The sequence below is a fragment of the Bombus affinis genome, unplaced genomic scaffold (genome assembly GCF_024516045.1).
Source record: "Bombus affinis isolate iyBomAffi1 unplaced genomic scaffold, iyBomAffi1.2 ctg00000064.1, whole genome shotgun sequence".
Taxonomy (NCBI): domain Eukaryota; kingdom Metazoa; phylum Arthropoda; class Insecta; order Hymenoptera; family Apidae; genus Bombus; species Bombus affinis.
The window spans coordinates 2385418-2438486 of NW_026108821.1; the positions used below are offsets into that span (position 1 = coordinate 2385418).

The window sequence follows — 53069 nt, forward strand, 5'->3', positions numbered from 1 at the left end:
TCTTCCGCCAACTCTGCAAAACAAACAACGCTCGTATGCCGTGACTTCTACATATGTACGAAATGGTCGTGAAATGTATGTCCGTTTTAACGCTCGTGTACCCTTGTTAGTCCGGTTAAATTAGACATAAAAATAGTGATCAAACAATAAAAATTCCGACAGAGCTAAATTTTGGTAGAGACTTTGGGTACACCAATAGAAATAAAGTGCCAAAAGTCCCCATTGATTCCATGAGTGCTAAAAATGTTATTCGAGGTAAAAATAAAAATTTTCGGACTTTTTAAATTTTTCTTGATAAGTTTTATAAAAAATATAGCTCAGATAAAAATTGTGGATCATAAAATCATCTACAAAAATGTTCCTCATATTTTTTTTCTTAAGAATCACCATTCCTAAGATATCACCATTCTAAAAATTGAAGGAGTTACATTCTACATGATATGCACACAAATACCATATATATACATAGTCAGGCACTTAATATAAGTAAAAATGCCTATTTGTATCTCTTATATGTTTAAACCATACAATTCTGAGAATATATACTCAAAAGAAACTCAGTCCCTTAGCCAGTCCCTTCTATATACCTGCATGGCCTTGATCAACATCTGCCTACTCTATTGTCCACGTGGTGACGCTCATATACCTGCTTTTCTGAAGTGGCTTAAGTGAAATACTTTTAGTGTTGAACGTTCCTTTCAAGTGAATACATGTATTTATTGCTAGCGTCTACTATTTCAGTTTGTATCCATTAATATTTTAAAAAAATGTCACAATTGTGCTTTATTTGCAATAAACTTTTGACGGAAGGTGAAAAAGTTACAGTTAGTCGTGGAATGAAAACTTTGATCGATGCAAGTATCAAAAGAGGTGATGAGTTTGTTGATTATCTGAGAAGTGAAAAGTCTGTAACAGTTCACGTGGATTGCCGAAAATCATACATCCGGAAAAGTTCAATTGCTGCTATCAAAAGACAACATGAGGATGGACAAGTTAGTACATCAAAAGTAAGTCCACCTCGTACTAGAGCACGAGTAAGTGAATCCGACTTGCTACACTTTCATTCAAAGAATCCGTTTTGACAGTAATTCAGGATCGTTCTGATGACGTATCAAAATTTATAAGTTTATAGAAAGTAGTAATAATTGGCAGTTTACATTGGATGAACTAAAGAATGTTAGTAAAAATCTAGCTTTAGATAACAGAACTATAAAAATACGATTGAAAGTAAAGTATGGTAGTAGAATTATTATTACAGAAAAGCCGGGAAAATTAACATTCATTTGTTTCGTCGACAATTACCAAGACATTTTAAGTCAAGCCTGGTCTGATAAAAAAAAAAACTTGAATGAAAAAGAAGAACGGTTAAAAATGTTGAAAGCCGCGACAGCAATTATTCGTGATGATATCCAATCTTGTGTGTTTGATAATATTATGTACCCCCCACCGAGTAGAATGTTCGAGAATACCCCGATATCCCGGATTCATAGTCATATTTTTTGGAGCAAGTCATTCTTAAAAACAAACGTCATAATTAGGAGCATTTGAAGTTAGTTTGCACAAATATTAGCCATAAAACTCCGTCATAGCAGATCGTGGAATAGGCTTACTGGGAAAACCACGTTAAAAAAAAAGCGCCAAGTATATTACCCCATAGGTGGTGTAGTAATGTGTGCATATCATGTAGAATGTAACTCCTTCAACTTTTAGAATGACGATATCTTAGGAATGGTGATTCTTAGGGAAAAAAGTATAAGAAAAATTTTTGTAGATAATTTTATGATCTACAATTTTTATCTGAGCTATATTTTCGATAAAACTTACCGTTTTCAAGAAAAATTTAAAAAATCCGAAAATTTTGATTTTTACCTCGAATAACATTTTTAGCACCCATGGAATCAATGGGGACTTTTGGTACTTTATTTCTATTGGTGTACCCAAAGTCTTTACCAAAATTTAGCTCTGTCGGAATTTTTGTTATTTGAAATATCTATTTTGACCGAACTAATGCCTACGTTTAAATTTGTGCATGCGTTATGAAAAATATTGCTGCACACAAAATTTTTCCGCACACAGTTATAACAAGGCACAAATACACGTTTGCATTAGTGTGCGTATGCGTGCGCCTGTGTGTATACATATTCTTATACAAATTGGCAACATAGCGAAAGGGTGGAATTTTGCATATGTCCCTTACTGCCCGAACAGCATTGGGACGGTAGTTCTCGTATAGTCTAGCGTGGAAAATTCGTTTAGCAACCTGTACAAGCAGAAACGTATTGTAATTTTTTTTTTAATTTATTTATTAAAATTGGCAATTTGTCCAATTTGGACATTTGGTGGAATTTTTTAACAGTTAAATTAGCATGTTGGTGGCTACCCCCAGCGGGGTACCATCCTCGTGTTTGTTAGGTTATGTCCTTTATAAGGTCTGCTGGGTGCTTCCTTTTTAGTATTCTGTCCATGTTTATGGTTTTGTATGTTTCCGCAGCTAACCGGTTTGGGTGTGTTGCTATACTTGATTTGTATTTCTCGGAGTATCTGCTAATTTCTTCCTTGACCGTTGGGATTCCCAGGTCCCTCCGTATATCTTCGTTTCTGACGTACCAAGGTCCGTTTACTATTGTTCTGAGGATTTTAGCCTGTATTACCTCTATTTTGTTTATATGGCTCATTGCTGCCGTCCCCCATAGTGGTATTCCGTACGTCCAGATTGGTATTATGATCGTTTTATATATTTTTAATTTATTTTCAATGCTTAATTTGGATTTTCGGCTTGTTAGCCAATGCATTTGTCTCCTTATTTTCTTTATTTTTTCTACTATTGATTTGATGCGTAGTTTCCATGTGAGTTGTGTATCTAAGTGGAGTCCTAGGTATTTGACATGCTTTGTTTGCGTTATATGCGTGCCGTTCAATAGGATGTTTGGTGGTATCTTTTTTCGTAGCGTGAATGTAATATGGTTGCATTTATTGGGGTTTGCTTTTATTTGTTTTTCTTGTAGCCAATTTTCTATTTTTACGATATGTTCTTGTAGTATTTTGACTGCCGTTTCTGGGTTAGTATGCCTGACTAGTATAGCTGTGTCGTCCGCGAATGTCAATACTGTGCTGTTGGTAGTTGTTGGTATGTTCGCCGTGTATAATGTGTATAGTATTGGGCCTAGGACGCTTCCTTGTGGTACCCCGGCCTTTATGTCTTTAACTTGAGAATGTGTGTCCTTGATTTTTATTACGAAGGTTCTGCTGCTTAGGTAGGATTTTATTAATTGGTGTATTTGCTCCGGGAATTGTTTCCTAATTGTTTGTAGTAGACTTTCATGGTTAATTTTATCGAATGCTTTTTCTATGTCTATAAAGAGGGCTGTGCAGTATTCCTTGTTTTCTAGTGCTACTATTATTTCGTTTATAAGCCTGTGCATTTGCTCTATCGTGGAGTGTTTGTTTCTGAAACCAAATTGGTGATCCGGTATTAGTTTTTTTGTCTCTATTATTGTTTTTATCCGGCAATATATTATTTTTTCCAGTATTTTGGAAAATACTGGAAGCAGTGATATTGGTCTGTAAGATGCAGTTTGGTGCGGGTCTTCGCCTGGTTTATGTAACATTTTGATCTCTGCTAATTTCCATGGTTTGGGGAAGTATTGAATACTAAGAATTGCATTGAATATTATTGTCATTAGTCTTATCGCTTTTGGCGGAAGGTTTTTCAAGATTTTACCATTGATTAGGTCGATTCCTGGCGCTTTGTTGTTTTTTGTTTTATCAATTATGTTTCTAATTTCTTGTGCTGATGTTTTAGGTATGGTGTATTCCTTGTCGGTTGTGGTAATAGTGGTTTGTGGATCCTCCTCCGTATGACTTTTGAGGTTGCTGTTGTTGATAAAGTGTGGTGTGAATGTGTTGCAGAGGTGGTTGTAGAATTCTTCAGCTTGTTCTTCGTTGCTTCTTGCCCATGTGTTATCTGCTTTTCTGATTGCCGGGACGGGTATTATTGGCTTCCTTATTTTTTTCGTGGCTTTCCATAGTGAATAGTTGGTGTTCTCGTGTGTGGAGAGTGTCCCTATGAACTTTGCGAATTCGTTATCGTTGTGCTCCTTTATTTTGTTTTTTATTCCCTTTGCAAGTTTGTTTAAGTGTTTTTTGTTTTCTCGGGTTCTGTATTTTTGCCATTTTGCTTTTGCTTTTCTTTTTTCTCTGATTTTGTCGAGTATTTCTTGCGGGATTGTTATTGTTTGTCTGCTGGTTGTTTCGGGTGTAGTTGTTGTCCTTGCTGCTTCTTGAATAGTTGCTGTCAATGTTGCTACTGCCTGTTCTATGTGTTCAGGAGTTTTCAACGGGATATTGCAGTTTATTTTGCTTTCTATTATTTCTTTGAAAGTTTGCCATTTGGTGGTTTTATTGCATAGTGTTTCTGGTTTGCTATAGTGTTTTGGTTTGTTTCTATATTCAATTATTATGGGTGTATGATCGGAGCTGAGCTCGAGGTTGGGTGTTATTTTTAGTTTAATTGTGTTTAGTCCCCTTGTAACTGCAAAGTCCAGAAGATCTGGTTTTTTGTTCAGGTCAGTAGGCCAATGTGTCGGTGTTCCTGTGGATAATATATTGAGGTTATTATTTCTAATGTATTTTTCCAGTGTTCTCCCTCGAGGTGTAATGTTTCTTGACCCCCATAGCGTGTGCTTGGAGTTGTAGTCTCCCGCTGCGATGATCTTGTCCCCTAGGTCCTGGAAGTATTCTTCCCACATTTGTGTTGTTATTTTGTGTCGCGGAGGCACATATACTGCTGACAACTGGAAGTAGTTGCTGCTAGTTTGAACTGTAACAGTGGTTGCTTGTAAATATTCTTTGTTAACTTGGCTGTGTAGATAATGTTTGATATCGTTTCTGATTATCACTGCTGTCCCTCCGTGAGCTTTTCCTGAGGGGTGTTTGGTATCATATATGGTGTAGTATGGTATTTTCAAGTAGCTTTTTGTAGTGAAGTGTGTTTCTGAGACAAGTAGTATGTCTATATTGTTAATGTATATGAATGTTTTAATTTCAAGGGCCCGTTGTTGTAGGCCGTTTGAGTTCCAGGCTGCTATTTTTAGAGTGTCCGTTTTTATTTTTTGCTTAGCACGTTTGTAATTAGTTGTAGCATGACTGTGATTTGTTGGGTTTGCTGTCTGAGTACTGCGTTTTGTTCGCTTATCATTCTGGTTAGCATTTCGGTGTTCTTTATGGATTGTTTGAGCAGTTCTTTGATTTCTGCAGTGTCATTGTTACTATTGCTGTGGTATTGGTTGTGTGTATGTGTTGATTGGCTGGTTACTTGAGCGTAGCTTAGACCACCAATGGTGTTGGTGCTGTTAGGTTTGGTGTTTGTTGCTTGCTCTGTATTTGGTATTATTTCAGGTTTTATGCTGTCCTGTTGGGCTTGTGTGTTAGTGATTGTCCTGCTTCGTAGGGGCGGGAACAGTTTGCGTTGTAGTTGTTTCCTAGCTTCGCAACCTTTGTAACTGACTGGGTGTTTTCCGTTGCAGTTGCAGCATTTCACCTCCTCTATTTTTCCCGTGGATGGGCAGTGTATCGTAAGATGTTTTTTTGCGCATTTAACGCATGCCGGGGTTCTATTGCAATAGTTTTTAGTGTGTCCGTATTGTTGGCACCTTATGCATTGTGGGATTTCTTTTTTATGTCTAGGTGGCTCCACTTTTACTATTGTGTTTAGTAATTTTTCTATATCGTATATTTCTTTGTTGTTGTTTTTAGGTTCTAGTTCAACTAGGAATAGCGGTAACGGTTGTTTGGTATCGTATTTGTTGATGTTATTAATTGACCTTACCTGGTGTCCGATTTTTGCCAGTTCTTCACTTATTTTTCCGGTATTTGTTTTTGGGCGTAGTCCCCTGATTACTGCTTTGTAGCTTTTGTCGGTTTTGAGTTGAAAAGTGTGATATGCTGCGTTTTTTTCCTTTAGTGATCTTGTAATTTTTCTGAATATTTCTGGGGTGTTGGTTTGCACTTTCACCTGGTCTATTTTTATCTGTTTGATGATATAGTTGTCTTTCCCTGCCGTGTTGTTTAGTACTTCGATGAGGGGGTCAATTATTTTCGCGTCTATGTATATCGGTGGTGGTTTGGGAATACGGTTTGTCGGACTTTCCGTTGGGTCCGTTGCTGCCTCTTCTGGCAGTGCGCTGAATGGATTGTGCAGCTTGATATCTTGTAGCCATTGTTTTTTTTCATATGTATCAATTTTCCTCGCGCTTGCGAGCGGGGTTACCTTCCGTTTTTTGCTGGAGGTTGCCACCGTCCAGCTTTCTTCCTGGTGTATTGGTATCTTTTGCTCCCCGTCGGATTGTGTTGTTTCCATAATATCATCATTTTTCTCTACATATGTAAAGTCTGTAGCTTTATTTATGAAATATGTTTCACCGGAGTTAAATATTTTTATTGGTGGAATCTGCATGATTCCACGTTTTGTCTATTTTTGGCGTTAACTTTGTCCCTTTCTCTTCCCTCTTGCCGCACTTTCACTGGAGCACTGTTTCGCACGTCCGTTTAGGTCTCCTGCCCAGGCGGAACTGACGTATTGTAATGACGCTACGCATCGACTCCAAAGTCTCATGAAATGACATCAGTATATCAATATATACTTAATATATACCCAATGGCTTTGCTTACCAATTGAGAAAATATATTACTTTCTGCATCGATGCAAGCCAATATACATCATAAAAGAACAGAAAACGTTGATGCGTTCATCGCATCAGTGTTTCGGCGTATGTAAGCACCGTTGACTGTCACGTTTTCCTTCTGTTTGACCAGGTATTACCATTAACTGTTTCTCACACCGGTTATTAATCTCAATTGATTCTACAATATTTTCCATCGAAATGGATACAAATATTTCTATTTTAAACAATTCATGGTGATTTTTGTAAACATTTTGAGTTGTTTTTTTACATTTTCAAATGATATGGAATTTTTAGAGTTTTGCATGGTGTTTGTTACTCTGTCGTACATCTTATTTCTCATTTATAATATACAATTTGTTAAATATATAGAAGGACTGCTCGTTGCTTTGTACTAAATTCTTACCTGGAAGAATACATTCATGAAATAACGTTAAACAATCATGCTAAAATTATTGTTTGCGAATATGATTTTTCTTACATTTGAATATAGTTGGGAGTTGAATATAGTCGACTTCACTACATGATAATTTGAAAATATCGATCGGCCCTGTCCTATGGTAAATGTTAGGAGTTGAGGAAAAGTTTCTTAGTAATTCTAATGGAGTCGTAAAATTTGTTACACAAAATTTACATCTCTCTTGTTATGTATGTAGTATTCTGGACTTGTGCAGTTATGTGTTTCATGTTTTTAATGGTAGAACCTGGCTAACTCATAAACATAAACCGTTCTTTCCAGTATCTAGTTCTGTAGCTCTATACGTAATTTTCTATCCTACTCATGATATTTATGGCAGGTTGTCTTCAATTACTAGACTAGGATTGTTTCATAGATTTTTCGTTTCTTAGGATGTTACATTAGGTTTGTATATTTTTTTCAGCCTCCTGAATATGCAATAAGGATAAAGGAAGAGCCAATCGATCCAGAGATCTGCGATGATTTGTCGCCAGTTGATACGAATACAGGGAATGAAAATGAAACAGCGACGTTTAAAGGTGAATCTTCGAATGTCGTTTATTGTAAAAATGAAGAATCCGCGTTTCCTCAAGGAAGTACGTATTTAGAAAATAAATTGGATCCTGATAAACGAAAAAGTAAACATAAAGTACCTTCAAACAAAAGAATAAGTTGCAATGTTTGTTTGTTAACTTTTCGAACTAAAGATTTATTGGAACTGCATAATAAATTATATAGCTGTAATGTATTTAAGTGTAATAATTGCAATGCGATCTTCACTATGCATATTTCGTTGATACGTCATTTAAAGAGGCGATGTTGTATGAAAAAATTGTCTGGATATAAATGTAATTTTTGTAATCGAAAGTTTTCTTATAAAAGACATGTCCAATCTCATTTATTCCATGCGCACGGGAACGCGATATTTTCTGGTGAAAGCAAAATTGTGAAAACATCTCCTGAATCGTTAGAAAAGTCGAATAATTCGGATGGTATAGTCATGGCAGAATCAAATACTTTACACAGTTCCTGCCAAGAAAACGTAAATAGCTCAATAAATATATCTTTGAAACTATCTAATAGTTCAAACAATACACTCACCGAGGCTTCCAGCAGCAAGATCAAGTCTACGCATCCGAAATGGTTAAACGATTCGTATGGCACTCCTTCGAAAAGGATGAAGCAGACTGTCCTTACAGACTTCATATCGCTGTACAAAGACAAACTGAATGACAAATGGGTTAGCCCGGAAAAAGTTATCTATACGGAGAATATTCCTGTTACGGCGACTATTATTCCAACTCCAACACTTGAGACATTTGATAACAAGACATCAACAGCTGCAGAAGTTATTCAGATGTCTACTTCTGTTAAGCGAATAGAATCTCCTGTTAGGAAAAGACCATTTGTTCAAATTCATGTGAATTTAAAAACGATGATATCTTCATTAAGGAACGAAATGAAAGCTGAATCTGAAAGCTCTAATACTTCGCACAATATGTCTTACAACCTTAGGCCAGTGAAAAGATGTTCTTCTTCTTTATATGATTTTTGCGATTTATTGGAATTTGAGACCTTTGGAAGATCAAGACAATCTTTTAAAAGAAACAAGTCCCCCTATATATTTAACCAAAGTAGAAGATCTGCACCTGAAGCTAAGTATAAAGAATGTGTGGTCCGTTTAGAGAAATGCGACAAATTCTTGGAGCCTACTAGTTTCGTGTCAAACAAAGACGAAGACGAAAACGAAGACGCTTTTAAACAAGCAGTATCGAAAAATGTGAAAGAAGAATTTAAAAGTTTTCGTGAAATAAGCTCGACATGTAACTTGCCTTTGAAAGCTGACACGATTGCGTCAAAGCGATTCAATGAATTTGTAAAATCTTTCGCTGATAGATTAATCGTACCTCAACAAGAATTGTTTGAATTTCAGAAGAACTTTAAGGTCAATCAGCAGAAAATATTTCAATGTCATATTTGTCAGAAATCGTTTTCTTTGAAGGAGAACCTGCGCGAGCATATGAAATTGTTCCATACGATTTACATGTCGAGCATATGTAACGCGCGTTACACGTCTATAAATAAGTTACTAACTCACTATCTACGTCAGCATATTATATTTAAACGAAGGGAATGTTGCGTGTGTTATGAGAAGTTTGACACATCGGCATTGTTGAAGCGGCACATGATTTTGCATTGTTTGAAGACCATAAGATCAAAAAAGGACGCTCCACCGGTTGATGTTGAAATAAATTGCAATGCATCCAAGAAACAACACAAATGCAAAGGTTGTCGCAAACGATTTTGGCTATACTCATGTTTGAAACAACATGAGAATGTATGTCGTCGAATGAAAATTTTAATAAATAAACAACGTGTAAACCATTTGTCTCGGTCCTTGAAAGAACCAAGTGACATGGAACTCGGCATAGTACAGTCACCTGATTTTGAACAAGTGTTGGATGTTTCGGGTGAGACGACAAGATCTTTCGAAAATTACTTGGCTCCGAGTACGCTTATTACGGATGATACTTTCTCTTCGTCATTCGATACAGCTGCAAAGAACAAAAGGTTGCTTAAAGGGATTACATGCGTAAAGGGTCACCAAGCGGACAAGATGAACAGAACAAAGTTTCCTTGCACTACTTGTGGAACACAATTCCAAAAATTTAAAAATTTGTGCATACATGTGCGCACCTATTGCCAAACAGCCACAGAAAAGTGTAACGTTTGTAACACGATGTTTTTCACTAAAAGATTATTACAGTTTCATATACTTGCTACTCATACGCCTTCGTGCTCGGTGAACTATAAATTCTTTTGCAAGTTTTGTAATCAAGGATTTGTTAAGAAATCAAATCTTCAAATTCACGAACGACACTTGCATATTGGGCAGGATTCTAGACTGGAGCTGAATTCCGATTGCGTTGTAAAAGATAAACCAATCTGTAATATATGCCATTTGTTGTTTGAATCTTACGAACGTTTAGTCAAGCATAACATGTATTATTACAAGGGCAATGATTTTTTATGCGCAATATGTGGTAAGTTGTTTCAAGGAATGTACAAGTTTTATCATCATAACAAGTTGGAGCATTATTCGGATGTATCATGGAAATTGTATCCTTACAAATGCGATACTTGTAACGAAGGCTTCAGCTACGAATCACATTTCCACGCACATAAGCTACACGTTCATTCGCACGATTTCCCCGCTGACGAGGCGCGCGACCGCGATACATCGGATCAGACTTTTCGCATGTGTTCGTGATTCTTTGGATAATTTTGGATAATTGGATAACTTTTGGGTAATTGAGTGTCAGCCTTAGGCGCTTCCTGTTCATTGTTTTGGATGGTCTCAGTTTGTTGAACCAGAATATGTCAAGCATTCTAAGCTAGACGACCAGCCAGAAACGAGTGAATTAGATATTCCATACTGTCTCTAACTTTATTTAATATACATCGTTTTGTTCTTGTCATAAGAGATAATAAGAGATATAATAAGAGATATAATCGCGTTATCGTATCGTTTACTAAGTGTCGCTTGAAACAGCTTAATGAAAATTATGATAGATCGAGTAATAAATTTGTCTGCTTTTCTTTGAACGCGTTATATTTATGTGTTTTTATATGCGCTCGCGGGTGTGTGTTTGTGTGTGTGGTGCGCGCGTGCGTGCGCGTGTGTGTATTTTATCAAGTACGTTGATCATTACCCTATTTCATTATTTCATTATTGTAAAATTTGTTGTTAAAGGGAGTTTTTCGTTTGGCGTGTGCGTTTGCTGATCTTCATATTTCATAAATTGTTTTCGGTCAGCCTAAATGTTTGAAAAAGTTAAAAAATAAATGAAGCGAGGGTAAGTAAATGTTGTAATTTCTTTTCTTAATTGGTCTGATATTGGTCATTTTTCTTCTATTGCAATGTTTACTCGCTACAATTATTCGATTAAACGTCCGCTCGATATAATATTTATAACATTCGTTAAAAAATGAACAAACCTATTAATAAATCTGATATTGAGATTAAAAAGAATTCATTTCGTTTATCACACGTGGAATGATTATATGATAAGTTTCATATTTGACAGATGACTAATTTAAATATGGATCGTAATTACAATTTTCGTTATGAGATGATATATTTACTTACCCAGCTATCGATTAATGACGTTCGAATGATAATTGTACGGGAACGATAATGCTTTGTAATGTGCAATTAAACTATTACGTTAAATGTTCAGTAAATTTATATTTCAATTTCCATCACAGTGGCGGTCGCCCAACACGATAATCGAGAAGAATATGAGACCAAGAACGATATGTGTAATTTCGACCAATCGCGGGGGACACAATCGCGAGGGAACACGTCAACCGGAGTCGTAAATTCCCGTTACGATTAAAATAATCGACGCCGCGAATAGATCCCCTGATTTCCATTGAGATAATAGGGGTGGTTGAGTTGGTATAACGCTGCGATTAGCAGGGTTATAAAATATATATTTCCCACGACTTTACACTGATGAGTTTACGCCGTTGCTTAAGATACAGGTGACGAAGAAAAGGATTACTCGTAGATAAGAGAATCTGTGTAGATGGTGACTGATCTGAAGATCGAGATTGAGTACGGGTAGATAGGTGGTCTTCGAAGATGTCTTGAGGTAGGAAGTATTCGAACTGAGCTAGAACTGCTTGAATGTTCAGTTGATATAAACTTCCAATGATAGACTGTTCTGTCGTTCCAAGAACAAATTGACAAGACTAGAGGGATATAGTGACTGCTCTGTAGTTTAGAGAATAAATTGATTGTTCTATAGGTTCGAGAACAAGTATAGTTGACCCTCTTGATGGCGTTAGAAGCAGTAGAAGCAGTACAGACGATGTGACTGCTCTGTAGTGATGAGAGCAAGTCTAGAGGGATGTAAAAGTTGAGTCGACCCTCCTGTTCTCGCAGAAGCAGTTGAAGCAGTATAGATGAGGTGACGGCTCTGTAGTGATGAGTGCAAGTCTAGAGGGATGTAGAAGTTGAGTTGACCCTCCTGTTGTCGCAGAAGCAGTAGATTTCGTTCTTATATGATTACGGAGGAAAGTTCGGTAAGGGTGTGCCCTTTGAACTAAGAACGCGGATTCGTCGTTCACACTTTTAGTTAGGAAAGTAAGGGTAACGCTCCGCGATACCGATTGGTTATGACCAACGTTAGAAATGAAGATAGGAGGAAAAAGCCTCCTATCAACGTGGCTCATGGGCAACATTGTTTTATGGGAAAAACCAGCTTTTCCGTTAGGCAACTATTCCAGCTATACCAGCTATAAACCGAAAATACTTGCAGGATTAAAGCTTCTTGCAAGCTATTAAGACTCGATTTATGGTGGGGCCTTAGGTTTATTGAGGGTCTCTCTAATTATGCTTGGGACTTGACGGTCAGACAATGAAGGACGTCGCGCGGGCCTTTTCATGCGACGTAACAATATGTATCGCTATGAAAGCGCGAATGAAAATTGTCGTATTAGAATTTCTATAAAAAAATAAGAATTGACGTTCATATCAAAGAATAGTTGCAGCGCGTAATCAAATAAATTGGTTGTTCCACAGCGGGAAAATGAACTATTTTCATGAGCTTTCACCGGTTCTGTCGTACAACGAAACGAACAGTTGAGCAATTATAAAAGCCAACGTTTGTATTTTCTAAAAATTAGAAAGCTGGTAAACTTAATAGATTGTTCGGGAAATTTGTAGATTTTAGTAGTACGATATGTACTGTTTTTAAAAGTGTAGGTATTCTTTAGTAAATTACATTTTCCAGAAAATAATGTAAACTCTTTCTCCGTGTAAACTACGACATTCGTACAACCTTTGTTGCTGTACGAACCAACACTCGCATTCGAAATGTTGTGTACGACTCGCCTTAATTAAAAGACGCGACATGAAGTTAAAATATGTCTGTATACTCGGGACTCGAAATAGGGTGTACTGGTACCATTGTATACAGCACTTTGATTCGAAACGTTTTGTACAAGCAACGTTAATTAGGAGATTGAAGCTACGTTTTTGTTTAATCATCAACTAGAAAATAACGACGTATTTGTCGGATTATGCTTTTGCATCCTGTTTTCACCGCGATGATCAATCAGCAGTGACTGCGCTAAAACAAATCCTCTTTATGGAAACATGAAGCGTCTTTGTGACAGAAGAAGTACAATTTTACAAATTCTGCCAATAACCTGGATTTTGAAATTTAAACCGAAACTCCTATCGAATTTAATTTGAAGTATGTTAAGATGGATCGTTTGAATGAAAAAGAAGAAAAGAAAAGTACAGAGGAATTAGAGGAATTCCAAAGAGAACTTCACCAGTTACAATCTCGAGTAAAGTTTCATCGGTGTGGTAACTTATGCAAAGTTGTTCAATGTCGCCGAAGATCAGCTAAAGCGAAACAGGAACGAAAAGTAGAGAAAACATTTTACTACATTATAGATTTTAATGGCAAAATAGAAAGCACTCTAAAGAAAAATGGACCTCTGCCCATTACATATCCTATGGCGAAGGAAATTTTGATAAAATCCAGAGATGTCTGATCAAAATTAGGGTGAGAGAGAGGCTAGCCATATTTATCAGATCGACGGTTGTATTCCTTTTCAATTGTGATACGGTAAGTTAACGAGAATTGAATTTCAACGGAGGAGAACGGAGTATGGGTGCCGGCCCATTCCATGCACGTTTCCTGATAACGTGACACACGACACGGGTATAATATCAATGGCGTGCTCTAACGTGCCTCTGTTATCCTGTCGTCCTTTAGTTACGCTATTTTCGGAAATTCGTGTGCCGTATTTCATGTTTGGTATGTAATTTGCGGAATCAGAAATACGCCGCTCTCAGCGAGCACACATTGCCTTCCTTGGTGCGACCACCTAATTGAAAAATCTAACCCGAACGTAAAAATATCGATGATATTCACTTTTCATTGAGTGTTATAAATTATGATCGTGCACGGGGCCATCAACATCGCGCGTCTGTCGTTTATAAACTAAAGGTAAGCGACCGACAACCAATACTGATGCATACGATGTCATAGATACTGTACAACTATAGGCAGAATTTACTGTGTGCTGTCGACAGTTTCTTGCGAATATCGCGGTAACTAAGCGATATCGCTTAATCGATTATATGTATTTAGGAAAAGGAAAACGTTGTTCAGAATCGAGCTTTCTCTTCCCAACATATTAGGTCATCAACACAACATATTAGGTCATCCCATAAGTTCGTGCCGACTTTTGTGTATACATTTCATATTTTAAAGAAAAACAAGAGAACTTTTATCGAGACGGAATAATGGCCCTGAGGGCCATGTGCGTGATAGGTGTAGAAGAATCACTCGATATTGTTCAACAATAATTATTTATTTGTTTGTGTTCGTGGTATACACTCGTGCGCCGAAAGCGCGGTACAATTATCGGTTCGCGATTACAAGTTCCAGCTCGGCGCGATACTTTTCGCGGTGCGATTCAAGTCGAGACGATTGCACCAGATGTCGAGAAATTCGGATTCGCTATTACGGACGACTGCCGACGATCAATTCAGATAGACGTCTTCCAACTCGTCTCGCGGTTCATGACCGAATGAATTTTTATCGCGATGATGCTCCTTAGGAAAACTGTGTTTGGGTGTGTCTAAGGATACGGGATCATCGGATTCGTTAAGGAAAGTGTTAGTTCAGAAAGTGAGGGAAATGGACGTCGCTGTTAATTGGCTAAATTTTGAGTTGGTGGTTGGAAAGGGATGTTAACCACCCTTGAGAGAAAGTTGCTAGCGAGGAGCGTCGTACGCGAGGAAAAGCAGATTTCCTGTGTTTTCCCGTAGTGGGTGGTATGTGTAGGGACTGATGAGACAAAGACTATTTGTCCCTTTAGAGAATCTTAGCTACATGAATCCTAAGATTTATAGCGGGTCCTTAGGCTAGCTGAAAATATTCGGTGAAAATGTATCGACATCTGGCAATCGTCTTGTTCGAAGGGTAGAGTCTTTGTGTAGCGATCCACGGGACAGAAACCGTTGAGTCGAGTTTGCTGTCGAGCGCCGCTACGGCCCTACCAGAAAAATGGAAAGAAGTTGTACTACGAGAGGGGGATTACATTTTTTCATGAAACTGAAAATGTAAACAATCTTAACATATATAATCGCTCGAAAAATGGCACGAACTTATGGGATAACCTAATATTTAAAATTCACCGAAATCGCAGAGATCGAGTACTATCTGTACATTTACCAGTGTTACCAAGTACTATGCCTTACTGGAAAGAGAACTAACATGACGGCTCAGAGGCAAGGGAGGTACTGCTGTATATTGTTTACGCATTCCTTATATACGTACAGCTACAGTTCCGCCTGTGCAGGCGACATAAACGGACGTGCGAGACAATGCTCCAGTGAAAATGCGGCAAGAGGGAAGAGAAAGCGGCAAAGTAAACGCCCATCGCCAAAAAAATGCAAATTCCACCAATAAGAATAATTAACAAAGGAGAAACATACAATATCAATAGAGCTATAGGCTCTACAGAGGCAGAAACAAACGAAGTTAACATGGAAATATCACAAGCCAATGACGGGAACAATGAACCAACATACCACGAAGAAAGCTGGACGGTGGCAACTTCCAGCAAAAAACGCAAAGTAACCCCGCTCACAAGCGGGAGGAAAATTGCAATGCCAGAAAAAAAAACAATGGCTGCAGGATATCAAGCTGAGTAATTCATTCAGCGCACTGCCAGAAGAGACAGCAACGGACCCAACGGAAAGTCCGACAACCCGCATTGCTAAATCACCACCAATATACATAGATGCGAAAATAATAGACCACCTCATTGAACTGCTAAACAACATTGCAGGGAAAGATAACTATGTTATCAAACAGATAAAAATAGACCAGGTAAAAGTGCAAATCAACATCCCAGACACATTCAGAAAAGTGACAAAATCACTAAAGGAAAAAAATGCAGGGTATCGCACCTATCAGCTAAAAGTCGAAAAAAGTTACAAAATAGTAATCAGGGGATTACACCCAAAAACAAACACCGACAACATATGCGAGGAACTATCAAAAATCGGACACCAGGTAAGGTCAATAAGCAACATAAACAAGTATGATACCAAACAACCATCATCGCTATTTCTAATTGAGCTAGAACCTAAAACCAACAACAAAGACATATATGATATAACAAAATTACTAAACACAATAGTAAAAGTGGAGCCACCTAGACATAAAAAAAGAAATCCCGCAATGCATAAGGTGTCAGCAATATGGCCACACAAAAAATTATTGTAACATAAGCCCGGCATGTGTTAAAGACGCAAAAAACCATTTAACAATACACTGCCCATCCACGGGAAAAATAGGGGAAGTTAGATGCTACAACTGTAACGGAAACCACCCAGCCAGTCAGGGAACAATTACAACGCAAACTGTTTCCGCCGCTACGAAACAGGACATACACTAACATACAAACGCAACAGGACAGCACAAAATCCGAGACAATACCAAATACACAGCACGCAATAAACACTAACCACATCAGCACCAACACCTTTGATAGTCAAAACTATGCGCAAGTAATCAACCAATCGCCACCCTCTGACAACCAATATCACAACAATAGGAGCAACGACACTACAGAAATCAAGGAACTTCTCAAACAATCCATCAAAAACACCGAAATGTTAACTAGAATGATATGCGAACAAAACGCAGTTCTCAGAGAGCAAACACAACAAATCACAATCATGATACAACTGCTTATAAACGTGCTAAGCAAAAAATAAAAACGGACACGTCGAAAATAGCAGAATGGAATTCAAACGGTCTACAACAACGGGTCCTTGAAATTAAAACATTCATATATAATAACAATATAGACATACTACTTGTCTCAGAAACACACTTCACTTCAAAAAGCTACATAAAAATACCATACTACACCATATATGATACCAAACACCCCTCAGGAAAAGTGCAAAGAGGGACTGCAGTGATAGTCAGAAACGATATCAAACACCATTTACACAGTCAAGATAATAAGGAATATATACAAGCAACACCGTTACAGTTCAAACTAGCAGCAACTACTTCCAGTTGTCAGCAGTATCTGTGCCTCCGCGATACAAAATAACATCACAAATGTGGGAAGAATACTTCCCAAGTACATCGCAGCGGGAGACTACAACTCTAAGCACACGCTATGGGGATCAAGAAATACTATACCTCGAGGCAGAACTCTGGAAAAATACATTAGGAATAATAACCTCAATATATTATCCACAGGAAGACAGACATACTGGCCGATTGACCTGATCAAAAAACCAGACCTACTTGACTTTGCAGATACAAAGGGATTAAACACAAACAAACTAAAAATAACACCCAACCTCGAGCTCAGCTCCGATCATACACCCATAATAATCGAATACAGAAACAAACCAATACAATATAGCAAACCAGAAACACTATGCAATAAAACCAACAAATGGCAAACTTTCAAAGAAATAATAGAAAGCAAAATAAACTGCAACATCCCGTTGAAAACTCCTGAACACATAGAACAGGCAGTAGTAACATTGACAGCAAATTCTACCAAATGCCCAAACTGCACAAATTGTGAATTTCAATAAACAAATAAAAAAAATATATATTTTCCTTAGTTTTAACTTCCATGCTATACATATACTTTATAATTCATTACATATATTTTCTTCAGTTTAAACTTCCATGCTATACATATACTTTATATTTCCATACATATATTTCCCTTAGTTTCAACTTCCATGTCATATATATACTTTATATTTCCTTATATATATTTCCGCAGTATCTACATCCATGCTATACATTTCCTTTATATATCCTTACATATATTTCCTTTAGCTTCGAGTTCCATCATATAGATATACTTTATATTTCCTTACATATACTTTCCTTACTTTCAACTTCCATACTATACATTTACTTTACTTTACCTTACATATATTTTCCTTTGTTTCCACTACCATACAATGCATATACTATATAATACCTTACATATATCTTCCTTAGTTTCCACTACCATGCTATACATTTACATTATACTTCCTTATATATATTTTCCTTAGTTTCAACTTTCATGCAATACATATACATTATATTTGCTTACATATATTTTCTTTAATTTCAACTTCCACGCAATACATATTCCTTATATTTCCTTACACACATTTTGCTTAGTTGCAACTTCCATGCTATACATATATTTTAGATCTCCTTACATACATTTTCCTTAGTTTCAACTTCCATGCTATACATTTCCTTTATATGTCCTTACATATATTTTCTATAGTTTCAACTTCCATGCTATACATTTCCTTTTAATTTCCTTACATATATTTTTCTTAGTTTGATCTTCCATGCAATACATACAATCTATATTTCCTTACATATATTTTCTTTGGTTTCAACTTCCATTCTATACATTTACTTTATGCTTCCTTACATATATCATATTTAGTTACAACTTCCATGCTATACATATACTTTACAATTCCTTACATATATTTTCCTTAGTTTCAACTTCCATGCCATACATATACTTTATAATTCCTTACATACATTTTCCGTAGTTTCCACTACCATGCTATACATATCCTTTATATTTCTTTACATATATTTTCCTTAGTTTCCGCAACCATCCAATACATATACTCTATATTTCCTTATATATATTTTCCTTAATTTCAACTTTCATGCTATAAATTTCTTTTATATTTCCTTAAATACATTTTATTTGGTTTCAACTACTATTCCATACATTTAGTTTATGTTTCCTTACATATATTTTCTTTAGTTTCAACTTCCATGCTGTAAATATACTTTATATTTCCATACATATATTTTCCTTATTTTCAACTTCCATGACATACATATACTCTATATTTCCTTACATATATTTTCTTTAGTTTCAACTTCCATGCTGTAAATATACTTTATATTTCCATACATATATTTTCCTTATTTTCAACTTCCATGACATACATATACTTTATATTTCCTTACATATATTTTCTTTAGTTTCAACTTCCATGCCATACATATACTCAACATTTCCTTACATATATTTTCCTTAGTTTCAACTTCCATGCCATACATATACATTATATTTCCGTACATATTTATTCCTTAGTTTCTACTACCACGCTATACATCTTTTTTTTTATTTATTTATAGAAATTCACAATTTGTCCAATTTGGACATTTTAACAGTTAAATTAGCATGTTGGTGGCTACCCCCAGCGGGGTACCATCCTCTTGTATGCTAGCTTATTTCCTTTATAAGGTCTGCTGGGTGCTTCCTTTTTAGTCTTCTGTCCATGTTTATGGTTTTGTACGTTTCCGCAGCTAGCCGGTTTGGGTGTATTGCTATTCTTGATTTGTATTTTTCTGAGTATCTGCTAATTTCTTCCTTGACCGTTGGCATTCCCAGGTCCCTTCGTACATCTTCGTTTCTGACGTACCAAGGTCCGTTTACTATTGTTCTGAGGATTTTAGCCTGTATTACCTCTATTTTGTTTATATGGCTCATTGCTGCCGTCCCCCATAGTGGTATTCCGTACGTCCAGATTGGTATTATGATCGTTTTATATATTTTTAATTTATTTTCAATGCTTAATTTGGATTTTCGGCTTGTTAGCCAATGCATTTGTCTCCTTATTTTCTTTATTTTTTCTACTATTGATTTGATGCGTAGTTTCCATGTGAGTTGTGTATCTAAGTGGAGTCCTAGGTATTTGACATGCTTTGTTTGCGTTATATGCGTGCCGTTCAATAGGATGTTTGGTGGTATCTTTTTTCGTAGCGTGAATGTAATATGGTTGCATTTATTGGGGTTTGCTTTTATTTGTTTTTCTTGTAGCCAATTTTCTATTTTTATGATATGTTCTTGTAGTATTTTGATTGCCGTTTCTGGGTTAGTATGCCTGACTAGTATAGCTGTGTCGTCCGCGAATGTCAATACTGTGCTGTTGGTAGTTGTTGGTATGTTCGCCGTGTATAATGTGTATAGTATTGAGGCTAGGACGCTTCCTTGTGGTACCCCGGCCTTGATGTCTTTAACTTGAGAATGTGTGTCCTTGATTTTTATGACGAAGGTTCTGCTGCTTAGGTAGGATTTTATTAAGTGGTGTATTTGCTCCGGGAATTGTTTTCTAATTGTTTGTAGTAGACTTTCATGGTTAATTTTATCGAATGCTTTCTTTATGTCTATAAAGAGGGCTGTGCAGTATTCCTTGTTTTCTAGTGCTACTATTATTTCGTTTATAAGCCTGTGCATTTGCTCTATCGTGGAGTGTTTGTTTCTGAAACCAAATTGGTGATCCGGTATTAGTTTTTTTGTCTCTATTATTGGTTTTATGCGTTCGTATATTATCTTTTCCAGTATTTTGGAAAATACTGGGAGCAGTGATATTGGTCTGTAAGATGCAGTTTGGTGCGGGTCTTTGCCTGGTTTATGTAACATTTTGATTTGTGCTAATTTCCATGGTTTGGGGAAGTATTGAATTCTTAGAATTGCATTGAATATTATTGTCATTAGTCTTATTGCTTTTGGCGGAAGGTCTTTCATGATTTTACCATTGATTAGGTCAATTCGTGGCGCTTTGTTGTTTTTTGTTTTATCAATTATGTTTCTAATTTCTTGTGCCGATGTTTTAGGTATGGTGTATTCCTTGTCGGCTGCGGGAGTAGTGGTTTGTGGATCCTCCTCCGTATGACTTTTGATGTTGCTGTTGTTGATAATGTGTGGTGTGAATGTGTTGCAGAGGTGGTTGGAGAATTCTTCAGCTTGTTCTTCGTTGCTTCTTGCCCATGTATTATCTGCTTTTCTGATTGCCGGGGCGGGTATTATTGGCTTCCTTATTTTTTTCGTGGCTTTCCATAGTGAATAGTTGGTGTTCTCGTGTGTGGAGAGTGTCCCTATGAACTTTGCGAATTCGTTATCGTTGTGCTCCTTTATTTTGTTTTTTATTTCCTTTGCAAGTTTGTTTAAGTGTTTTTTGTTTTCTCGGGTTCTGTATTTTTGCCATTTTGCTTTTGCTTTTCTTTTTTCTTTGATTTTGTCGAGTATTTCTTGTGGGATTGTTATTGTTTGTCTGCTGGTTGATTCGGGAGTAGTGGTTGTCCTTGCTGCTTCCTGAATAGTTGCTGTCAATGTTGCTACTGCCTGTTCTATGTGTTCAGGAGTTTTTAACGGGATGTTGCAGTTTATTTTGCTTTCTATTATTTCTTTGAAAGTTTGCCATTTGGTGGTTTTGTTGCATAGTGTTTCTGGTTTGCTATAGTGAATTGGTTTGTTTCTGTATTCAATTATTATGGGTGTATGATCGGAGCTGAGCTCGAGGTTGGGTGTTATTTTTAGTTTATTTGTGTTTAGTCCCCTTGTAACTGCAAAGTCCAGAAGATCTGGTTTTTTGTTCAGGTCAGTCGGCCAATGTGTCGGTGTTCCTGTGGATAATATATTGAGGTTATTATTTCTAATGTATTTTTCCAGTGTTCTACCTCGAGGTGTAATGTTTCTTGACCCCCAAAGCGTGTGCTTTGAGTTGTAGTCTCCCGCTGCGATGTACTTGTCCTCTAGGTCCTGGAAGTATTCTTCCCACATTTGTGTTGTTATTTTGTGTCGCGGAGGCACATATACTGCTGACAACTGGAAGTAGTTGCTGCTAGTTTGAACTGTAACAGTGGTTGCTTGTAAATATTCTTTGTTAACTTGGCTGTGTAGATAATGTTTGATATCGTTTCTGACTATCACTGCTGTCCCTCCGTGAGCTTCTCCTGAGGGGTGTTTGGTATCATATATGGTGTAGTATGGTATTTTCATGTAGCTTTTTGTAGTGAAGTGTGTTTCTGAGACAAGTAGTATGTCAATATTGTTATTGTATATGAATGTTTTAATTTCGAGGGCCCGTTGTTGTAGGCCGTCTGAGTTCCAGGCTGCTATTTTTAGAGTGTCCGTTTTTATATTTTGCTTAGCACGTTTGTAAGTAGTTGTATCATGACTGTGATTTGTTGAGTTTGCTGTCTGAGTACTGCGTTTTGTTCGCTTATCATTCTGGTTACCATTTCGGTGATCTTTATGGATTGTTTGAGCAGTTCTTTGATTTCTGCAGTGTCATTGTTACTATTGCTGTGGTATTGGTTGTCTGTGTGTGTCGATTGGCTGGTTACTTGAGTGTAGCTTAGACTACCAATGGTGTTGGTGCTGATGGGTTTGGTGTTTGTTACTTGCTCTGTATTTGGTATTATTTCGGGTTTTGTGCTGTCCTGTTCGGCTTGTGTGTTAGTGATTGTCCTGCTTCGTAGGGGCGGGAACAGTTTGCGTTGTAATTGTTTCCTAGCTTCGCAACCTTTATAACTGGCTGGGTGTTATCCGTTGCAGTTGTAGCATTTAACCTTCTCTATTTTTCCCGTGGATGGGCAGTGTATCGTAAGATGATTTTTGCGAATTTAACGCTTGCCGGGGTTCTATTGCAATAGTTTTTAGTGTGTCCGTATTGTTGGCACCTTATGCATTGTGGGATTTCTTTTTTTATGTCTAGGTGGCTCCACTTTTACTATTGTGTTTAGTAATTTTTCTATATCGTATATTTCTTTGTTGTTGTTTCTAGGTTCTAGTTCAACTAGGAATAGCGGTAATGGTTGTTTGGTATCGTATTTGTTAATGTTATTAATTGTCCTTACCTGGTGTCCGATATTTGCCAGTTCTTCACTTATTTTTCCGGTATTTGTTTTTGGGTGTAGTCCCCTGATTACTGCTTTGTAGCTTTTGTCAGTTTTGAGCTGAAAAGTGTGATACGCTGCGTTTTTTTCCTTTAGTGATCTTGTCACTTTTCTGAATATTTCTGGGGTGTTGGTTTGCACTTTCACCTGGTCTAGTTTCATCAGCTTGATAACATAGTTGTTTTTCCCTGCAGTGTTGTTTAGGAGTTCGATGAGGGGGGCGATTATTTTCGCATCTATGTATATCGGTGATGGTTTGGGAATGCGGTTTGTCGGACTTTCCGTTGGGTCCGTTGCTGCCTCTTCCGGCAGTGCGCTGAAAGGATTATGCAGCTTGATATCTTGTAGCCATTGCTTTTTTTCAAGTGTATCAATTTTCCTCGCGCTTGCGAGCGGGGTTACCTTCCGTTTTTTGCTGGAGGTTGCAACAGTCCAGCTTTCTTCCTGGTGTATTGGTATTTTTTCCTCCACGTTGGATTGTGTTGTTTCCATAATATCGTCTTTTTTCTCTACATATGTAGAGTCTGTAGCTCTATTTGTGAAATATGTTTCACCTGAATTAACTATTTTTATTGGTGGAATCTGCATGATTCCACGTTTTGTAGATGGACGTTTACTTTGTCCCTTTCTCTTCCCTCTTGCCACACTTTCACTGGAGCACTGTTTCGCACGTCCGTTTAGGTCTCCTGCCCAGGCGGAATTGACGCAATACATATTCTCTATATTTCCTTACATATATTTTCCTTAGTTTCAACTACCATGCTATACATTTCGTTTATATTTCCTTACATATATTTCCTTTGGTACAACTTACATTCTATACATTTATATATGTTTCCTTACAAATATTTTCTTTAGTTTCAACGCTATGCCTTCACTTTATATTTCCTTACATATACTTTCAATAGTTTCAAATTCCATGCCATACATATACTTTATATATCCTTACATATATTTTCCATAGTTTCAACCACCATGCTATACATTTCTCTTCAATTTCCTTAAATATATTTTCTTTGATTTCAACTTGCATTCTATATATTTAAGTAATGTTCCCTTACATATATTTTCATAAGTTTCAACTTCCATGCTATACATATAATTTACATTCCATTACATATATCATCCTTAGTTTCAACTTCCATGCCATTCATATTCATATACATTATATTTCCTTACATATCTATTCCATAATTTCTACTTCAAGGCAATACATATTCTCTATATTTCCTTACATATATTTTCCTTAGTTTCAACTACCATGCTATACATCTCTTTTATATTTCCTTACATATATTTTCTTTGTTTTCAACTTCCATTCTATACATTTACTTAATGTTTCCATACAAATATTTTCTTTAGTTTCAACTTCCATGCTATACTTTTACTTTATATTTCCTTACATATACTTTCCTTAGTTTCAACTAACATGCCATACATATACTTAACATTTCCTTACATATATTTTCCTTAGTTTCAACTTCCATGCTATACATGTACTTTATATTTTCTTACATATATTATCCATAGTTTCAACTACCATGCTATACATTTCTTTTATATTTCCTTACATATATTTTCTTTGTTTTCAACTTCCATTCTATACATTTACTTAATGTTTCCTTACAAATATTTTCTTTAGTTTCAAATTCCACGCTATACCTTAATTTGATATTTCCTTACATATATTTTCCTTAGTTTTAACTTCCATGCTATACATATACTTTATGTTTCCTTGCATATATTTTCTTTATTTTCAAGTTCCATGATATAGATATACCATGCTGTATATAACTTTATATTTCCATACATATATTTTCCTTACTTTCAACTTCCATGCTATAAGTGTACTTTATATTTCCTTACATATATTTTCCTTAATTGCAACTTCTATGCTATACATTTCATTTATATTTCCGTACATATATTTCATTTGGTTTCAAATACTATTTTACACATTTACATTGTGTTCCCTTACATATATTTCCATCAGTTTCAATTGTCATGCTATACATGTATCTTATATTTCCTTACATATATTTTCCGTAGTTTCCACTACCATGCTCTACATATACTTTATATTTCCTTACATATCTATTCCTTAGTTTCTACTTCCAGGCTATACATATTCTCTATATTTCCTTACGTATATTTTCCTTAGTTTCAACTACCATGCTATACATTCCTTCTATATTTCCTTACATATATTTTTTTTGGTTTCAATTTCCATTCTGTACATTTACTTAATGTGTCCTTACAAATACTTTCTTTAGTTACAACTTCCACGCTATACCTTTACATTATATTTCCTTACATATGCTTTCCTTAGTTTCAACTTCCGTGCTATACATTTACTTAATGTTTCCTTACAAATATTTTCTTTAGTTTCAAATTCCACGCTATACCTTAATTTGATATTTCCTTACATATATTTTCCTTAGTTTTAACTTCCATGCTATACATATACTTTATGTTTCCTTACATATATTTTCTTTATTTTCAAGTTCCATGATATAGATATACCATGCTGTATATAACTTTATATTTCCTTACATATATTTTCCTTACTTTCAACTTCCATGCTATATGTGTACTTTATATTGCCTTACATATATTTTCCTTAATTGCAACTTTTATGCTATACATTTCATTTATATTTCCGTACATATATTTCATTTGGTTTCAACTACTATTTTATGCATTTACATTGTGTTCCCTTACAGATTTTTCCATCAGATTCAATTCCCATGCTATACATATACCCTATATTTCCTTACATATATTTTCCGTAGTTTCCACTACCATGCTCTACATGTACTTTATATTTCCATACGTATATTTTCCTTAGTTTCAACTTCCATGCTATACATATACATTATATTTCCTTACATATCTATTCCTTAGTTTATACTTCCAGGCGAAACATATTCTCTATATTTCCTTACGTATATTTTCCTTAGTTTCAACTACCATGCTATACATTTCTTTTATATTTCCTTACATATATTTTCTTTGGTTTCAACTACTATTCTATACATTTACTTTATGTTTACTTACACATATTTTCCTTATTTTCAACTTCCATGCTATACTTATACTTCTATTTCCTTACATATATTTCCTTTATTTTCAAGTTCCATGATATAGATATACCATGCTGTATATAACTTTATATTTCCTTACATATATTTTCCTTACTTTCAACTTCCATGCTATACGTGTACTTTATATTGCCTTACATATATTTTCCTTAATTGCAACTTTTATGCTATACATTTCATTTATATTTCCGTACATATATTTCATTTGGTTTCAACTACTATTTTATGCATTTACATTGTGTTCCCTTACAGATATTTCCATCAGATTCAATTCCCATGCTATACATATACCCTATATTTCCTTACATATATTTTCCGTAGTTTCCACTACCATGCTCTACATGTACTTTATATTTCCATACGTATATTTTCCTTAGTTTCAACTTCCATGCTATACATATACATTATATTTCCTTACATATCTATTCCTTAGTTTATACTTCCAGGCGAAACATATTCTCTATATTTCCTTACGTATATTTTCCTTAGTTTCAACTACCATGCTATACATTTCTTTTATATTTCCTTACATATATTTTCTTTGGTTTCAACTACTATTCTATACATTTACTTTATGTTTACTTACACATATTTTCCTTGTTTTCAACTTCCATGCTATACATATACTTTATATTTCTTAACATATATTTCCTTTATTTTCAAGTTCCATGATATAGATATACCATACTGTATACAACGTTATATTTCCTTACATATATTTTCCTTACTTTCAACTTCCATGCTATAAGTGTACTTTATATTTCCTTACATATAGTTTCCTTACTTTCAACTTCCATGCTATACATTTCATTTATATTTCCGTACATATATTTCATTTGGTTTCAAATACTATTTTATACATTTACATTGTGTTCCCTTTCATATATTTCCATCAGTTTCAATTCCCATGCTATACATATACCTTATATTCCCTTACATATATTTTCCGTAGTTTCCACTACCATGCTCTACATATACTTTATATTTCCTTACATATCTATTCCTTAGTTTCTAGTTCCAGGCTATACATATTCTCTATATTTCCTTTCAAATATTTTCCTTAGTTTCAACTACCATGCTGTACATTTCTTTTATATTTCCTTACATATATTTTCTTTGGCTTCAACTATCATGCTATACATTTCGTTTATATTTCCTTACATATATTTCCTTTGGTTTCAACTACTATTTTATACATTTACATTGTGTTCCCTTACAGATATTTCCATCAGATTCAATTCCCATGCTATACATATACCCTATATTTCCTTACATATATTTTCCGTAGTTTCCACTACCATGCTCTACATGTACTTTATATTTCCATACGTATATTTTCCTTAGTTTCAACTTCCATGCTATACATATACATTATATTTCCTTACATATCTATTCCTTAGTTTATACTTCCAGGCTATACATATTCTCCATATTTCCTTACGTATATTTTCCTTAGTTTCAACTACCATGCTATACATTTCTTTTATATTTCCTTACATATATTTTCTTCGGTTTCAACTACGATTCTATACATTTACTTTATGTTTACTTACACATATTTTCCTTATTTTCAACTTCCCTGCTATACATGTACTTTATATTTCCTTTGATATATTTCCCTTAGTTTCAAATTCCATGATATAGATATACCTTGCTGTATATAACTTTATATTTCCTTACATATGTTTTCCTAACTTTCGACTTCCACTCTGTACATGTACTTTATCTTTCCTTACATATATTATCCATAGTTTCAACTACCATGCTATACATTTCTTTTATATTTCCTTACATATATTTTCTTTGTTTTCAACTTCCATTCTATACATTTACTTAATGTTTCCTTACAAATATTTTCTTTAGTTTCAAATTCCACGCTATACCTTAATTTGATATTTCCTTACATATATTTTCCTTAGTTTCAACTTCCATGCCATACATATACTTAACATTTCCTTACATATATTATCCATAGTTTCAACTACCATGCTATACATTTCTTTTATATTTCCTTACATATATTTTCTTTGTTTTCAACTTCCATTCTATACATTTACTTAATGTTTCCTTACAAATATTTCCTTTAGTTTCAACTTCCACGCTGTACCTTTACTTTATATTTCCTTACATATACTTTCCTTACTTTCAACTTCCATGTTATACACGTACTTTATATTTCCTTACGTATGTTTTCCTCATTTTCAATTTCCATGCCGTACATATACTCTATACTTCCTTACATATATTTTCCTCGGTTTCTACATCCATGATATACATTTCCTTTATATTTCGTTACACACATTTTCTATAGTTTCAACTTCCATGCCATATATGTAGTATCCAAATGGTTCTTAGAGGAAGGGACAAGTAATGATGTTTTGATTTAACAAATGATATTTGAAGCAACGAAATGATTACAATGCAGTTGTACGTCCTATTCTCACAGACGGCTTTCGACTTCCCAATTCATGCTCTGCCCACTCTGCACACTCTGCACACTCTGCACACTCTTGGCATCCGTCCACTTCGGCATCTCAACTAACTCTCTAACGTCTCTTTGCCTTTTCCCGTACTTCGGAACAGGTATCCCGAAACCCCCGTGGTCAAGGTCACGCAGCCTTTTCACGAAAACTGTCCACTTAAAAGACCCAACGGTACATTAATGCTGAACGGTACTTTGTTTACAGTTCGGCCGATACCTTAGGCCTTTTGGCCCCGATACTACATATATATACTTAATATTTCCTTACATATATTTTTCTTAGTTTCCACTTCCACGCCACACATATACTCTATATTTCATTACATATATTTTCCATAATTTCGACTTCCATGCTATACATATACTTGTCGGAGATGGAAAAACACCGGAACCTCTCCTTGGATTCTCGGGAATACCGTAATGTCGTAATTTAGATTAAACAAATGTCGCTCCGATTGTTCGAGGTTTATGATAGTGAGCTTGGGCTGGAGGCGACAACCATTCGCCGAACGTAGCCGCGGTCAAGGGATGAACGTTTTATCTAACAAAGGCACAGAGTAACTCTATACCTCTCCTTTAAAGAAATAGCCGTAGCGACACGTGGCAGTAAATATTTCAAAGGTTTCTGTTCCGTGGCTCGCCACACGCAGATCCCATCCTTCGGGTAAGATGATCTCCAGATGTCAATATATCTCCGCAGTATGTTTAGCTAACTTGAGGACCCGCAATAAATCTTAAGATTTAGTCAAGCAAAGTTCTTCATTTAGACAAACAGTCCTTGTTGCAACTACGGGACGATAGGAGAAGCCTATCTTCCACGAACGATGCCCCCGTCAACAACCTCCCCTCAAGGGCGGCCAGCATCTCTTTCAAAACGCTGATATGGAGATCGACCAATTAGCAACAGCGCTAATTTCCCTCACCTTTGGAACGAAAGCTTTCTTTGACGAATCCGAGGATCTCATGTCCTTAGACCCACCCATTATAGTTTTCCTCGACGGCATCGTCGAGACGGAGAGTTACTCTCTGGTATGATCTCGACGACGATTCAAGTAACTCTCGGATACGTAGTGATTGCCCCATGCATTAACATTGAGTACAACTTAGACGCTAAAGAAGAGTAGAGTTCGTCATCCCGTTGACCGTGGATTCGTTATTGAGCCTAAGATCATTGTCATTAGCTTCTCGAGTATCAAATTATCGCGATTACTTGTCCAATTCCAACATGGTCATGTTTGCACTAGTAAATATCTCCTCTATTGCATAGTGATCACGTCTAGTGTCAATAGGGATTCGTTTACGCCCTTAACCCTGACTCTAATCGTAACGCCAACCCGACATATATATATTGTATTAAACAATGGTAATAATAATATGATATTTTATAAAAATATTTAATATTCTTTTAAAAAAATATTTTTATAAAAAATATATTTTTTATAAATATTATTTTTATAAATAATATATTTTTAAAAAATTTAATATTTAAAAATATATATATAAAAAAATGATGTTTTTATAAAAAATGCATTATTTTTTTTTTAAATAGATTATCTTATATATAAGTATATATTAACATATAATTATTAATTATAAATATAAATAAAATATACTTTTAATATAAATATTTATATTATATAAAAATTTATATATAACTATATATATTTTAAAATTTAAACAAAAAAAATATATTATATAATTATTTATATAAATATTATTGTTTATGTAAAACATTATTATTTAATAATCTTTAAATATATAATTATTTTAGAAAATATATTGGAAAACATAAATATATAATTATTTATGTATTCATAAAATATATTATATATTTATATATATATATATGTCGGGTTGAAGTGAGGATTATGGAGAGGGGCGTTTAATGAATTCTCATTAGAATTAGCCATTGCCGTGATACAATGAAGAGTTTATTAGCACAGGCTTATTAACAAGATTAGGCACTCGTAGCACTAGTGATAATGACCGATATCGTATAGTTTTTCCGTCGTTTTACATGTTATGAAGTAACTAGACTCCATGCTTTTATTGATTTTCTCTGTCGCTATACCTGCATCTTGGTGGAGGGGAGCTTTCTCTGGAGGCAGTTTGAAAGAAGGGATAGAGTTAGATTCTTTTTACCTAAAAATTTGATTTGTCTGTAGGAACATTTTAGACATATTTTTTTTTATTATGTTTGCCAATCTTCTCTTTTTGTCGTAAGAATAGTTGTATTTTAGATTGTTTATTTTGGATAGTACGTAGCTTTTGTCTCGATGTAGCTCGTTGTAGCTCGCTTTCACAGTCAAGGCGCTATTTTAGAAGGGTACTCCAACAGCTAAAACGATTCCCTTCAACATTCGTAGCAGTATTTCTAATTTCCTATGCTATGAGTTTTTTGTAAGGATAATTGACGGATTTTAACGGTCCGAACGGTCGAGAGCCCCTTACCCCTCGCCCAATAATATCTAAGCATGGCATTCATCCAGGTATCGTTCACGCTCTTCCAGCGAAGGATCTCCCCACTTGGGGCGTATTCGCGCAGTAAACGCCATCCTGCGGGCGAATATGCCGTTTGACGATTTTCTTGAAAACCAATCAGCGTGCGTATTTGGGGTCCTTCGTTTTGAGCCTCGTTGGAGTCTCAGTCGACGCTCGCACTTGGGCTCGCTCGAGTCTAACAACGGTATTGGTAGTCTGGTTCGAGTAGTTCAATCGCGAACATGTAGCATCGAGTCAGTTTCCGTGCCTTCGTATCGCTAAACGTGGACTAAACAACCGTTTCAATTTCTCAGTGGTCTTCAAGCGCTCGTGCAGGTGAAATCGTTTCGTCAGTCGTAACGATCAGTTGATACTTTTCTGAACAGGTTTCCTCGGTGCGTCAATATCTTCAAGCATTCGTGGACATGGCTGCAAGCGTTGGTGGAGACAGAGTCGTTCCATCAGGCGTAACGATCAGTGGACAGTCCTGTGCGAAATCTTCAGTTGCGAACAGTATCTCCAAGCATCGATGAAGGTAAGTATCGTTTTAGCGAGTGAACGATTAGTAAACCGTCTCGAGCGGGTCTTTCAAATGCGAGCGGCATCGACACGCGTGTATCGTTAATCATTCGTATCGTCGTACGATAATTCAGTCGCATTCGTTCAGTCGTAAATCGCGTCGCGGCATTCGCTTCAGTTGTATTCGTAAATTTCGTTTTAATCGTCGAAAACGATTTGAAACATTCTCATCGTTTGTTCTTCGATATTTTTTTTTTCCAATTTTAACTTTGTCAATTGTTCTACGCGCATTAAAGCTGTTACCCAAGATTAATTCGGCGGGGAACAAGTTAGAGAGCGCGGGTATCGTCGTTATCAGACACACGCGCACGTTAGACGTATCGTTGTTTCTTTAACCGATTGAGTAGCAAACAGCGTGATCGGGTCTGTTTAGATTTTGTGTCGAAAAGTCCCAGTACATTTGAACTCTACGGACGACTAACGGTATTTTGTATTTCATTGTTATCTTGATGATTTTTATTGAACAAAACTTGAAATATTTATAAACTAATAGTACGCGTATATAAATATATAGATGTATTTCGTAAGAGTAACAAATATGACGAGCGCTATTGTGCCGCTTGTTTCTCTTCGCAATCGATTAAGAGGCTATCGTGCCGTTCGGCACGTTTCGACCCTGGTTTTTCAAAGACTCCTGGGGCTCAAACGGTTAAATTATGTCAATATTATCCGCAAATAATTATTTTTCTATTTACTCTATATGATTTTCGAAACATTAAAAGATTATTATTACTCGACTACTTCAATATTGATTACGGTAATTTTTTAATTACGGTTAAAAACTTGTCACTACTGGTGTGAGAGACTGTAAAATTGATTCGAAATAGTATTTTACAGAGTAACCGATGAAACCGATGAAACCGATGAGTTAGATATTTATATAATAAAAAGTTATTTCTATTTCTGAATTTTCTTTCTGGATATTTCTTTTAAATACTATTTTAAGTAGTTGTTGTTTTACAGTACGAATAAAATATTTTAAATATGTAGTAAAAAATAAACTATCTTTATTTTCACAACGCGGTACATAAAATAAAGTATTTTATCTTTGTATTGTAGATAGTATTGTGTTTAAAATGTTTCTTAACAATGAAAATAGATTAAGCAGAAGGTTAATATCAGGATGCGAGAATCCAAAATATTTGGAAATTAAATTCATGTTCTTTTTAACCCTGCTGCGCGCTCTTCGGGTCTCTTTGTTCTTACTGCTCTCCTTTCTTTCTCTAAGAACTTTTGTATTCTTTAAACGTATAGAGCAAAATTTTGTCCGACCGTTGAAACCGACATATTTGAGAAAAAGACGTGCGATCATAGAAAATCTAGGGAACGCACTGATACAAAATTATATTATAAGATGGTAATATGACCCGCGTAGGAAAGCTGCGAAAGAAATAGCAGAGAATGTTATAAATACATTGGAACATTTCAAAGAGAAAATAAGAGTTTGTAAAAATTTCACTAATGCCAAAATTTTGTTTGCGATAATAGAATGTACCGGTTCTTTGCAATGAAAATTATTATGAAGGATATAAGTAACATACTACTACATTTCCCCGGTCCTTACTTAGAAGATAAAACAAACGAAAACGAATCTTTGTATGCAAAGGTAATTTTCTTCTTCAAACTCTTACCGAATAATTTAGTTGAATGGAAGACCGCAACAGGGTGTTAAGTAACATGCATTATTCAAAGTTTTCATCGCTTGGATTACTCTTATATGGGCAAACATGCAATCCATTTCCTTTTTTTTTTTTTTTATTCTTTTTTTATTCTTTTTTTTTTATATTTATATTTAATTTGCACTTTACAATTTGTCCAGCTGGACATTTGTTAAATTTTTCTAACTTTATCCGAGTTTGACTATTTTATTTCTGTAGCGAGGTCAGTGGGGTGTTTCCTTTTTATTCTTCTTTTTACGAGAGTTTTGCTCGCTTCAGCAGCTAGCTGGTTTGGATGTATTGCCGTTCTTTCCTTGTGTTTTTCTTTTTAAGTACTTGCCGATTTCTTCTTTGACCATTGGTATTTACGTACAACTCTCGATTCCAACTGACGATTCTCTCCCCTCGGTTACAACTCAACTATTTTCTTGATCCGATTCGTTTCTTTTCGTCATCCATCAATATCTCTACTACGCGCGCGTTCGTTACGCGTCCGCCACCGTTGCTACCTACGCCTTCTTCCAATATTACAAAAATGTCCTATAAGGAAAAACCTTACGGATATCGATGGCTGATTAGGCCTGTCGGCACTTGCGCCTCGGTGATGTTTGGACCGCCGTTGGAAAGTTTTGTTGCCGAGTGCCGCTAAGCCCTATTCAAGTTTTCCGACCGTTTCTGCTTGTTGGCATTTGCTCTTCGTCGCCGACATTGTCTCTATGTCGGTGATCTTCCCGCGTCACTATAATAGAGACCAAAGAAGCCGTTCTACAGTGTCACCTAACTAGTACAGTGTCACGTAAAATTTATGATAAAGAAGGAGTAACGTAATTTGACCGTGTTTTTTAAATTTTGTAGGCTTTTATTCACGAGAACGATTAAGTATAATATTACAATGAAGTTCAAATCACGGCCAAACTGTACACAAGACTAGACTCGAGACTAAAAAAAAGACTCTTCTTGGTCGAATGATTGCAGTTTTTACAGGCTGCTGCGTTTGTCGGTGTTGAGGGACAAGGGACGGATCCTAATTGCCCTACGTAATGGGGCAAATGTAATGTTGGGCCATGTGGAAAGGTCAAGTAAAAACCTTAACGGTCCGCTGTCAGGTAGTATGGAATGACGTGGATTTGACGATTTATGATCGTTGTCAGAACAGCCGTTCGTGAATGTTAATATTTTGCTGTTGGTAGTTATACGCAATGCAGTGAAACTAAATAATTTCAAAATTGAAGTAGGCGAGAAAATTAGAATATTATGATGGTGCAGGTCGAAAGGGCCTGATTTCCTATACAAAAATAAGTCGATGATGAAATGACAATTTTTAACACAAGACTTGGTTTTCCAGAAAATCAATTACGAAGTTCCGTCCACTTGACTCGCTACTTTTTAAGTATACGCGTACCTATATGACGGAACTTCACAATCCATTGTGTGGGAAACGAAGCCAGGAAAAATGTTATATATCTGTATGCACGTCTAAAAAAATACCATTTATCCTCATAGATACATGTATGTTTTCTTAAATATTTTGTCTATTGTGATAACATGAAATAACAGAGCTGATTACTTCAGCCAACGCTCATACCGCGGACAGTTGACCGTGATCCTCCGAGCAGGCCGGACCTCTCGGCCCTAAGGGATAAACAGGCGTAGGCCCTAACAGCGAGCGCGGCAAGCTATACAGTGTACAGTAGACAGTGAGAGAGCAAAAAAAAAAGAAAAGCAAAAAAAGTGCTAAACAGTGAAAAAATAGTGACAACATCAACCACTTTAGAACCAAGTTAAAAATAGAAGAAGAAAGAAATGAATTCGAAACCAAGGAGGCGGAATCCGCCATAAACTCGTCAAAAAAAGGAATCAAAAGAAAAATAGAAAAACAACAAATAATTAAAGATAGCAGCATAAGAACTGCTACACAAAAGACGCGGAAACTCAATCCGCCCCCAAACCTGATAACCAGGAATAAAATAAACCCCAAGCTAGAAAACTTAAAAGGAGAAGAAAGCGACTCACAAGAAGAGCGCGACGATAAAAACGAAAATATGAAACAAAGAAGAAGCCCACAACCACAACCAATGGCTATCACATTAAGAAACAGATTCGATGCCCTCCAAGCACAAGACCACAACACACCGCAACCGCATGAAAACATTATCGATAACATTAAAAAAAGAAACGACGTATTAAGAGAAAAGGCAACCAGACAGCCCACTCCCCCGATCACGACACCAATAACCACAAGCAAAAGCTACACCGCCCGGACAAGCACCCCCCCCCCCCGCCGCCCAGCCGAAAAAAACAACACCGCAACCTTCATCAGCACTGAAAAACCAAACGCACAAGGGCCTGCCACCCAGCCACCCAGCCGAAGACCAGGCAGACCCCCCCACATCAGCGAAAGGGGCCAGGCCACCCCCCATCAACATAACGTTACAAGACCCAAAAGACACAATAGCACTTATGGAAAAGTCCCTCAAAATCAAGAACTTCCATATCAAAAGAATCCACTCAGGTAAGCACGTACTTTATCTGCAAAACCTAAATGACCACGAGAACGCAAAAAAGATACTGACCGCAGCCAACACGGCCTATTTCACATACACCCCAAAATCTCAAAAACCCCACACATACCTTCTAAAAGGGCTAGGAAACAGCTACACAGAAGCGGAAATTCTAGAAGACCTAAAAGCCCTGAAAATAGAAGAAGTTAACTTCACCAAAGTGACGCGTTTCTCAACAAGAAAATCAAGGGAGAACAACACATTGCTCCCAATCTATATAATCCAAATCTCCCCCGATAGCAACATTGGGAACCTTTTAAAAATAAACAGACTTAACTATCTGAAAATAGCCTGGGAAAAAATTAAAAAAAATGATATCACGCAATGCTACAAATGCCAGCGAATAGGCCACACAGCACAAAACTGTAACCTAAACTATCGCTGTGTAAAATGCACTGAACCGCACGGGCCAGGCGAGTGCAAAATAAAAAAAGAAGCAGCAGTAAGCAAAGAAAAAATCTACTGCGTAAACTGCAAAAACTACGGACATCCTGCATCATACAAAGGATGTCCAAAACTCGTCGAATTACGGAAAAAGATTAATGAAAAAATCACCAAAGCAAAAGCAGCAAAAACGGAAAGAATCGCCAAAATAAGCCGTAAGTACGTCCCCGAACTAAAGTTCGCGGACATAGTAAAACAAAGAACAAGTATAAACGAAACAAGTCCGCAAGTAACAAACATAGCGGCACAAGCCAAACAAAACCCTAACCCGACAATAGACTCACCCCAAATAAGCATAATAAATGTCATCGAAGACTTCAAAAAAAGCATCCTAAAAGCCCTAAGCGACCAACAAACACAACTAAACGAAATCAAAAAAGCACTAAATACGCATGAAGAAAGAATCGATTCCATCTTCAACATCATCGAAAATATAGACGAAGATTAGCCAAAATCACACCCGCCCACCAATCACAGCAGAAAATAAACCAGATAAAAGTTAATCATTTGAAAATCATATCAATAAACGCCAACTCACTAATCTCAAACCAAAAAAGATACAGCCTGCTAACACTAATTAAGAAAGAAACCCCCGACATAGTACTCATCTCTGAAACCAAACTGAACTATAGACATAAGGTGCAATACAAAAACTACACAATAATAAGACACGACAGACCAAACGCTACCCAAGGAGGAGGAACGGCAATCCTCATAAAAAACCCCCTGAAGTTCAAAACAATACAAAACGACAAAATAACAAACTTCAAAATCCTAGAGACGACGATCATAAAAATAAAAATAAACAATAAAGAAAACTTATTTATCTCCGCAGCCTACGCAGCCTACGGAAACCAGAAACAATTTAACGACGAATTCGACAATCTCTTCCAACTTTTACAGCTCGACAAACAGGAAAACTACTACATAATAGCCGGTGACCTTAACGCCAAACATACCAGCTGGAATAACGAAATAAACAACACGAGAGGAAACTCCGTCAGAACCTGGCTAGACAATAAAAGCATTTTCTACAAAACAAACCTCTATGGCTCCGAGCTACCCTCTTACCCAAAAGGACGCTCCTACCTAGACATATGCCTAGCAGACGCCCGAATAAAATTCCAAAACTTACGACCAAATAACACTCTCAAAACCATAGACTACGACAGCGACCATAACGCCATAGTATTTCAGATAAGCAAAAACACATCCGACGACCTAACACTCGAAACGCAGACCGAAACACCCAGGTACAACTACAAAAAGACAGACTGGAAGAAGTTCCAAAACCTGCTCGAAAAGAACTGCGACCTAAAAATCTACAACAATGTCAACCTAACAGACAGACAAATCGACTCGTTCATAGACGAAATAGAAAAACATATACAAATCGCCCTACAAGAATCCGTACCGACATTTAAAAAAAAAGACTCCTGCGAGCCATATATAAACTATAAAATAAAAAATCTACAACGAGACAAAAGCTACATACTATCGAAATTAAACAACCTAAGACTCAACTACTCTTACAACAAAAGAGAAGACATAGAATTCCTAAAATACCTGCTACACGAAATAAAATCACAACTAAAACAAGAATTCGCAAACTCTATAAATCAATACTGGACAAATAAAATAAAAAATATCTCCAAAAAAGACTCTGCTAACATGTTCCCGCAGATAAATCAAATTTTCAGACCAAAGGAACAAAACTCCATCCCGCCCCTCAAACTGCCTCCAGAAAAAGCCTCCCTCATCCAAGAAGCAGGCATCGAGATACAAAACACCAACAAAGACACAGAGGGCAACTTCATAATATCAAAAACAACGGAAAAACTAGACATTATCGGTACCCACTTCGTCAAAACTCACACACAAAACGAACACATGGGCCGAGAACAACTAAACAGAATTATCATCGCCGAAACAAACATACTAAAAAATAAAATAAAACAAGACATAGCGCTAAACAAAACAGTCTGCACATTCTCAAACGAAAACACATCGGACGACCCCAAACAGCCCGACCCAGAAATAAACTACTTTACAAACTTCAACCAACTAAGTACAATCTTCTCCACGCTAAACAACAAAAAATCCGCCGGCTTCGATGGCATCCCAAACACCGCGCTCAAACGCCTACCAAACAAAATAAAATGGTACTACACAGTACTGTTTAATAATGCACTAAATAACACGTACTTCCCCAAAAAATGGAAAAAAGCCAAACTCATAGCCATTACAAAAAAAAATAAAGACGGCTCATCACCCGCAAACCTACGACCCATAAGCCTCCTCCCCAACATAAGCAAAGTATACGAAATGATCATAAACAACCCCCTAGCAGCCTTCTGCTCAAAAAATAAGATAATCCCGGAAAACCAATTCGGCTTCCGCCACAAACACTCCACAATCCACGCAATAAATAAACTTACGTCGGATATCTGCTGGGCACTTAACGCAAATCAGCGAGTAGCCGCCTGCCTAATAGACATCGAAAAAGCCTTCGACACCGTCTGGATCCCAGGACTCATTTATAAAATGACTAAAAAGAACTTCCCCGAATACCTAATCAAAATAGTATGGGACATGATAACAAACAAAACTTTCATAATGACCGACGGCTCGCACACCTCAAGCAAAGAATTCTCCATAGAGAACGGCCTGCAACAAGGAACAGTAAATTCCCCGCTACTCTTCAGCATCTACAATAACGACTTACTAAACCTCTTTAACCTCAACACATCCACACACAAACGCTCCATAGCCTTCGCGGATGACCTAATCATCTACGTAACAGGCCGCAAAACCAAAACGATAAGAACAGAACTCCAAGAACTCTTTAACAAAATCAGCGATTACTATCATACATGGAAACTAAAAATTAACGCAAGCAAATGCGAAACCATACTATTCAGACCCACGACAAGCAAAATCGGCCCAGCAGAAAGGGAACAAGTCAGGAAATTCCGCCTAAAAGAAAAAGCAAACGAAGAGAACCTCATACCACACAAAAATTGCGTAAAATACCTAGGAATAAATATAGATGAAAAACTAAACTATAAGCAACACATCGAAATCCAACTCTCCAAAGCCAGCAAAGCTTTTTGGAATACAAAAAGGCTGTTTTACTCCAGAATTCTCGATAGCAAAGTAAAAATCATGTGCTACCAATCGCTAATAAGACCCATTATAACCTACGGCTGCCCAATATGGTACAACATACCAGCGTCAATAATGGAAAAAATTCGCATATTTGAAAGAAAATGCATCAGAGCTTGCCTGAGCATTTACAGATCAGAACACAGCGGATACAGAAAATACATAAAAAACAAAAAAATATACGACTTAGCCAACATCCACCGCATCGACTGTCACATCCTAAAACTAACGAGAAATCACTTCTCGCAAGCCGCGAAGATCAAAGAAAACAGCCTAATCTTCGGCTGCTTATACCCAAACGACGCATACTTCAAAAACACTCTGTTAACAGGCTACATCCCCCCCGAAGCCTTCCTATACCTAGACGAAAGAAACTATCTCCAAGACCAAAACAACATCCCCATAATTTATCATATGCAAAGGAAAATAGGAATGAAATCTATTCAATACGAGGAAAACCTAGATGGCCGCACGGCAGACACTAGGTGGAGATACAACATGGCCCTCCCCCAAAAGGATACAGAAGACAAACACAGAAAAAACACAAAAAAATATTGGTGGATACGGAACCCATAACAAAAAACAACAAGATAAAGAGCCACAGAACAGCAACGCTCACCGAATAAAAGTGTAAATATGTAAATATGTAAATATGTAAATAGATAAACAAATATTATACTAATCCCACAGAACACCCCTCCCCACCCCCTCCCCACCCCTCCCCGCCAGTCCCAGTCCATCCCCTCCCAGCCCCTCCCTAACAGGCTAGCGAACTGTCCTGTTTTTGCGTCCAGGCTTTCAGGACATAAATTAAAATATCGTACATAAGCACAGCGCAACAGCGGCTTAATTTTATTTTATTTAACAATAACAATAATAAGCTTAAAAAAAAAAAAGAGAAAAGAATGTAATAATGCATGGCTACGTCGTACCGTCGCGTATCGGTACTTTTGCCTGTACCACCCTACAATTAGAATTCAGCGTTTATTCTGGAAAAAAAATCATGTAAAAAAAAAATATGTAAAACCTGGAATTAATAAACAAAGTTAAAAAAAAAAAAACGCTCATACCGCGTTGAAAGTACTCGTTCTCGTCCGATCACGAAAGTCAAGCAGCGCTGGGCACGGTTAGTACTTAGATGGGTGACCGCTTGGGAACTCCGTGTGGTGTTGGCTCTTTTTACTTTTGTTAACACTTGGCCAACCGAACCATCAGATCTCCCTCCCCCCTGTGAAGAACATCGCTGAGTGACCGAACGGGGGGAGGTCTCCCTTTTTGACTTTAGCAACGCATATTTCCTTTTTTGTTGTTGTTGTTATTACCAATTATTGTTTACTTATCCAGTTACCTGGAATTGTTCCCAATTAATTGCGACTCTTCTTCTGCTTTTATAAAGTGCAATATGTAATAAAATACACCAATTTAGTGGTCTTAAAATTAATTAAAAAGTTACACTATCAGTTATGACTAAATAAAGTTGTAGCCGAACGATACTACACTGTAAAAAAATATTAAAATACATTATGAATTTTTAACTTCACGTTCAAGTCGTGTCATTTATCATTAGTCATCTTTAATGTTTTTAATTTTACCTATATCTTTTTATACTTTTAATTTGATGTTCTGTATAAACAATATGTGAAATCGTTAAACAAAATCATTACCGTAAAATATAATTGACGACTTAAATAATTTTTAGACTTTTTTGTTTTTCAAGTATTAGTGAATATTAGTCCTGCTTACTTAGAAAACTGCACGTGCGCATACAGTGTTTCTATGAATTTTGAGAATTTGTTATTATTATGATCTTTTATTTTACATTTTATTTCCTTTGCGAGTTTGTTTAGATGTTCTCCTCCTTAGTTAGAAATCGGCACGGTGGGCAATGTATGGGTTGTCCTGTGCTGGCGCGGTTGTTAATAAGCTATGGTCGTATACATGAAGAAAATATCTTTTTAGCATTAAACGATTATCACCATATGTTGTATCATTCTCGCATACACTCTTACTTATATGTTGCTTTGTTTATGCTTTCCGATAATGTTATATGTATTCAATATTGAGAATTGTAGAATGTGCAAGTATTATACATACGTACGTCGTTTGAGAGAATGCAAAAATACATGTGCCAAAACTTGTGACACAAACCGAAGGGCGATGATTCCCTGCGCGTGGCGAAAATGAAGTCGAAAATGTAAAATGACATTTTTCGCTTTGTTTTCGCGAAAGTCAATTATGAAGTTGCCTCTACTTAACTTCGCAGTCCATTTTCTTGAAAACGAAGCCGGGCATGATTTTACATATCTCTTTTATCCTCTTACATAATTGTACGACGTAAAAGCTTTTTATTCAATAATATTATATACCAAAATTGATTACTTCAACTAACGCTCATACCGAGCTGAATGCATTCTTTCTCGTCAGAGTGCTGGGAACCCCCCAAGCAGGTCGGTCCTCACTGGCAAAAAATACCAGGCGCAAGGCCTGTTAGTGAGTTTGCCAATTTATACAGTAAAACTCAATAAGGAAAAGTGATAAATAATGCTCACTATAAAAACAATCAAGAAAATAAGAGAAGGAAAGAAACAACCAAAAGAAAAATATAGCAAAAGTGAATCAGGAACTTTCTTGGCAATACAAGCTTTGGCACCCAAAGGAAGCGGAAACTCAACCGCCCACCAAACCTGTTGAACAGGAATAACAGGGCACAAAGTAGGCAGGAAAGTGTAAGCAAAAAGGAAAGCACAACAGGAGACGCGGACCGCGAAGGAAACGAAACTATAAATTCAGCAGATAGCTCCCCATTATCGGCAATACGAACGAAAAATAGGTTCAGCGTATTGCAATCGCAAGAGTCCTGCCTATCTCGGATACAGCAACACCCTCAAATAGGAACAATAAAAGAAACCACCATAATAAGGAAAAAGAACGGAAGCCTACGGAAGAAAGCAAGTAGGAATACGGCCTCTCAGGAAATCACAGGGAAATCACATGTCCGAAAGAGAATAAAGAATGGATCGAGAGAGAGATATACTATCATCAACGAAAACCTCAACGTCCCAGGCGTAGCCCAGCGAAATGGACAATGAATTTCCAGCGGCAACGCTACCGAGAAGCCAGACACAACCCAGGCAGGCCACCAGCCTCTACAACAAAGAACGCTGACACCACTGCCCCCCACAAGTAGAGACAAATCGCCTCCAACATACATTACCAATCAAGACCAGAAGGAGACAGTAAAACTCTTTGAAGAGACTCTAAACACAAATTCATTCCATATTAAACGGATACACACAAATAAACATGTGCTATTCCTACGAAGTATGCCAGTCTTTAACAAAGCGAAAGAAATCGTAATTGCAACTAAGACAGCGTTTACGCATATACACCCAAATCGAAGAAGTACCACACGGTCTTACTAAAGGGTCTAAACAATAGTTTCTCCGAGACAGAGATACTCGCAGGGTTACAAGCACTACAGATGTCTGACGTACAATTGACAAAATATTGGTACTTCTCAATAAAAAGATCAATAGAAAACAATGAATTGCTTCCAATTTACATAATCCAAGTATCCCCACAAAGCAATATTAGTTACCTACTAAAATTGAACCGTCTAAATTACTTTAGGGTAAATTGGATAAAGTCAGAAAAAATGACATAACGCAATGTCACAAATGCAAACTGCACGGAGCCGCACGGTCCAAGCGAGTGCAAACTTTGCAAAAAACTTTGCGAAAATATCATCAAATGCAAAGAATCAACAATTTGCGTTGCTCAAATAAGCCGCAAATTCACCCCGTAGTCAAATTTCTTAGCCATCCTAAGACAAGGAATAAGCCGAAACCAAGTCTCTGAAAACCAATCACATCGAACAAATTTATTACCACGCGTAATGCAAAATCCAAATCCAATTAAAACCATATCCGTAACAAACCATACCGTAATAAACTTATCGAAGACTTCAAAAAAAGCATATTCAAAACCCTAAATGAACAACAAACACAATTGAACTAAAACAATCATTAAAAACGCACGAAGAATGGATTGACTCTTGCCCAAAAGAAGGCTCATACCTAAACATATGCCTTGGAGACACACAATTACAATTCCTTAATTTACGGGCAAATAACAGGCTCAAAACTATAGACTACGAATGCGACCATAACGCTCCCGTATTTCAGATAAATAAAAATACATCTGACTTCCTAACCCTAGAAACACAGAGTGACGAACCCAGGTGCGAGTACAAAAAAATAAACTAGAAAAAATTACAAAATCAGCTCGAAAAGTACTGCGACCTAAGTATCCACAACAATGTCAACCTAACCAAGAGGCAAATCGTCTCATTTATAGACAAAATAGAAAAACTTATACAAACCGCTCTTCAAGAATCCGTACTAAAAATAAAGTAAGAAAGTCGGCTTTCGAGCCCTATACCTATTAAAAAAAAAAAAAAAAAAAATTACGAGACAAAAGCTTGATACCATCCAATATTAACAATCTAAAATAAAACTATTCCTTCGATCAAAAAGAAGATTTAGAATAATTAAAGTACCTTTTGTACAAAATAAAGTTGTGTCAAAACAAGAATTCGCAAACATTATAAATCAACAGTGGGCAAACAAAATAAAAAATATCTCTGAAAAGGACTCTGCTAGCATGTCCCACAGAGGAATCAAATTTTTACATCAAAAGAATCAAACTCTACCCCATCTCTCAAATTGCCTTCAGACGAGAATGATTCCATTATGCGCGGTATGAACGTTAACTGAAATAAGTGATGTATTTGCTTTTAATGTACAAAAAAAGAATATTTGAAAAAATGTATGCAAGAATGAGTGTTATATATGGTATTAGTCATGTAAAACTAAAGCATTTCTATTTCCTCATGTTTAGATTATAGATTATTGAAAATAGATTATTAAGGGAAGTAAAAAGGATTGGAAAAACAAAAAGGTCAACACCACGCGGAGTTACCAAGCGGTCACCTATTTAAGTACTATCCGTGCCTGGCGCTGCTTAACTTTCGCGATCGGATGAGAACGAGTGCTTTTTTTTCTATATAACATTTATTGACCAGTAGATGAGAATTACATTTGTATGTTGTTCACAATAAACAATGGACTTCGAGTGCGGGGTGGCTTAGGCAAAAGTACCGATACGTGACGATACGACATAGCCATACAATGTTTTGTGTCGGAATTACAGTTTTTACCGGTTGCAGTTTACCAGTTTGAACCGGCGTCCTTGATCGATAGTTATTTTCGAAGGTACGCCGAAACGAGCTATTCGTGTAGAGAGGAGAACCGAGGCAACGGTTGTCGCTTCCATATCAATGATGGGAATGGCTTCGGGCCAACGCGAAAAACGGTCGATACACGTTAGACAATATCGGTATCCTTGTGAATATTGCATCGCGATAATGTCTATGTGTATGTGCTCGAACCGGCCTGCTGAAGTTTCGAACGTTCCGACAGGTGAGAATACGTGCCTGGTGACATTGCATCGTTGACACGGGATACATTGTCGTGCCCAAGTCCGGCAATCTTTATTTACGGACGGTCAAATGAAACGCGACGTCACCAATTTTTGCGTGGCACGTATCTCTGGATGGGAAAGTCCGTGGAGCGAATTAAACACGTCGCGCCGCAAGGATTTCGGTACGTACCATCGTACAATGTCGCCTGATATGTCGCAATAAATTTCTACCTATAATTCTAATGGTAAAAAATCAATTCCTTCACCAAGCTTAGCGTAAATTAGTGTTGTAGTTACGATGAACGTCCTGAAAAATATGTCTAACCTATTACCGTGAATTTTCTTAACGACCTTGTCAATTATTATCTCATAATAAGATGTTTTGACTGGATGGATTCGATATGGTTCTAACCATTCGGTATCCCTTTTGTCTTTCTTATGATCGTTGTGAATTAGTACAAAGTCTCCTTCTTTGAAAATTGTTTGAGTTCGCGCGACCTTTCTTTTTTGATCTCGAGCGTATCGTTTCTCGCTACTTATTAGTGTTTGTCTCGTTAACTTCAAATATTTGTTCAACTGTTTTTGTCATGGAAAAGACATATCATTACACGTTAGGGTAGTGGTTTTTGCAATCGCGGAAGGTAAATTAGCTTTTCTTCCGAACGTTAATTCAAAAAGGGTAAATTCTGTTCCTACGTGAAGTGCTGTATTATACCCTAAACATATAACATTGAGTATCTCATCCCATTCTTTATCATCGTTATCCCGTAGACTAGTATAAATTAGATCTTTAACTACTGTGTGAGTACGTTCTAATGATCCGTTGGATCGAGGGTGAAAGTTAGTCATCTTGATATGTTTAATCTTAAAAGCTTCGTCAAATTTCGTTATGAGCTCGCTAATAAAATTCTGTCCTTGGTCAGTAAGGATTGTCTTGGGAGCAGAGAATATATAAATGTAAGATTGTTTATCTCGGGATAATTCAGGTGACCGATTCTGAAATCTGAAAATGGAGTTTATTGTGAAAATACTTAAATAAAATACAGGAGTAAACAATAATTAATAATTAACAACAATTAATAACAGTAATAATTAAATACACAAGAACCAATTAATAACATTAAACAATAAATAACAAGTTCTGTGCAATGTCTATCTGAAAATCGAGAATCGATTTTCAACCTCCTGAGCTGCCGATCTTTCTCCGTCAATCTTCAATGTTTTAAATAATTACTCTTTCTTCTGTAATCTTGATTATCTCTGATGTTGCTCTCTGTCCGTCCGTTTGGGAAATGAATGTAAAATAAGGAAAGTCGCTCTGTCCGTGAAAGAAAAGAAGTCATGCTGTCCGTAAACCGAGAGAGTTCCTATCACACTTGAACTCTAGGGAGTTTATATAAATATAATGATTTAATTGCGTTAATAATGGATTCGCTTTGTTGTGTCTTCAGTGGAACTAGCATCAAGTATTTCGTCAGTTTGTCGTGAATTGATAGGATAAATTGGTTTCCTTATTCTTTGTCGTTAGTCGTATAGTGTCCATGGCTATTTTGTCGTTGGGGTTTAAAGGTGTGTCTGAAATTACTGGTTCTTCCTTAGGTCGTATTCTAACTAGTTTTTCTTTTTGGCAAACGTCACAATTTTGAATGAGATCTTCGATTCTACTTATTAAATTTTGGATCTTATATCGTTCTTTGATTCTTTGGTATATCTTTTGAATTCCTAAATGTCCTATCGTACCGTTATGATTTTCCTGAATTATTTTTTCTATCTCTTCCTCGGTTAATTCCTGGATTGGGTCCCATGCAAAAATGACAGGGTATCGGGTATCATTGAAACATAGAAGCATATGTTTGATCTAATTCTAATTCTGCAAACGTGTTGTCTCCTATACCTACTTTTTTGTTATTTCGTAATATGTTATCGATTTTCCGTAACCATATTGCCTCGTTGAACTCTTCTAATTCTGTTTTAGTTAATTGATAGAAAGATTGATCGTTAGGTTTCATTTCTAATCGTTTTGGGATTTCTTTTTCCATTCCGTAAAATGTTGTAAGAAATCTAAGACTACTGTTCCTTCAGGGGTTTCTACTTTTTGAATCGCATGAATTCTAGATGAACTATCTGCGACTGGGTTTTCTTTGCCTTTAACGTGTTCGATTGTGTATTCATACTCTTCTATCTGTAGCGAGGCACGAGACAGAAACCGTTGGGAAGTTTGCTGTCGAGTGCCGCTACAGTACCCCCTTACCAGTGACAACGTTACAATTTTTTTACCAAATGTCGGGGTTGATTCCGCATTCGGCGACTTTTAACGCCTAGCCGAAACCTGCCTGAAACCAATCGGGAAATCGGACTCTACGCCCTGATCGCGTAACGTGTCTATTCCGAGCGTTTTCTCCGTTCGTCCGGTTATTGTCGGCTACATCGCTTTCGTCGCGGGCGTTCGTTTGATCGGTGTTTTGTTCGTACCGAAGCCTCATCGGAATCGACACGTTACGATTCTCGGCGGTTCTTTGTTCGAGGTCCTCCGGTATGATAAAAGCGGGCTTTAAGCGGTCTATGGAGACCGTCACGTCGCGATTATTTATCTTTAACGTGTAATTTTTTTCGCCTCTTTGGATTACCTTAAATGGCCCGTCATAAGGCGGCTGTAAGGGACCTCCGATCGCGTCGTGGCGCAAGAATACGTATGGCGAAGATTCTATCTCGCGAAAAACGAAAATTTTCTTTTCGCCGTGTCGCGTAACCGGGTGCGGTCTGACGTTGCCCATTTATTCTTTTAGTCGGCTCGCGTATTCCGAATTGGCCCGTTGATTCGTCGGTAAGAAAAATTCTGCCGGCAATCGTATGCCGGTGCCGTAAATCATTTTGGCCGCCGTTGCGTTGAGGTCCTCCTTAATAGCGGTTCGAATGCCTAACAAAACTATTGGCAAAATGTCGACCCAGTTGCTCGTGTCGTGGCACTTGATTGCCGCTTTGAGTTGTCGATGGAGGCGCTCTACCATCCCGTTGGACGCAGGATGATAGGCCGTCGTGCGTAGATGTTTGACGCCGAGCAACCGGCATAATTCCTCGAATAAGCGCGATTCGAATTGACGTCCTTGATCGGTTGTAATTTTCAAAGGTACGCCAAAACGAGATATCCAGGTCGAAAGAAGGGCCGTAGCAACGGTTGGCGCTTCCATGTCGGCGATAGGGATTGCTTCGGGCCAACGCGAAAAACGGTCGATACACGTTAGACAATATCGACCTACGAATATTGCATGGCGATAATGTCCACGTGTATGTGCTCGAACCGGCCTGCTAACGTTCCGAACGTTCCGACGGGTGAGGATACGTGCCTGGTGACTTTGCATCGTTGACAAGGGATGCATTGCCGTGTCCATGTTCGGCAATCTTGGTTCATGGACGGCCAGACGAAACGCGTTGTCACCAGCTTTTGGGTGGCGCGTATCCCGGGGTGGGAAAGTCCGTGGAGCGAGTTAAATATGTCACGCCGCAAGGATTTCGGTACGTACGGTCGTACAATGTCTCCTGATACATCGCAATATAATTCTACGTTGTGACCAGGGAAGCGCACTCTCTTTAATCGCAACGCGCACGTGCCGGTGTTAACAATGTCGCGTAGTTCGTCGTCGCTTTCCTGCGCGGCGGCGAGAGTTCGGTAGTCCACAGACATTCCTATCGCTTCGATGCGTGATAAAGCGTCGGCTACGTTATTGTCGGGCCCCTTTATGTATCGGATGTCGGTCGTGAATTGCCCGATGTAATCCAAGTGTCGGAATCGTCGCGGCGAGCACTTGTCGGGGTTTTGTTTGAAGGCATACGTAAGGGGTTTGTGATCTGTGTAAATTATAAAATGCCTCCCTTCTAAGGCGTGTCGGAAACGCTTGACCGCCGTGTATATTGCCAGTAGTTAGCGGTCGTACGCGCTATATTTTCGCTGGGCGGAACTCAACGGTTTAGTGAGGAACCCTAACGGCTGCCGAGAGTCTTTGACGCGTTGCTGGAGTACCGCTCCTACTGCATAGTCGGATGCGTCTACCGCGAGGCTAACGGGCGCGCCAGGTATCGGGTGCGCTAACATCGTGGCGTTAGCTAGGGCGCGTTTCGATTCGCGGAAACTAGCTTCGGATTGCTTCGACCATTCGATGGGCGCGTTGCCCTTTTTTCCTCCTTTTAACAGGTCGTTTAGCGGCTGGAAAATTTTTGCTGCCCCCGGTATGAAACGTCGGTAGAAGTTAATCATACCGAGGTACCTACGTAGTGCTTTAACGGTCTCGGGGAGCGGTACTTCTACAATGGCGTCAACACGTTCTGCCAGCGGCTTTATTCCGAATGCGTTTACGGTGTGTCCCAGGAATGTGATCTCGTTCACACCGAATTCGCACTTTCCGGGGTTGATGACTACCCCGTAATGATTCAGGCGTTGGAAGAGCATTCGGAGGTGTTCGCGGTGCTGCTCTTCGGTTTCGGAGGCGATTAGAAAGTCGTCGATGTACGCGAACACAAAATCTAAACCTCGGGTGATTTCATCGACAAACCTTTGACACGTTTGCGCGGCGTTTCGAAGCCCAAACATCATGTTGGTTGCTTCGAAAAGTCCGAAGGGTGTCGTGATCGCGGTTTTCTTGACGTCTTCGGGCGCGATCGGGATTTGATGGTAAGTGCGGATGAGATCGATTTTTGAAAAAAAAAAAAAAAAAAAAAAAAAAAAAAAAAAAAAAAAAAAAAAAAAACGCTTACCGTGCAGGAGTTGCGCGAAATCCTCTATATGCGGGGGGGGGGGGGGGGAATACTTGTCGGGCACAGTGCGGGCGTTCAACGCACGATAATCGCCGCATGGTCGTAGATTTCCGTCCTTCTTGGGTACGACGTGTAGGGGTGATGCCCACGGGCTTTTCGATGGCCGCATCACTCCTTGCTCGATCATGGTTGCGAACTCTGCCTTGACTTGCTTGAGTCGATCTGGTGCGAGGCGGCGAGGCTTGCCGGAGACGGGGGGGCCGGGTGTGGTTTCGATATGGTGTACCACCGCGTGTCGAATTTTTGAACTTTTCGAGAATAGAAATCAATCGGCCTTTATCGTTACCAAGTACCTCGGTGTCTACTTCACTAAGATCGATCTCGTTTTCGACGGTCTCATTACAGGCGTTAACTATCTTCGTTTTGGAAATATCGAGGCTGTCGGGCGTAATACGTACGTCGAAGCCTTGACTTAGAATTTCGCGATCAATCATGATATCATATTTTAAGCGACTATCAGGGAGGACGTGAAAAGTTATCTCCAATGTAAGACCGTTGATACATATGGTGGACAAAATCTGTGACGTACTCTTAACACATGTATTCTCTATCCCTCGCATTACTACTATATCGGTCATTCTTCTGCCGGAAAATTTCGGGGCTACGGATTCCTTAATTAACGAGCATTCGACTCCAGAATCGAAGCAAAATGGGAACGACTCACCCTGGTGACTCAGTTTACCGGTTGAGGCCTCCACCACGCAGAATCCGACTCGACGTTCCTTGTCGTTGCTATCTCTTCCCTCGGGCAGTCAGGTGCGATGTGGCCCTCCGCTTGGCACTTGAAGCAAACCACCTTGGACGATGTAGCTGGTCGGCTTTCTTCTGGGCGTCGTGTCTTCGGTTTTTCGGTCCGCATTCTCTTGCGGCACTCGGTTATTCTATGTCCGGTGATTCTACAGTGGTAGCATCTGGCTCGGCCCGAGGTCCTGCTTCGCTTAATTCCAGGTTCCGTCGGTAGATCATTTGACGAAGAAGTCAGTCCCTTTCCTCGCGTATGAGAAAGCCTGCATCTCTTGATAGAATTGATCCCGGGTCCGGATATCACGCGAGAATGCTAGCCGCTCGGCCTCCTTGTCCGATAAACGCAGTCGATAAAGGACGAAAGCGTTAACTATTTCGATCATGGTTAGATTTTCCCACCTCGACCATAGGAGAGAGTGAAGACGATGGCCGAAAGCCCCCGTGGTTTCGTCCTCCAGTTGCTGTTCATTGAGGAATCCGACCATCATTGAGGTTATTGTCTCCGTGGTGCCAAAACGCGAGAGAAAATATTCGGTAAATTTTGTCCAAGTAAGACCATCGACCGGAATTTGCGAAAGCCGCCGTGCTGCAGTACCTTCCAGAGCACTGCTTAAAAGGAGATATAGGTCGCTATATCTTGTATAGACCTCGAAATTTCTTGTTGAGTTTTTGAATGCTTCTTCTCTGTCTCTTTTTAGGTTTATCTTATTCTCCATTATTCCCTTAGGGACGATTTCAATCATTTTTCCATACAGTAAATGATTTGGAGCAAATCCCGTTACGCTGTGTCTGGTGTTATTGTACTCTTCTACGCTTTCTTCTGCGATTTTTGTCCAGTTTCTTTTTTTTCCGAATTGATTTTACATCTGATCCTGTTTAATAATGTTTGATTTACCCTCTCGTTCAGTCCATTGGAGGATGGACAGTCTGTCGAGTTTCATTGGTTCTTGCCTTTATTCTTATTGATTCCAACGGTTTATGATGTGAAAGGACAGTAAAATATCTATCGATTAATCAATGTTACCAGTACTGAATCGCCTCTTTAATAGCGAGCTTCTGCGTCTTTTGTGCGGGAAGTCCTATGATGCTGTTAGTGTCTTTGGTCAATACGGGCAATACTCTCTTGCTGTTTTTGAATGCTTCACTCGGACCACTCCCGGACTGCCACGGTTGCTCGATGAAGAACTACTGTTGCTCCTGTAGAATTATTTACAATATTTACAATGTTAAATTATGTTTCTTTTACTCAATGTACTTACGTTTCTTTTAATTATGTTTATTATCTTTTTGCACATTAAAAATAAATAAGAAAACCAGTTATTTCAGCCAACGCGCATACCGCGCTGAGTGCACTCGTTCTCGTCGGTTGGCCGTGAACTTTACAGGACGCCGACAGTGAAACCGAAAGCAAGGAGGCGGAATCCGCCATAAATTCAGCTTAGCATTGAATCGAACAGAAAATCATAATTCAAAAGATAACCAAAGACACTAACAGCATCATAGGACTTCCCGCACAAAAGACGCAGAAGCTCGCTATTAAAGAGGCGATTCAGTACTGGTAACATTGATTAATCGATAGATATTTTACTGTCCTTTCACATCATAAACCGTTGGAATCAATAAGAATAAAGGCAAGAACCAATGAAACTCGACAGACTGTCCATCCTCCAATGGACTGAACGAGAGGGTAAATCAAACATTATTAAACAGGATCAGATGTAAAATCAATTCGGAAAAAAAAGAAACTGGACAAAAATCGCAGAAGAAAGCGTAGAAGAGTACAATAACACCAGACACAGCGTAACGGGATTTGCTCCAAATCATTTACTGTATGGAAAAATGATTGAAATCGTCCCTAAGGGAATAATGGAGAATAAGATAAACCTAAAAAGAGACAGAGAAGAAGCATTCAAAAACTCAACAAGAAATTTCGAGGTCTATACAAGATATAGCGACCTATATCTCCTTTTAAGCAGTGCTCTGGAAGGTACTGCAGCACGGCGGCTTTCGCAAATTCCGGTCGATGGTCTTACTTGGACAAAATTTACCGAATATTTTCTCTCGCGTTTTGGCACCACGGAGACAATAACCTCAATGATGGTCGGATTCCTCAATGAACAGCAACTGGAGGACGAAACCACGGGGGCTTTCGGCCATCGTCTTCACTCTCTCCTATGGTCGAGGTGGGAAAATCTAACCATGATCGAAATAGTTAACGCTTTCGTCCTTTATCGACTGCGTTTATCGGACAAGGAGGCCGAGCGGCTAGCATTCTCGCGTGATATCCGGACCCGGGATCAATTCTATCAAGAGATGCAGGCTTTCTCATACGCGAGGAAAGGGACTGACTTCTTCGTCAAATGATCTACCGACGGAACCTGGAATTAAGCGAAGCAGGACCTCGGGCCGAGCCAGATGCTACCACTGTAGAATCACCGGACATAGAATAACCGAGTGCCGCAAGAGAATGCGGACCGAAAAACCGAAGACACGACGCCCAGAAGAAAGCCGACCAGCTACATCGTCCAAGGTGGTTTGCTTCAAGTGCCAAGCGGAGGGACACATCGCACCTGACTGCCCGAGGGAAGAGATAGCAACGACAAGGACCGTCGAGTCGGATTCTGCGTGGTGGA

General features: G+C 37.7%; 1 pseudogene; it reads left to right on the forward strand.

Annotated features, from left to right (window-relative positions):
- The first annotated feature begins 40458 nt into the window (after window positions 1–40458).
- LOC126926961 (5S ribosomal RNA) lies at window positions 40459–40577 on the forward strand (annotated as a pseudogene).
- Window positions 40578–53069: the final 12492 nt, after the last annotated feature.